Source organism: Pan paniscus, chromosome 15 (genome assembly GCF_029289425.2).
Source record: "Pan paniscus chromosome 15, NHGRI_mPanPan1-v2.0_pri, whole genome shotgun sequence".
In the NCBI taxonomy this organism is placed as follows: Eukaryota; Metazoa; Chordata; class Mammalia; order Primates; family Hominidae; genus Pan; species Pan paniscus.
Window position 1 is genome coordinate 66,259,658 of NC_073264.2, and position 72,089 is coordinate 66,331,746.

The 72,089-nt window shown below is 45.0% G+C and overlaps 1 long non-coding RNA gene across 1 annotated transcript; it reads right to left on the reverse strand.

The window, feature by feature from the left end:
• Positions 1–2,031: 2,031 nt before the first annotated feature.
• LOC117975838 (uncharacterized) lies at positions 2,032–25,177 on the reverse strand. The gene is made up of 3 exons (XR_004666217.2): positions 21,155–25,177; positions 8,982–9,064; positions 2,032–3,979 (listed from the first exon to the last, which is right to left on the reverse strand). It is a non-coding gene; the product is annotated as an uncharacterized LOC117975838 (long non-coding RNA).
• Between the last annotated feature and the right edge of the window lie 46,912 nt (positions 25,178–72,089).

The following is a 72,089-nucleotide window of genomic DNA, read 5'->3' on the forward strand; positions in this document are numbered from 1 at the left end:
GGCCACCACACAACTCCAGGGGGTACCATTTACACTGAAGTGCATGCACATGGCAACTTCTGGATTTGTGCAGTACACAGTATATGCAGCCCTCATGGTGGTCAAAGTCCAAACTTGTTTGATATAGGTAGCTGTTTTGATATAATACTTTTATTTAGTTCATTCATTCATCCATTCGTGAGGCACTGGGCTTGGCTTATATTACCATAGTCATTTATTTCTATGTCTTATTCCTAAACCCCTCTGTGGATTCCTGCATGCAAGGACCTTGTATTCCTAAAACCTGGCTTACTGCCTGGCACATAGTAGAAACTCAATAAATATCTGTCAAAGCAGGGATTGGCAAACTGTGGCCCATGGGCAAAATCCCAGCCACCACCTGCTTTGTATGATCCATGAGCTAAGAAAGGTTTTTACATTTTTAAAGGGTTAGAGAAAAATCAAAAGAATAATATATTGTGATGTAAAAATTAAGTAAAATTCAAATCTCAGTGTTCATATGCAAAGTTTCACTGGAATACAGACATATCACTCAGTTAAGTGTTGTCTGTAGCTGCTTTTGCCCTATAGCTGCAGAGTTGAGATGCTGTAACAGAGACTATGTGGCCCACATAGACAAAAATCTTTACTCTCTGGCCCTTTCAAAAAAAAGTTTGCAGACCGCTGTGTTAAAGGAAGACATAAACAGACTCCCTCCCCTCAGAACACAGCTGCTCCTCTTCCCATCTTTCCCTCCTAGCTGCCTGCTTCAGCGGAAGACTTGGCCCTGGTCCTTGCCATACCCCACATTCTAGATCCTCACTTCCTGCCTCCTCTGGTACTTTGACCCATCAATTACACTGCTGTCTCATTTACCTCAATTATTCTTGCCTTGCATTCTTTTTTTTTCTTTTTTTGAGTTGTAATCTCTTTCTGTCACCCAGGCTGGAGTGCAGTGGCGCAATCTCAGCTCACTGCAACCTTTGCCTCCAGGGTTCAAGTGATTCTCCTGCCTCAGCCTCCCAAGTAGCTGGGATTACTGGTGCGTCCCACCACGCCTGGCTAATTTTTTGTATTTTTAGTAGAGACGGGGGTTTCACCGTGCTAGCCAGGGTGGTCTCGATCTCCTGACTTCATCATCCACTTGCCTCGGCCTCCCAAACTGCTGGGATTACAGGTGTGAGCCACCGCGCCCGGCTACTTGCCTTGCATTCTATGTTCCAGAAATAACAATTGGATTGAGATTCCCCCCAAACCATATATTTTCTGCCTATCCTTGAAAATCCCAATACAGAAGACTCCTTTTTCCTCTTCTCAGTTTGCGATGCTCCTCCTACCCCCTGGCCCTCAACATTTATACCTCTGCCTGGGATTCTTTTAGGACCCAGAGCAGATAAACCAAATCCTGGAAGTCTTTCTCAGTCTCTTCCTCTCTCAGATTTAATCATTTGCTCTTCTCTGCAAGAGAGTTCAGATTCTAGTAAATACTACATTATATCCTAGTGAATGGAGTGTGTCTAGGTCATTCCCCGCATTTCATTAATTAACTAACTCGTGCATTTTACAAATATTTGCCGAGTGCTAATATGTGCCAGGCATCATGCTAGGTGCTGGAATGTGTTGATGACTGAGTCAGATGTGGTCCTTGCTTTGTCTAGTGGGGGAGACAGTTACTAAACATGGCAATGAATGCATCATTATAAATTGTGATAAGTGTTACGAAGAAAAGAGCAGGCTGCTACGAGAAGACTTAGCATATAAGAGACTGTCAGAACTTTTTGCTTGATTGGTGCTGAATAGAAAAAGATGCGCTTGAAGAGATGGCCTGGTCAGTTCTCTCTCCTTTCAAAAAAGAAAATGAGGCTTAGAGATCTTACATGATTCACCTAAAGTCACACAGCTTCTAGCAATCAACTGTAGCATAATTCAATTGAATTCAGTTAATGGAATTCAGTGGGGTGACTCCAAAGTCGGATTGCCCTTATGTTACAACATTCACCTTTATTTTCCAATAAATAATCTCATCAACAGTCATCAAGTGTCTGTGTGTGACAACTTTATATGCATGTTTTAATGACTCACTCACCTAAATGTGATATCCATAAATCAGGCATATTGAGTAATGAAAAGGTGGCTCAAACAACAGTGACAGAAATAATTTTCAAAGACTTCAAATTATTTACCAAGCTATTATGTATTCCTGCAGCCTTTCTTCCATCTATAGCCCCTTAGCCCTTCTGGAGGCTGATGGGCGATATGCTTTGCTATAGTCTTTTCCAGATCAGTGCTGGAGCATTTGTCCTCCTCCTGAACCCCATGTGGCCGGAAGACGCCTGCCTGTCCCTGTCAGAAGGCTCTCTGCAGGAAGGCAGAAGGCTGACTCCAGCATGTGCCAAGAGTTTAATCGGAGTTTGGCGGAAATTGGCCACTCAATATCGACAGCTGATATTGAGAAGTGGATGGATCAACACAACTGAAAGTGGTTTAGGGGCAATACCAGGTGAGCAGTCGATGGAGTTTCAGGTCACAAAGAAGCAAGGACTTGCACTGCTTTAAAATATCTCTATCACTTTTTGTTCACTTATGTTTATAGTGAGCAAGGTGGTCATAAGTTCTGGGACCTAGGATTGAATTCTGGCTCTTCCACCTCCAAGGAGGGTGACTTAGGTGAGTCACTTAGCCTCTGCGGGTCTAAGGTTCCTCAAATGCCCAGGAGGAATACTGAGGGGACCTGTCTGGGGGTGGGGGGACCTGTGGTGAAGGTTAAATGAGTTCGTTTGTGTAAATAGATTACCACCCCGCCCAGGGTGAGGGCCAATGACAAGAGCAAATCCGAATAAAGTGCTTCCTTTGCCCCGGGCTCAGCTCTAAATTCCTGTTGTAATATACTTAAGCCTCAAGGGCCGGGCGCGGTGGCTCACGCCTGTAATCCCAGCACTTTGGGAGGCCGAGGTGGGCGGATCACGAGGTCAGGAGATTGAGACCATCCTGGATAACACGGTGTAACCCCATCTCTACTAAAAATACAAAAAATTAGCTGGGCGTGGTGGCGGGCGCCTGTAGTCCCAGCTACTCGGGAGGCCGAGGCAGGAGAATGGCGTGAACCCGGGAGGCGGAGCTTGCAGTGAGCCGAGATCGTGCCACTGCACTCCAGCCTGGGCAACAGAGCGAGACTGTCTCAAAAAAAAAAAAAAAAAAAAAAGCCTCAGGAAACCCTCAGAACCCTGTACCATTCTCCACATTTTAGTGGATGAGGAAACTGAGGCACAGAGAGGTTAACTGGCTTGTCCAGGTCACACAGCTAGTAAGTATCAAAGCTGGGATATGAACCCAGAGAGACTGGCTTCAGTATCCACAACCATAAGCACGGCACTAAATCTCTCAATAAGAACGAGCTATTATTTCATTTTTATTTGTTTATAGTTTTACATTTACTGCTCTTCCCTCTAACTTTAAATTGCCTTCCTTGAAATTCCTTCTGCTCAGTGTTCTATGATGACTGTATTATCCCAGCCAAAAATCTGAGATGTGTGTTCAGAGAAAGGATTTTGTGCTGCAGAAGGTAAGAGGTTTACAGGCAATTCTGAAAATTCCATTTAGACACTACGAAGTTGGGATTTCTAAAACATTTGTGATAGCTTAAGGCGACAGGAGGATAAAATATTTGAAATCAGTATTGTCCTGGAAAAGCCCGAATAGTAGATGAAGATATTATTTTCTTTGCCCTTTAAATCCTTTTCCAAATAGACCTAGTACAAGATTGAGGGCCCTGAGAGCAGATGGCCCTCAATAAACACGAGCAACTGGCAGGCTCTGGTTAAGTCCAGGCTGCCCGCCTCTCCTCCCCACCCGGAGGCAGGGCCCTTCCTGAGCGCCTTTCGGGAAATAGCAGCGCACTCGTCCTGTCCCGCTGGGAGATCTTGACTTTTTATTGCTCTTCCCTCCACAAATTTCACAGCAAACTCTTTTTCTTCATGGTGTTTAAATCCTTCTCAAATTCCTGGAAACAAAACAAATAACCCAAAGATAACTTTTAAAAGATTTTGATTCTTCAGTAACTTCTTCTTAGTGACTTTTTCTTACATTTAAAATTGTTGGCCAGGCACAGTGGCTCAGGCCTGTAATCCCAGCACTTTGGGAGGCCAAGGCGGGCGGAGCACAAGGTCAGGAGTTTGAGACCATCCTGGCTAACACGGTGAAACCCTGTCTCTACTAAAAATACAAAAAATTAGCCGGGCATGGTGGCGGGCACCTGTAGGTAGGGAGGCTGAGGCAGGAGAATGGCGTGAACCCGGGAGGAGGAGCTTGCAGTGAGCTGAGATGGCGCCACTGCACTCCAGCCTGGGCGACAGAGAGAGACTCCATCTATAAATAAATAAATAAATTTGCTATAACCCAGGATTCTGGGCATAACTTTTTCTTTTTCTTTTTCTTTCTATTTTTTTTTTTTTTTTTAAGACAGTCTCACTCTGTTGCCCAGGCTGGAGTACAGTGGCGTGATCTCAGCTCACTGCAACCTCTGCCTCTCTGGTTCAAGTGATTCTCCTGCCTCAGCCTCCTGAGTAGCTGGGATTACAGGCGCCCACCACCATGCCTGGCTAATTTTTGTATTTTTAGTAGAGACCGGGTTTCTACATGTTGGCCAGGCTGGTCTCAAACTCCTGATCTCAAGTGATCCTCCCACCTTGGGCTCCCAAAGTGCTGGGATTACAGGCGTGAGCCACCGCACCCCTGATCAAACTTTTAATAGATATCTGAGAGGGGTGGGTGACATGGGGTGTTCCAGAGAGGAGGGAGAAGAAACTGGTATCATTGGGTGCCTCTGGGGAGGAAAATGAGGCTGGAAGTTGGGATATCCTGAGACAGAGATGGTGTAGTCTTTGTTCTTTTTGAATTTTGGCCCATGTATTACATATGCAAAAATGAACAGATAAAGGCCAGGCATGGTGGCTCATGCAGTGAGCTGGGTGATCCCAGAACTTTGGGAGGCTGAGGTGGGAGGATCACTTGAGCCCAGGAGTTTGAGGTCAGTCTGGGCAACATAGTGAGACTCTGCCTCTATTCTTACAAAAAAAAAAAAAAATTAAATAAATTAAATAAAATTGGGAAACATAGGTGGTGTTTGAGGCTGCATCTTTCTTTTTCTGTGAGCTGGGGAAGTGCTAAAAGCCACTTTATGTTAAAATGATGATCCTCCCAGGTAGGCTGGGGTAGAGGCAGCTGTGATAGATAGCACCCACACACTACCACTTATGAGCCACATGATCCTGATACAGCATCCTCATCTCTATAACGGAAGTATGGCATGGTAATTAAAAACACAGGCCACTTGCCAGCCACATGCCTTTGGGCATGTTATCTCTTTGTGACTAAGTCTCCTCCTCTGTAAAATGGGGATCAGTAATGCTACCTTCCTCAAAGGGTAGGAAGGATTATATGAGTAAAACACCTACAGCAAGGCCTGGCATATGGCAAGCCATCCAACACCCATCATCATTACACACAGAGCTGGCCTTATACAGTTCCAGTATGCACAAATTTTAGTTACTACGGTTTAGTTGAGAACACCAGTCCTTCAATAACATGGTACAATTACAGTTACCACAGTATATGAACTATGAGTAATTGAATAAAGTACAAACTTTGCTGCTAGCTCTTCAGTCCACAAATTACTAGGTAAATAACATGCCCACATCACAATCAGTGACCAATCATGTCACTTACTTAAAAAGTCTGTTGGTGACTGGTTATTGCACCTCTGTTGTTCAGTTCAGGCACCGACAGTAAAGTACTTGGTTGTGTTTCCTCCTTGTCCTCCAGTGATAAACTCACAAGACATTTTACAAAAATGGTACAGAGATGGTACCATTTTACAGAGATGAAAGTACAGCAGGGCCAGGCGCGGTGGCTCATGCCTGTAATCCCAGCATTTTGGGAGGCCAATGTGGGCAGATCACGAGTTCAAGAGATGGAGACCATCGTGGCCAACATGGTGAAACCCCGTCTCTACTAAAAATACAAAAAAAATTAGCTGGGCATGGTGGTGCGTGCCTGTAGTCCCAGCTACTCGGGAGGCTGAGGCAGGAGAATTTCTCGAACCCAGGAGGCGAAGGTTGCAGTGAGCCAAGATCGTGCCACTGCACTCCAGCCTGGGTAATGGAGAGAGACTCCATCTCAAAAAAAAAAAAAGAAGTACAGCAAAGGAATGAAATGTGGTGACACTGGAAGTGAGATGGGAATGGGATGTGATTAGAAGATTTGAAAATGGTGACAGCAAAGCAAAGAGAGGCTGAGATCTCAAACTGCATGAAGCTACTGTATAAATCATACTGAAAAATTCTGGTGAATATAAAAACAAGCTAAAGTCACTTCAACATCTTTCCATTTGAGTTGTGCTAGGAACGGAAAGCTGCTTATAGTTGAAATGGAGCATTTACTTTTGCTTTGGATTACATGCAGTATGGCAGTAACTTTTACTTCGCTGTGCAAATAACTTTGCATGATTCAAATCTAACATAAATGGAGTTACAGAAGAAGTAGCTGACCATGGGAATGTTGACAATGCTGCCATTTGAGAGAGTACATATGCAATCAGAGGAACTTAGCATTTACTGTGTGCCAGGCACCGTGCTAAGAGCTTTAGAAACATTACCTTACTTAATCCTTACAACTACCCTAAGAGGTAGGAACTACTGTCATCTTTTTATAGATGATGAAAGGGAGGTTTAGGGAAGTGAAGACATTTATCCAATGTGACTCCGAGGGGAAGAGGCAGAGCACAAAATTGAGTCCAGGTGTGACTAACTGTATAATAGATCCCTGACTCTTAACCACTAGGCCACTTGAAAAGAAGATTTTCTAGCTTCTCAGAGTTCAGAGTATGGTTGGTTAAAAAAGAAAAAAGAAAAAATGATTTTTTTCCCTTAAAGCATTTAATAACTCTGTTAGCATGGTGGTAACTGTCTGGTGGCCTATGCTAGGCACTGCCTGTTTCCCTTTCCTTCCCTCTGCTTATCTCCTGCTTAAATCCCATTCTTCATCCCCTCTCCCCCAAACCCGTGCAGGCCCACGTGAATCGGAATCCTTGCTCTGTTCAGCTGGCTAAGGCGAGTCCCGCAAAGCGCTGGCCTCCAGGTGCTTCTGCCAGGCCTTGTGGTGCAAGGGCCCTGCCTCCTCCCACTCCAGCAGCAGCCCTGGCAATGCCCACTGCGTTTCTCAGCTCTGTTGGCAGTGGGGGCAGAAGAGGCTGCCTGAGGCCCCCTCCCAGCAAAAGAATGTGGCCAGCAAAAGCCGTGGCCACACCTGCAATGACTGGGTTGCAGCTCTGAGCTGCAAGCATTGGCTATGGCCTGGAGACCAGCCACTGTAAGTAGGCAGAACTTTTTGGCTTTAGATTCGTTTCAGTTTTGTAATCAGAAAGTTGCTTCTCTCAGTTCCGCAACTTTCCCTTTCGGCAGGCCTGCAGCAAGTGCCCTCTGTAACCCAGGAAGGAGACGGTTCAGGGTGGGAAACCAGTAGGGGCTGTGCCATGGCCCAAGGGGGCTCCTCACCTGACAGATCTTTGAAAAAGTGTTTTGCAATAACTGCTGTGCTGGCCCTGGAAAGACGTGAACCCGTGAGGAATGTGACGGCTGCTTCCCACAGGGGCCCTACTGACCCCAGAGGGCTCTGGCACTCCCAGGGTTTGGGAGAGGAGCTGGAAGTCTGGTGCATTAAGAGTGAGGAAGGACTCTAAAAAGCTGGCAGGGAAACATTGTCTGAGTCACATCTCAAGGGAACTTAAGAGGAGAAGCGCTTTTCTAAAACTTTTTTTTTTTTTTTTTTAGCTGGAGTTTCTGGTCACCCAGGCTAGAATGCAATTGCATGATCTCAGCTAACTGCAACCTCTGGTGCCCGGGTTCAAGCAATTCTCCTGTCTCAGCCTCCCGAATAGCTGGGATTACAGAAGCCCACCACCATGCCCAGCTAATTTTTGTATTTTTAGTAGAGACGGGGTTTCACCCTGTTGGCCAGGCTGGTCTCGAACTCCTGACCTCAAGTGATCCGCCCACCTCGGCCTCCCAAAGTGCTGGGATTACAGGCGTGAGCCACCGCGCCCGGCCTCTAAAACTTTTCTTCATGAAAAGTTAAGCCTCTTTCTCCCTCTCTCTGTCACACTGTGTTCCAGGGTCTGGGAACACAGCAAGGAACAAAACAAAGATGTCTGTTTTTGTGGAACTTATATTTTAGTGGGAGAGGCTGGAAAATAAGCAAAATAAATAAGAAAGCTATAAGCGAGAAACCTGCTATAGAGAAAAATAAAGCAGGGAACTGGATAGGGAATAGAGATGGGTGTGCTTTTCTGGGGATGCCTCATTAATAGGTGACATCTGAGCCTTATGGAGAATGGAACCAGTGGCGAGGGATGAGCTGGGCATCCTAGGTTTCTGTTGGTGACAGCTGAAGGACTTTTTTTTTTTTTGGACACAGGATCTCACTCTGTCACCCAGCTGGAGTGCAGTGGCATGATCTCGGCTCACTGTAACCTCTTCCTCCTGGGTTCAAGTGATTCTCGTGCCTCAGCCTCCCGAGTACGTGGGACTACAGGCGTGTACCACCACACCTGGGTAATTTTTGTATTTTTAGTAGAGACAGGGTTTCACTGTGTTGGCCAGGCTGGCCTCAAACTCCTGACCTCAGGTGACCTGCTTGCCTCAGCCTCCCAAAGTGCTGGGATTACAGGTGTGAGCCATCGCGCCCGGCTGAAGGACATAATGAAATTATCCTGATGGTCTCAGGGCTTGGAGCTCCTGCCTCTACACTGACTTCTGCCCATGGAAGGAGAGGCTGTGTGTGTGTGTGTGTGTGATGGTAGGGCTGGGAGAGTGGAAGGGGTCTTGTGTTGCTTTGAAGTAGGTTCTGGAGTCCTGGTGTCGACTCCTTGGGTGCTGGGAGGTGAGCCCACAGAGAAAGAGGCCATGCTTTCGAAAGGGGTTGAGCTGGAAATGGTCCAACACCCTTACCTGGATGGAAGCCCTGATGAGGGGGTCCTGGTCAAGAGGTGGACGAAGGCCTCAGGGTCAGCTGTTCAGAAGCACGCATCAGCCTGAGAGAAAGAACACATCTGGGCTGTTAAGTGTGAAAGAACACATCTGGGCTGTGGCAAGAGTGAAAGTTAAGTGAAAAGAAGCACATGAGGCTGGGCATGGTGGCTAACACCTGTAATCCCAGTACTTTGGGAGTCTGAGGCAGGAGGACTGACTGAGCCCAGGGGGTTGAGGCCAGCCTGGGTATCAGAGTGAGACCCCATTTCTACAAAAATTTAAAAAATGAGCTAGTTATAGTGGCACATGCCTGTGATTCCAGCTACTCCAGAGGCTGCTGATGTGGGAGAATTGCTTGGACCTGGGAAGTTGAGGCTGCACTGAGCCAAGATCATGCCACTGCACTCCAGCCTGGGTGACAGAGTAAGACACTGTCAAAACAAACAAACTAGCAAACAAAAAACACAAGGGTTAATTTTATGTGTCAATTTGACTGGGCCTATAGATGCCCAGGCAGCTGGTCAAACATTCTTTCTGGGTGTGTCTGCAAGGGTGTTTCCGGAAGAGATGAGCATTAGCACCAGTAGACTGAGTAAAGATCTGCCCTCACCAATGTTCCCTGGTACCATCTAATCTGTTGAGGGGCAAAACTGAACAAAAAGGCTGAAGAAGGGCAAATACTCTCTGTCCTTGAGCTGGGACGTCCATCTTCTCCTGCCCTCAGACATCTGAGCTCCTGGTTCTCAGGGCTTTGGCCTGGGGCTGAATGATACCACCAGCTTTCCTGATTCTCCAGCTTGCAGATGGCAGATTATGGGACTTCTCTGCCTCCATAATTGAATGAGTCAATTCCCATCATAAATCTCCTCTTATATATGTCTGTATATCTTCTATTGGTGTTCTTTCTCTGGAGAGCCCTGACTGATCCAAGGCAGTTGCCACAGGGATGGGAGAGCAGGTAGAACCGCCCTTGCTGAGCCTAGCTGGGCCATCCTGCCACTGCAGCTTTGCTTGAGAACTAAGTGTTGAGTGCCACTCAAGTGACATCACTGTTAGGACACATTCTCCTAACAATGCACTTTAAGTCATGTGAGCATTGGGTGCCCCCTCCCAAGGTTCCAGAGCCCTGGAGTTTTACCCCTAATCTGGGTTAAACTGGGTTATTGGAGAAATCAAGGTTGAGGCAGAATCTGGCAGGAGGGGCCAGATGTTATAGAGGAGAAGAGACCCAGACAATTTCTGACAGCCAGAAAACACCTGTTTCAGGGCAGAAGCAAAGGATAACTTGGTAACATTGATGAAAAGATGACATTTTGTCAGATACTGAAAGAACCCAGAGGAACATATTTGCATTTACGTTCTACATGGGTACCTTTGGTGATTCATGGACCTGCCACAGAAAAATGTGAGGTTTTCAAAAGTATTTCCTACAGCAAATTCAGTTTCACATTTAAAAGGGCCTACAAATATGCATTTTAACAATAATGGTTGTAGCAATATATGTTTTACTAAGTGGAAATCTTCTCAATTTTAATTTTAAAAAATCATTTTACAAATTAAGATAGGTAGACAAGGTGATCCGTAAGGGGAAATTGTCTTTCCAAAATGGCTTGCAGAGCAGAAAGTTTGAAGGCCTCTATCAGGTAGAACAGGTTCTATTTCCAAGGTCTCCTTATTTGGAAACCCAGGAGGCTACTCTTAGGCTTATTTTCAACTGTTTTTGAATGTGAGACTCTCTTTCCATTGCAGGGATGAGAGAAACGCTGTAGGATCTGCAGGTTGTCTGGAGGGACTCGGGGTCCCTTGGTGAAAAGAGAAACCACTGCCCTTGAGTCATAAGTATGATCGTCCTTTCTTTTAACAAAGGTATGTTTATATACACAGAGAGAAAAATACCCCAGGCAAACACACCAAATGTGGATTGTTAACTCTGGGTGATGTTTATTTATTTATTTACTTAATTTTATTTTTTATTTTCATGTTTTCTTTCCAATTTTTATTTTAAGTCCAGTGGATACCTGTGCAGGTTTGTTACATGGGTAAATTGTTTGTTGTGGGGTTAGGTATACAGATTATTTTGTTACCCAGGTAATAAGCATAGTACCCATTAAGTAGCTTTTGGATCCTCACCCCTTCCCTCCTTCCACCTTTAAGCAGGCTCTGGTGTCAATTGTTCCCTTCTTTGTGTCCATGTGTGCTCAGTGATTAGCTCCCACTAATAAGTGAGAACATACTATATTTGCTTTTCTGTTCCTGCATTAATTTGCTTATGATAATGGCCTCCAGTTCTATCCATGTTGCTGCAGAGGACATGATTTTTTTTTTTTTTTTTTTTTTTACTTCAGGGGTACCTGTGCAAGTTTTTTATACAGGTAAACTTGTGTTATGGGGGTTTGTTGTACAGATTATGTCATCACCCAGGTATTAAGCCTAGTACCCATTAGTTATCTTTCTTTATCCTCCTCCATTGTTGACCCTCCTCCCTCTACTCTCCAATAGGCCCCAGTGTCTGTTGTTCCCCTCTATGTGTCCATGTGTTCTCATCATTTAGCTCCCACTTATAAGTGAGAACATGCAGCATTTGGTTTTCTGTTCCTGCGTTAGTTTTCTAAGGATAATAACTTTCAGCTCCATCCATGTCCCTGCAAAGATTATGATCTCATTCTTTTTTATGGCTGCATACTTATTTATTTATTTTTTGTAGAGACAGGGTCTTGCTATGTTGTCCAGGCTGGTCTCAAACTCCTGGGCTAGAGATCCTCTTGCCTCAACCTCCCAAAATGCTGGAATTACAGGTGTGAGCCACTGTGCCTGGACTGATTTTAATTTTTTTTTTTTTTTTTTTGAGACGGACTCTTGCTCTGTCGCCCAGGCTGGAGTGCAGTGGCACGATCTCGGCTCACTGCAAGCTCCACCTCCCGGGTTCACGCCATTCTCCTGCCTCAGCCTCCCGAGTAGCTGAGACTACAGGTGCCAGCCACCATGCCCAGCTAATTTTTTGTATTTTTAGTAGAGACAGGGTTTCACCGTGTTAGCCAGGATGGTCTCGATCTCCTGACCTTGTGATCTGCCCGCCTCAGCCTCCCAAAGTGCTGGGATTACAGGGGATTTTAATTTTTTTTAATACTCAAATTTACTTTCCAAAATTTCTGTAAAGAACACATATTCCTTTTATAAGGAGGGGGAAACATTGTAAAGACGTCTCTTAGGTAGAAAAACAACAAACATTTATGTAACACTATGATTTATAAAGCTCTTTTCTCAGCATTCTAATTTAGTCCTCTCAACTGTGCTCTCTGATGATTATTTCCATTTAGACTTCAGAAGACAAACCCCAGAGGTTTAGAAATGTTCTCAAAGACATATAACTCCAACTAGCTGAACCAAAAGCAGAAGGAACTTAGTCTTCTTGCTATAGTTTTTTTGTTTTTGTTTGTTTGTTTGTTTTTTAGACACAGTTTCACTCTGTTGCCCAGGCTGGAGTGCAGTGGCATGAACACAGCTCCTCCCTCCTGGGCTCAGGCGATCCTCCCACCTCAGCCTCCCAAGTAGCTGGACTACAGGTGCATGCCACCATGTCCAGCTAATTAAAAAAAAAAATTTTTTTTTTTTTTTTTGAGAGACAGGGGCTCACTATGTTGCCCAGGCTGTTCTTAAACTCCTGGGCTCAAGCAATCCACCTGCCTCAGCCTCCCAAAGTACCGGGATCACAAGGATGCACCCCCAAGCCTGCCCATCACTGTAGATTTCATCTTCTGTTAAAGTCACTGAAATCTTAGGATAAGTGGGAGCTGCAGAAGGAAGTCAGAGGTTAGTTTGTGGGAGAATAAGCAAGTAGAACTGCTGACCTCATGGGGGCAGAGGTTTGGCAGCTGCTGTTTAGATAGTGGGGTCATTGGGCCTCTAGTTTTTTTGTCTTGTTTTTTTGAGACAGAGTCTTGCTCTGTTGCCCAGGCTGAAGTGCAGTGGTGCGATCTCACTTCACTGTAACCTCTGTCTCCCAGGTTCAAGCAAATTTTGTGCCTCAGCCTCCTGAGTAGCTGGGACTACAGGCATGCGCCACCATGCCCAGCTTATTTTTGTGTTTTTAGTGGAGGTAGGGTTTCACCATGTTGGCCAGGTTGGTGTTGAACTCCTGGCCTCAAGAGATCCTCTCACCTCAGCCTCCGAAAGTGCTGGGATCACAGGCATGAGCCACCATGCCCAGCTGTGCCTCTAGTTTTATCTGGAGGGCCTTGGAATGATTTCTGGGCTGAGTAGGAAGCACACCGTCAGGAGGTTGGACCTCTTGGGCCCCTGGCAGCTGGGTTTTGCTCAGCCTGAGTCTTGTCTCTAGTTGGAGACAATTGGGAACTGCTCCCTTAGGCCCTGCATGGCCCTACACATTCCTCCTCCTTTTCTGGGGCTAAAGCAGGGCCTTCTTCCTTGTGAGTTGCACAAAGTGAGAGACACATGGTCCAAGTTGGCCAGTGTCTTCATATCAGAAGATCTTGGAGTTCCTCCAGGAGCCCGGAGGTGTCTCCTTCTCGCATGTGAGGGGGGGCTTCTAGATGAGGCAGGCTTGTGAACCAAATCCATTAAGGAAGGGAACTGGGACATGAAGACGAGGAGGTGGTGTCAGAACGAGATTCTCTTTCAGGGATGCATCATGATGTCCTACACAGTCCCTCTTTCTTCAGTTGGTTCGATAGGAGAAGGACTGGAAGAAGGGAGAGAGGGGAAGGTGAAGTAGACCTTTGACCAGAGCCACCTGACGATGTGTAGGGGAAGACCCAGCCAGCATTCCCCATTTCCTGTTTGGGGTTGATCTTTCTGGGGTGAAGCTGATCTGTCCCTGCCCGTAGATGTGCACCAACTTGGAGAATTCCAGAATCCAGTTGATTGGGAGGAAGATGAGAAGGTATATTTTTTCTAGAGTTAAAAGAAGTGGTGTGAGGCTGGGTGTGGTGGCTCATGCCTGTAATCCCACCACTTTGGGAGGCCAAGGCAGGTGGATCACCTGAGGTCAGGAGTTCGAGACCAGCCTGGCAACATAGTGAAACCCCATCTCTATTAAAAATACAAAAATTAGCTGGGTGTGGTGGGCACCTGTAATCTCAGCTACTTGGGAGGCTGAGGCAGGAGAATTGCTTGAACCCGGGAGGTGGAGGTTTCAGCAAGCCAAGACCGTGCCACTGCACTCCAGCCTGAGCAGCAAGAGCAAAACTCCATCTAAAAAAAAAAAAAAAAAAAAAGGAAATGGTGTGTTAGAGCCAGCTCCTACAGCTTGTGAGAGGCCGATTGTTAAATTTTCAAAAATGTTGTGAATCATTATGTTGATAGCTTGAAATTGGTCATAATGGGAGTATTTACACCATGACAATTGGGAAACACTACCAATCAGGGCTTCTCCTGGCCAGAAAGCTGGTTGCTAGTCACTTACCTGCATATGCCTGGGCAAAGAGTACCATTTACCTCACTGTTTGGGGGTTCCTTGTGGCCTTTTGAGGGGGATAATGACAACTCTGTCTGGCTTTGGCCTACTGTCCGTGATGTCCTGATGGTAATCATCTAGGAAGTACTGAATAAATATTTTTACTTTGGAATATATTATGAGATGAAATACAGGTCACCCTTGTCTGTAGGTTTCTCTACTTTCCTTCTCCCATATCTAAATCACACAGGACAGGCTTATCTAGAATAATATCTCCTGTATACTCCATTCCTAGTCTCTCTAGACCGTATAGCAGCTAGTACAATGCCCAGGACAAAGTAGGTGCTCCAGAAATTGTTCAAGGAGGCTTAGAGAATCAGTATCACCTGTTGCAATTTTATAGTTTTCCTGACTGTTGTCAGCAGAGGGCGATACAGGACTACTGATGTGCCAGTTCCAGCTCTTTACTCTCTCTTTAAGAGAGAAAAATATGAATTAATTAAGGTGAATGAAGTAGGAAGGGGCCAAACTGAATTGATGACTTTTAGATAAAGCATTAGTTTTGAAAAAGAAAATTGCAGCATTCAAATGATAATAGTAAACATCATCCTGTAGCACTTTACATATTACAAAAAGCACTTGGCCTACACAGTCTTCTTCAGTGCCTCGGACCACCCTATGCAGGTGTAAGCATCACAGTCTTCTAGGTGCATGTGTGGGGTCTGCAGTCACAGAGGAGTCGCCACTGGACAGGACTGGCCTGGCTGTAGTACATCTGTTGTACCCAGGGACGGGGAAGCCTCAGTGTGAAGGTTGCAGGGAGCCCAAAGCGTCTGAGCTCCAACTGACTCTCTGACTTTGGACAGGTCACAAAACCTTCCTGTGCTTTAGGGATAATACTGGTACATGACCTCAGGACATGGTGTGGAATGAAAAGAGAGGATGCATACAAAACACTTAATAGACTGCTTTTCAGGTAGTAAAACACTTAGGCACTGTTAGCTCTTACAACACCAGGCACCTGACCTGAGGGTGAAGGCAATGCTCAAGGTTGTGTAACTAGTAAGGACAAAGCCAGGACAGAAGTCCCACCTCCTCCAACCCAGGGTCTCTGCCTCTGACGAGGGACACCTGTCCCCAGCTGTCAGTGCTGACAAACCTTCCAGCCGTGCTAATCATGGCTGTCATTCTTACCTAAGTGCTTGAAGACTAGTTTTTAAGAAATTCTGGCCGGGTGCGGTGGCTCATGCCTGTAATCCCAGCACTTTGGGAGGCCGAGGCGGGCGGATCACGAGGTCAGGAGATCGAGACCAGCCTGGCTAACATGGTGAAACCGGGTCTCTACTAAAAATACAGAAAAATTAGCTGGGCGTGGTGGCAGATGCCTGTAGTCCCAGCTACTCGGGAGGCTGAGGCAGGAGCCTCAGGCGTGAACCCAGGAGGCAGAGCTTGCAGTGAGCTGAGATTGCACCACTGTACTCCAGCCTGGGCGACAGAGCGAGACTCTGTCTCAAAAAAAAAAAAAAAAGAAATTCCTTCTTGAAATCCTGTTTATGCTATTAATTTATTTAGTGGCCAGGTGTAGTGGCGGTGGCTCATGCCTGTAATCCCAGCACTTTGGGAGGCCAAGGTGGGTGGATCACCTGAGGTCAGGAGTTCAAGGCCAGCCTGGCCAACATGGTGAAACCCCATCTCTACAAAAATACAAAAATTAGCTGGGCATGATGGCAGGTGCCTGTAATCTCAGCTACTTGGGAGGCTGAGGCAGGAGAATCACTTGAAGCCGGGAGGTGGAGTTTGCAGTGAGCTGAGATCGTACCATTGCATTCCAGCCTAGGTGGCAGAGCAAGACTCCATCTCAAAAAAAAAAAAAAACATTGTTACTAACTCATTTTTCTTAAAGAGCTGACAGTTAACTTCAGCCAAGTGCTACCCAGGGCTCATGATCTGAATCTGAGTGCTCAAAATCAAGTAGGTTTATGGTCCTGAGCATGTTAAAGCCAGCATGTTTAATAGGAGTTTAATAGGAGAGGAGTAGTAGAGATTCTGGTTCTGTTTGAGGCAGGAAGTTCACATGTAGGGCTGATATTTTCAGATTTTCTGATTTTCCAAAAGAAGCATGAAGTCCAGATTTTTTATGTGAAATATCTCACTTGATAAATCTTAACTAATTTATATTGTGTAAAAAAAGACCACAGGGACCAGATAAAACATGTTTGTAGGACACATTGCTCTGTGGCTACTAGTTAGTAATCCCTGAAAAAGCCTTAAGGTAGGATGAGGCAGGGCAGGGCAGTGTAGTTGTGGCACATGGTTTGTGTTCCCAGGGGCAACAAGAGTAATTCCATTTCAGTTTGGAGATCCTTGTCTAAAGCCAGTACATTTTGCTCAATTGATCATTATTTTTCTTTGGCTGAGTTAAGTAGCATTCTTCGCTCTTTCGGTAAAGGATCAATTCCTTGTCTCAGGAGCATTTGAAGCTTCTGGATGAGGATTAGAATGATTGAAATCTATCTGTGACCCTGTGGAGTGACTCCAGGCAAGTCTCAGATGCCTCTAACCCTCTCCATCCAAAATGCCCAATGCAGCTAGGTTTCTTTTAAGATCAGCAATGATTATTGTTTTTCTCTCTATGCAGAAACTTGCTTCAAGAAGGAGTCTCTACCTTTTAAGTGCCAGGCTAGGAGCCTCCTTATTGGACCACATTAGATCTTCCCTACAGCCCAATTTTGAATTATTATTTTTATTGCTTTCTTATTCTTTAACACTCAAAAATCTTTGGAAACATAAAAGCCTGTGATGTAGTTCATGTTGTGAGTTAAGGGAGGTACAAGAAGTGTGTCATTTCAGGTCCTCTGAGAAACACATGCCAAGATGGAATTAGGCAGAGCATAAATGCATGGGGGAGAATGTATGTGAAGGATATAGGGTGTGGGAGCAGGAGTGGTGAGGACAGCCCTCAGGCAACAGTGCAGGCCTGGCACTTGCTGAAGGAGAGTGGAAAGGAAAGAGAGTTGGGTAGGAAGAATCTAGACTACAGCATAGCTCCAAGAAAGCCACAGCCAGGCTTATGGGAAGCCCAAGAACAGAGGAGTTGCCACTGGACAGGACTGGCCTGACTGTAGTACATCTGTTGTGCCCAGGGAGGGGGAGGCCTCAGTGTGAAGGCTGCAGGGAGCCCAAAGGATCCATAGTGTAAGGCTGTCATCCTGCTACTCCTGGTAGCAGGTTCTCTCAAACGGAGATCAAAGTGAGGTAGGAGGTGAGACTTTACTTTGGAGGCAGGGTTCAGATACTGGACAAATTGGGGACTAACTAAAACAAGTCCAGGGCAGAAGCACCACCCCATAAGACACGCCCATCACTGTGCCATGTCAGTTTACCATTACCATGGCAACACCCAGAAGTTCCCAACCCTTTCCGTGGCAATGACTTGACAACCTAGAAGTTACCACCTCTTTTCTAGAAATTTCTGCAAAAACCACCCCTTAATTTGCATACAATTCAGAGCAGGCATAAAAATGAGTGCAGAACTTCCTCTGAGCTGTTACTCTGGGCCCACTGCCTATAGGGTAGCCCTGTTCTGCAAGGAGCAGTACCTCTGCTGCTCCTGTGCACTGGGCGCTTTCATCAAAGGCTGTTCAACACCATTGGCTTGCCCTTGAATTCTCTCCTGGGCAAAGCCAAGAACCTTCCTGGGCTAAGCCCCAATTTGGAGATTCGTCTGTCCTGCATCAAAAGGTGCTTTCTTGTGACCACCACAATCAGCAGGAAGGTTTTCGTGATTTCATAAATATGTGGTTATTTTTACTTATTTTTATACAATAAGAGGGAGGAGATTGTGGGGGTTCAAAGTTAGTCCTGGCTTTGTGGCTCCATCACTGTGCTGGCTGTGACCTTAGGCAAGGAGCTAAATTTCCTTATCCGTTTTGTTTATTTATTCGTTTATTTTTGTTTGTTTATTCGTTTGTTTTTTTAAGAGTCTTGCTTTGTCACCCAGGCTGGAGTGCGGTAGTGTGATCTCGACTCACTGGAACCTCTGCCTCCCAGGTTCAAGTGATTCTTGTGCCTCAGCCTCCCGAGTAGCTGGGATTACAGGCACCCATCACCACTCTTATCTGTTAATTGAAAACAGTGAAAGTATCTCTCCCATGGAATTACTTTGAGAGTTTTGATAGAAGGTATGCAAAGTGCTTAGCACAGTGCCAGGTACCTAGCAAGTATTTTTACTTTGGAATATATTATAAGATGAGATCTAGGCTAACTATCCAATGATGATTACTTTGATTTTACAGGGTCTTGTTTTTTGAAATGATATTGTTAAGGTGAGTCTGGTCAGTAGGCAAACTGAAATGCATGTATGGACAATGACCCCCAGCTCAGCCTGAGTCCCCCAGCAGCACTCTCCCACCAACCCTGTGAGGTAGGTTTTATTATGTTTAGTTTACAGATGAGCAAACTGAGGCCCAGAAAGATCTTGGTGATTTGGTGGAGCAAGTGATTCAGGAATGACCAGAGTATTGCATTGCATCCCCTTAGTTAATGATGGGCAGGTGACCCAGTAAGAACCAAGGAGATGTGGTGAGACTGCCCAGGGTAGCTGCGAAGATGTTGGGCTCTTTTACTAATGGTCTTGGACCAGGGAGAATGTGAGGCTGGTGATGCTGAAGCTGTCTTACCTGCACAAAGGTAAGCCTCTCTGAGAATGTGGCAGAGGCAGAAATATTTGGCCTTGAATGAGTGAATCTAATAGCCATCCAAACCCTTTCTCCTATAACTGCTCTTTTTTATTTTTTAATTTATTTTTGTTTTATTTTATTTTTAAAAAATGTTTGTGGGTATATAGTAGGTGTATATATTTATGGGGTAGATAAGATGTTTTGATACAGGCATGCAATGTGAAGTGAGCACATCATGGAGCTCTAACTACACCTGAGGAGATTGCTAGTTGTTTCAAAATACCCCTCCTCTTCATCATGTGACTAACAGAACTCCTCAAGTTTTAGCTGGGCACATGGCTACCCAAGTACTACATTTCCCAGCCACCCTTACAGCTGGTTGTGATCATGTGGTTATGTTCTGACCAATAGCATATGGGCAGAAGAGAAGTGATGAATGCAACTTATGCATTGCATCCTTAAAAGAAAGCTTCTTGCCCTTCTCTTATACCTTCTCCCTTCTTGGCTAGGATATGACAACGGAGTGACTGGTCAGACTGCAAGGAAGAGGCAGAACCCTTTCACAATCTTGGGTATGGTTTGTTCTTTGACTGTTATATGAGGCAAAACCAAACCAAACAAAAAACACTGCTTCTACTGCAGGGACCAAAAAAGCTTAAAAATGTACTTTCCCAGCCTCCTCTGTGGCTAAAGTGGCCTCATGGCATTGATGTATTCAATCAACTGGAAGCAGAGGTCAGCTGGGAACTTTGGGGATTGATTTACTTTTCTGGATTAAAAAAAAAAATCGGAAGTTAGCTAGCCTCTTCTTTCTGCCTTGAATGTCTAGAGCTGGACCTGTCCTCCTGTGACCCTGAAGACAGTAGAGCTGAAATGAAGAAAGAGGCTGGGTTCTTGATGACATTACTGAGCTGCTGCATAGTAACGTCATCTATGCCTATTCTGGGCTGCTTGTTGTATGAGAAAAATAAACCTCTCTCTGGACTTCTTATGTGAGAAAAACAAACCACACTTTGTTGAAGCCTCTGTTAGCTGAGTTTCATGTTATTGCAGCCCAAATGCCCAAATATCAGTGAAACTTAGTGGTGTGTCAGACAGCCCAGATGTTGATGATGTCATCTGGCCTTCTGAATACAACTGTGCCTGAGACTAAACCCAAGCCCCTGGACTTTTCAGCTATTAGAGAAAGAGTAAGTTCTCTTTCTGCTTAAGCAGTTTCGGCTGGATTTTCTGTGGCCTGGATGGAAAGACCCCTGATACAACTATGAACCAATAGCAACTAGATACATTCTATTTTCACCTCCTCTTAGTCTCTCCCCTGATTTTACGGTTAAAAAAAAAAAAAGTAAAATTAGAGCAAGGAAAGAAAGAAGAAAGGAATAAAGAAGGAAGGATAAGATAAGAAACAATAGAAGACTTTAACTAAATTAAAAGAGGTTAGAGGCCAGGCACGGTGGCTCATGCCTGTAATCCCAGCACTTTGGGAGGTCGAGGCAGGTGAATCACGAGGTCAGGAGATCGAGACCATCCTGGCTAACACGGTGAAACCCCGTCTCTACTAAAAAAAAAAACACACACAAAGAAATTAGCCAGGCATGGTAGTGGGCGCCTGTAGTCCCAGCTGCTCAGGAGGCTGAGGCAGGAGAATGGCATGAACCTGGGAGGTGGAGCTTGCAATGGGCCGAGATCGCACCACTGCCCTCCAGCCTGGGCAACAGAGCGAGACTCCGTCTCAAAAAAAAAAAAAAAAAAGGTTAGAAGCTTTTACAGTTCCTTGTTTGGAAACCTGGGTCCTAGTGTCCCTTGCACAGGATGCTTGTTTCTGACTTTTGTGGCCTGCCCTTGACACCATTCGAGCATATGGATTTCAGTGGGTAGTATGACTCAGCTTCCCATTCCCAAAACTCCAGAGCCACATTGCTGGGTCCCTTCACACTGCTTTACTCTCCTCCCAAGACAGACGTAGCATGGGCCACGTGAATTCATCCATGTCCTGAACTAATCTGGTTGTTCTACCAGGTTACTCTTAAGTTCATGGGCCATCACCCCCTTGTACTTACTGAGCTCCAGGGTTTTCATCTCTTCTGAGAATCGACCGTTTAGTCCAATCTTAGTACAGACCAGCATTAATAGGCAATTACCACAGGGAGATAATACAGAGGGAAAAATGGCTAAAAATATACAGTGAATCACAGAAAATTACATCTCTTAAAACCTACAGTGTATTCCTATTGCCATAGCAACCCTTGGCTAGTAAAGACAGAGATGATTTATCACAGGCTTTCCCCGGCGCTCGGTTCTGCCGGAAGCACCTCCAGCCTGTGGTGAGTTCCAGCGAGGAGGGCAATGCAGACATCATACAACCGGGTTTTCTCTCCTCCATCCCTTCCAGTGGCATTTCTGCGGCAAGAAGACTTGAGTTCCTTCTATATAACCCAGGTCATCTCCCGGCCCCTTTTCTGAGATGAAAGTGGCTGTCTCTAACCTCTGACAACGTCTCCGGCGTCCTGCCGACACGATGTGAATGCCAGCGGCAGCAGTGCGCTGACTTCCAGGAGGGGGCAGTGGGGCTGGGGGACATGAGGAGGCTGTAGGTGCCAGACCGTCTGAACAAATGAGGAGAGGAGAGGAGTTCTTTCTCCTCCTGTTCCTTTTCCTCCCTACTTCTCTCTCACCTTCCCACTTCCCTGACTCTCCTCTCTACCCTGTTACTTCCTCAGTAGGTCTACTGTGAAATGGACTGGACATACATCAGGACCGGGAGAAGAGAGAGGAAGTCATGTCCTCACTTAGGAAATGAGTCTGGTCTCTAGGAAGATTATAAAATGTATGTAAATAAACATCTTGTTATTTCGTTGGAACTCTAAAATTCACTGGCATAGATGCTGTGCTTTCTCATAATGTTAAAAATTAGATTCTTGAATGCTGTTTAAACATTCATAATTTGGAGAAATAGCCTGGACCAGAGTTTTGGAGAATCCACCTTCAAAAATAACCCTAGCTGGGAGGCAGTAACATGCACCTGTAATCCCAGCTAGTCAGGAGGCTGAGGTGGGAGGATTGCTTGAACCCAAGAGTTTGAGGCTGCAGTGAGCCATGATCACCTCTGTAAATAGCCACTCTGCACTCCAGCCTGGGCTATGTAGTAAAAGATACCCTGTTTCATTAAAAAAAAAAGAAGAAGAAGAAGAAGAGGAGGAGAAGAAGAAAAGAAGAAGAAGAAGAAGAAGAAGAAGAAGAAGAAGAAGAAGAAGCAGCAGCAGCAGCAGCAGCAGGAGGAAGGAGTTCCCGTTCAAATCTTGGACAATCTGAACTTTTAAAAAATAATAATAATAATCGACTGGGCATGGTGGCTCATGCCTGTAATCCCAGCATTTTGGGAGGCCAAGGCAGGTGGATCACCTGAGGTCAGGAGTTCAAGACCAGCCTGGCCAACACGGTGAAACCTCATCTCTACTAAAAATACAAAAATTAGCTGGGCATGGTGGTGAGCACCTGTTTTCCCAGCTACTCGGGAGGCTGAGGCGGGAGAATTGCTTGAACCCAGGAAGCGGAGGCTGCAGTGAGCCAAGATCACACCACTGCACTCCAGTCTGGATGACAAAAGGGAGACTTCATCTAAAATAATAATAATAATAATAATAATAATAAATTGGATAAAATGTGAACATCTAAGTCCATATTAATATAAGCAAATAAATAAATGGAGAAAAAGAAAAAGGCTTTCCTTAGAGTAAAATTACAACTAATATAGGTATAAGAAATGATAAAATTAGAAAATGACCATTTGGTAAACCTTAGAGTCATTGATTCAGGCAAGAATTATCAAGGGATGTTAAAACTAGTGGGTAAAAATTTGATGAGAAACAGTGTATTTACACAATCTCAAAGTAGATCCTCATAAAACACCTATTGATTTCAAAGAGAAAAATAATAACTTTACAGTAGAGAGGACTGATAATCCCCACCTGAATCAAATGATCAAAGTTAACATCGCAAGGGACAAATGGGACAGATTGATAGCATATATCTCCTGATGTATGTGCGCCGAAGGACATGATATCACCTCTGTGGTTTTCCTGCCAAAAAGGTACAACCGGAATCTAATTGTGAGGAAACATCAGACTAATTTAAAAGGAGGGACAGTCGATTAAATAAATGGCTTACATTCTTCAAAAATGTCAGTGTCATGAAAGACAAAGCTGAAGAACTATTCTAATTGAAGAAACCTAAAAAGACATGATATTGCTGGCCAGGTGCGGTGGCTCACGCCTGTAATCCCAGCACTTTGGGAGGCCGAGGTGGGCAGATTAAGAGGTCAGGAGATCGAGACATCCTGGCTAACACAGTGAAACCCCGTCTCTACTAAAAATACAAAAAAAAAAAAAAAAAAAAAAATTAGCCGGGCGTGGTGGCTGGCGCCTGTAGTCCCAGATACTCGGGAGACTGAGGCAGGAGAATGGCATGAACCCGGGAGGCAGAGCTTGAAGTGAGCCGAGATCGCGCCACTGCACTCCAGCCTGAGCGACAGAGTGAGACTCCGTCTCAAAAAAATTAAAAAAGGCCGGGCGCGGTGGCTCACACCTGTAATCCCAGCACGTTGGGAGGCCGAGGCGGGTGGCTCACGAGGTCAGGAGATCGAGACCATCCTGGCTAACACGGTGAAACCCCGTCTCTACTAAAAATACAAAAAATTAGCCGGGCTTAGTGGCGGGCGCCTGTAGTCCTAGCTACTTGGGAGGCTGAGGAAGGAGAATGGCGTGAACCCGGGAGGCGGAGCTTGCAGCGAGCCAAGATCGCACCACTGCACTCCAGCCTGGGCGACAGAGCGAGACTCCGTCTCAAAAAAAAAAAAGTCATGACATTGTTAAGAGGTTGGATTTGATGTTGGATCAAAACATTTTTTTCTCTTTATAAAGAACATTATTTTACTCTTATAAAGAACATTATTAGAATAACTGGTGAAATTTTACATCAGAAAGATGTATAGTTTAGATAATAGTGTTGTGTCAATATTAATTTCCCGAGTTAGATAATGTATTTGAGTTATGAAAAAGAATATTCATGTTTTTTAGGAAACATACACTCAAGTATTTAGGGATAAAGGGGGATCTTATCTGCACCTTACTCTCAAATGGTTCAGAAAACAGTCTACATAGGGAATGAAAATCAGAAGCAGACAGGGTGAAAAGGACACAGGAATTGTCTGTACTTTTGTATTTTTCTGTGAAAAGTACTTTGTGCTTTTCTGTAAGTCTGAAATGGTTTCAAAAGAAAAAGTTCCCCATCTGCAGACTCAGAAATCCTTTTCAGTGAATTTTCTTCCCAGTCTTTTCTTTCCCTCCCTCTGATGGTGTGCCTTAGTATTTCCGTCCTCACAGCTCCCTTTACAAAGCAGAATTCTGTCGAATGGGGGAGTGTGAGGAAGGGGTGTGTGTGAGTGTGTGTGTGGGGGGTGAGTGTGTGTGAATGTGTGAGTGTGTGGGGGTGTGTGTGGATGTGAGAGTGTGTGTGTTATGTAAGAGTGTGAATTGTGAGTGTGATATGTGAGTGTAGGTTGTGTGTGTGTAAATGTGTGAGTGTGTGTGCTGAGTGTGTGGGGGTGTGATGGTATGTGTGAATGTGGGGTGTGTGTGTGTGTGAATTTGTGTGTGATGTGAGTTGTGAGAGTGTGTGTGAATTTATGTGTGATGTCAGTGAGTTGTGTGTGATGTGTGTGAGTTGTATGTGATGTGTGTGTGTTGTGTGTGTGAATTGTGTGAGTATGTGATATGTGTGTGTGAGAGTCGTGAGTGTGTGTGTATGTATAGTGCAACTACTCCCTCAGGATGTCACAGAGGCAAACCATAAAGCCGGGATAAAGTCAGTTGTTACGATGCCGAATAAGGCCAGTGAATGAAGTCAGAAGCCCCTTGGTGGTTCTTTTCAGATTTCTGTGGGCAGGAGGGTGTGGTCTCGGCGGGATGCACTGACCCAGCTCAGAGAGCTGAGAGCATGTGAGAAACAAGACCGAGTTCCTAGTCTGCATGCTCGCCCGCTCTCACTGTCTCCCCCTCCCCTGCTCTCTTTCTCACACACTCCTCTCTCTTTCCTCTTCTGTCCGAGAGTGCCTTTGAATACTCTGGAACCAGGTGAAGGGGCCATTTTCTCTCTGGGACAGACATCTCTCCACAGCAGGGGGACATTCTTCCCTGGGGCCAGAGAGCAAGGTTCAGTATGCGGAGCCCGCTAACTTTGGGTTCAGACCTTGGCAGGGTGGGGTGAGGGCAGCCTTGTGAGGTCTAATGCCTCCTCCCGCTACATTTGGTCTGGCTTGTTTAGAACCTCGTATCCAGGTCCAATAACCTGGTATACGAGTCCCAAAGCACTTACCCTAATGCCTGCACAATGGTCATGGCATGAAAAGACTCCAAAGGCAGGTTTGCCAGATGCTGCATTAAAATTCATTCCCCTACTTTCTCTAACAGCCATTCACTTTAATTCACTCATCTCACTATCACAAGCTGCAGTGAAGCAGAAAGTGGTTCTGCTATTTTTAAATGATCCCAATGGAATGAAATAATGTCTTGATTCCTTCCCAGTGGTCTAGGGACAATCAAAGTGAAGACTAGGGGATGGGCAAGGTAGAACTCACCCTCTCTTGGAAGTGGGCATCTATCTGTCTAACTCTTAGCTCTTTAGAGTACTGACTTTTGCTTGGAGGGAAACAGAGAAGAAAAAAGATAGAGTCATTTTCAGTTCTGAAAAGATATTTGTGTCAATCCACCAACATCTACCAGATATGAGTTATATAAATCAAATAGGCACAGAGCTTCAGGCTAGCCTGTGACAAAGAAAATTTAAATATTTAAGAGCTAGTCATGAAGGTACCAGGAAAGGGAGATAAAAAATAAATAACTAAAATTAAAATTAAAGAGCTGGTGAACCCTTATCTGATCAGCTTGGAGTTCATTTTCACTCCAAGACACTAAGTCTAAGCCCTTTTATTTTTTAAATTTTATTTATTTATTTAGCCACCAAGTCTTGCTCTGTTGTCCAGGCTGGAGTGCAGTGGGATGATCACGGCTTATTGCAGCTTTGACCTCCTGGGCTCAAGTGATCCTCCCCCCTCAGCCTCCCAAGTAGTTAAGACTATAGGTGCACACCACCACACCTGGCTAATATTTATTTATGTATTTATTTTGTAGAGATGGAGTCTCACTATGTTGCCCAGGCTAGTCTCGAACTCCTGGCCTCAAGTGATCCTCCCATCTTGGCCTCCCAAAGTGCTGGGATTACAGATGAGCCACGGAGCTTGGCTAAGCCCTTCTAAAAGCCATACGCTGTTCATTCCTGTGGAGAAGGTGGACCCCATGGCTGGGGCCAAGGTTGTGTATTGATTACAGAGGATCCAACTTTCTGCTTCTCATGTGGCCCATTTGCCCACATATTAACCTCCAAATGGCTTTCCTCCAGGGATGCTATGTACAAAATAGCAGCATCTTTTGGCAATCAAGTGGGAATCAGTCAACTAATAACTAGATATTAAATGTAGACCATACTCGGTGCTTGGATAACCCTGTAAAAAATAAAAGTAGCTCTGGCCAGGTGCGGTGGCTCATGCCTGTAATCCCAGCGCTTTGGGAGGCTGAGGCAGGCGGATCATGAGGTCAGGAGATCGACAGCATCCTGGCTAACATGGTGAAACACTGTCTCTACTAAAAATACAAAAAATTAGCTGGGCATGGTGACGGGCGCCTGTAGTCTCAGCTACTCGGGAGGCTGAGGCGGGAGAATGGCGTGAACCTGGGGGCGGAGCTTGCAGTGAGCCGAGAGCATGCCACTGCACTCCAGCCTGGGCGAGAGAGCCAGACTCCGTCTCGAAAAAAAAAAAAAAAACTAGCGCTAAGATGGAAGTGTGTATGATGAAGAAACTCCCTGCATCATCACAGTAACTGAAACGGGGATAGCCAAGAAGGGCTCCTTCATCTGGGCTGATTCACTCAGACTTCTAGGGCCTAATGCTGTGGGAGGGATTTTAGTGTTTTTTTTCAAGGTTTCCGTATGGCAAGATAGCATTAACTCTTAGATGGAAAATGCACCGTTTTCATAGGGCAACATATACCTTCTTTTCTTTTGCCAGTCTGAGGAAGCACATTAACAGTTTCAGAGCCAATATTTATAATTTTAGCAGAAATGTTCTCACAAAGATCTCAAAACTCCTATAACAGACTTGTGAAAGAATTACTATATTTAAGGAGTGGGAAGTCTGTAAGAAGCTCCATGGCAGAGGGAGGAGTTGAGCTGAGATGTCCAAGACCCAGAGCCTTTCTCCAGTATTGTGGGTGGTGGCTGTGGGTTGGGATGGGTGTCACTGTTGTCTTGTCGGGGTGAGTTTTGCCAGGGATTCTATTTTCCACATACCATCTCGGCAGTGGTTTATTTTGGTGTATGCTCAGAACTTGGGCAAAATTATTGACTATAAATGGGCTTAAATCTCTCTTCTAGTCGATTGAGTGCATACTTAGGACATAGTATTTTATGACACCATTATATTCTATGTATCTTGATTATAGGAGAACACTATAATCCTATTGTATTCATCATATTCACTGTAGTGAGTTAAAGAAGGTTTAAAATTCTTTGCCTCTCTTACTATCAAGAAGTGTGGTCTATTTTCTATTTCTTTGAAACAGACCAACTCTGACACTGGTTTTGACAAATAGAATACACTGGAGGCCAAACACAGTGGCTCACATCTGTAATCCCAGCACTTTGGGAGGCCAAGGCAGGTGGATCACTTGAGCCTAGGAGTTTGAGACCAGCCTGGCCAATGTGGCAAAACCTTGTCTCTACAAAGAAATTTAAAAAATTAACTGGGCATGGTGGCACATGCCTATAATCCCAGCTACTTGGGAAGCTGAGGCAGGAGGATTGCTTGAGCTCAGGAGGTTGAGGCTGCAGTAAGACTGTGTAACTTCTAAGGCTGGGCCCTGAGATATCCGTAGCTTCCAATTTTGTCCCACTTGGGAGCAGTTGCCATATAAGAAATCTGGTTACCTTGAAAATTCTATATCATGAGGAAGCTCAACCTTACCACGTGGAGAGAGGGACCAAGTGGAGAAGTGCTGAGGTGCCAGACACGTAAGTGAAATTTTCTTAGACCTTTCTGTCTAGCCACTAGGTAAATGAAGCCTAGTAAATGACCTCAGCCAGTGGCATGAGGAACAGAATAACCACCCAACAAAGCCCTGTCCAAATTGCTGACTCAGAGAAACATAAGCAAATATGATGATTGGTTTAAGCCAGTACGTTTTGGGGCAATTTGTTGACTAGTATAACAGAAACATATCCAATCAAAGTTGATGGAATTAGTGACCCACCCACCCACCCCCATTACACAGCAACAACAGGATCCAGATGGATAAAGCTTCTTTATAGTCATTCAAATAGCAAAAACCTTACTGAGCTGAGAGCAGAGCCCGGAAAAATCCCCAAATTCCAGGTGTGGTCTACATGATATTAGATGGAGATATTTTTCTGAAAGCAACTATTTTCCCTCATACCGCTTTTCTGTAGTATGTTTCATTTTTCTTTTTTATTTATTTAATTTTTGGTTTTGTTTTGTTTTGAGATAGGGTCCCACTCTGTGCCACAGGCAGGAATGCAGTGGGGTGATCTGGGCTCACTGCAGCCTCAACTTCCTGGGCTCGAGCCATCCTCTGTGTCAGCCTCCCTAGTAGCTGGAACCACAGATGTGTGCCACCATGCCTGGTGAATTTTTGTATTTTTTGTAGAGACAGGGTTTTGCCATGTTGCCCAGGATGGTCTCAAACTCCTGGGCTTGAGTGATCTACCCACCTCAGCCTCCCAAAGTACTAGGATTACAGGCGTTAGCCACCGCACCTGGCAGCTGCGTCTTTCCCACACTGGCCATTATACCTCCCTACTGTAACCCCATTCATTTATTTTATTTTTAAAACAGTCCACAGAATATCATAATAGTAACATGTGTAAACAATGTAGCTACCCGATAGTAGGAAAAAGGATAAATAATTTATAGTACATCCACTAAAAAAATCACCAACTTGAATCTCTTAAATTTAACGCTACAGAAGGGTATCTATGGGCATTGAGAGATATTCTTCTCAGGGAACCTGCCCCGATAGTCACGTAGGTTCTTTTCTATTTTCCCTAAGCGTCGGCCGGCTTGAGAAATAAAGGGACAGAGTACTAAAGAGAGAAATTTTAAAGCTGGGCATCCGGGGGAGACATCACTTGTCGGTAGGTTCCGTGATGCCCTACAAGCCACAAAAACCAGCAAGTTTTTATTAGGGATTTTCAAAAGGGGAGGGAGTGTGCGAATAGGTGTGGGTCACAGACATCAAGTACTTCACAAGGTAATAGAATATCACAAGGCAAATGGAGGCAGGGCAAGATCACAGGACCACAGGACGGGGCAAAATTAAAATTGCTAATGAAGCTTCGGGCACCACTGTCATTGATAACATCTTATCAGGGGACAGGGTTTTGAGAGCAACCGGTCTGACTAAAATTTATTAGGTGGGAATTTCTTCTTCCTAATAAGCCTGGGAGCGCTATGAGAGACTGGGGTCTATTTCACCCCTACAGCCTTGACCATAGAAGACGGGCACACCTAGGGGGGCTGTCTATAGGCCTATACCCCCAGGTGCGTATTCTCTTTCCCAGGGATGTTCCTTGCTGAGAAAAAGAATTCAGTGATATTTCTTCCATTTGTTTTTGAAAGAAGAGAAATATGGCTCTGTTCCACCTGGCTCACCAGCGGTCAGAGTTTAAGTTTATCTCTCTTATTCCCTGAACAGTTGCTGTTATCCTGCTCTTTTTTCAAGGTGCCCAGATTTCATATTGTTTAAACACACATGCTCTACAATTTGTGCAGTTAATGCGATTATCACATGGTCCTGAGGCAACATACATCTTCCTCAGCTGACAGGATTCAGAGATTAAAGTAAAAACAGGCATAGGAAATCACAAGGGTATTGATTGGGGAAGTGATAAGTGTCCATGAAATCTTCACAATTTATGTTTAGAGACTGCAGTAAAGACAGGCATAAGAAATTATAAAAGTATTAATTTGGGGAACTAATAAATGTCCATGAAATCTTCACAATCCATATTCTTCTGCCATGGCATCAGCCGGTCCCTCCATTTGGGGTCCCTGACTTCCCACAACATATTTCCAATATATGTTATGGAACAGTGTTATCCCACTTTTAAAAGTCTTATATACAGTATTCGTATATGCCTAGAAGAGGATATGATGATTTGTAATAAGGTAGAGAAGGATATGGGGACTCTGCATGCTCTTATTTGAGTTTCCTGAAATAAGCATGTCATAACATGCTTTTGTAATATGAAATGGTGAGAAAAGTGCTATTTAGGAGGTAGAAGTAGTGATGGAATGGAGGAAGTCTTCCCCAGGGAAGGGGAATGAGGCTGAAGCGCTGTGACTCAGAGAGAAACACCTGTGGTGTCTGGAGTTCCCCATTTGCTATTTGCCCTCCTGTGCACAGAATCTGTGACAGGCAGCCTGCCAATGACATGACCTCTGTTAATGACAGCTGAAGTCTGGGCTCGTGTAGATTCTTAAGCAGAATAGGAATCAGAGTCAGAACTGTGGTTGTTAGATGAGTGGCCTTGTCAGAACTTTATCACCGAGTAGTATTTATTAAGCACTCTCTTGCTTTAATGAGTCAGGAAATAGGGCTCTCGTTCCCTTTATCATTCACAGTTGTGTTTCTCAGCAAGTGCAGGCCTCCCTTCCTAAAATGGCCCAGGACCCTTTCTCCTGAAGCCATATTACTAGGCAGAATGTTCCAGGGATGCAAAGTGTTGAGTCAACTACAGAGTATCAACTGAATGTCTCATTGCTCTCTGGGACTTTTTATTCTGGCTCTCACTTCTTCTCCCTACCTCCTACCAGAAAATACAATAGTCAAATCTGTGTACAGTGAAAATCTGTTGTCCAGTATCTCCTTTTCCCTTCCGTTGGAAACATCACTTTGCTTTCCTTTTGGGGAACCACCTCTCCTCGTTCTGTTCATGTGGTTACAGCTGGAATGAGCTGGAATGATTCATCACCTGGCTCCAGACAGTGGGCATGTGACTCAGGCTTGGCCAACTGGCATATTCCAATCTCCTGGCCTTGGGAGAAAGGGCCACAGACAGGCACATGACCCAAGTCAGGCCATGGAGACTCATTTCTGGGACTCTTGCTGGAGCTGTCGAGAGAATGGTGGACTGTTTCTATCCGGATTGCTAAACTGGTAGTTTGCAAGCCCAGAGCTGCTTGTGGCCATCTTTGCCACTTCATAGGTTAAGCCTGCTTCATAGGTTAAAGTCTGAGCAGGCTTAACCTACGACATGGCAAAGATGGGGGCAGGGAAGCACAAAGGGATGCCTTCTAAGGATTTGGTATCTTCAGAAGGACACAAAGGAAATACAAAGGAAAGCAGAGCTGAGAGAAAGAGAGAATCAGGTTTTTAAATGTCTTTTTTTTTTTTTTTTTTTTTTTTTTGAGCCGGAGTCTCCCTCTGTCACCCAGGCTGGAGTGCAGTGGTGTGATCTTGGGTCACTGCAAGCTCTGCCTCCTGGGTTCACACCATTCTCCTGCCTCAGCCTCCCGAGTAGCTGGGACTACAGGCGCGTGCCACCATGCCTGGCTAATTTTATTATTTTTAGTAGAGATGGGGTTTCACCATGTTAGCCAGGATGGTCTCAACCTCCTGACCTCGTGATCCGCCTGCCGCAGCCTCCCAGAGTGCTGGGATTACAGGTGTGAGCCACCGTGCCCGGCCTAAATGTCATCTTTTGAGAACCTGGCTCCAGCCACTCCAGAATTTACTCCTGGATCGTTTAGTTGCATGAGCTAAGAAAATCCATTTTCCCCCCTCTTAAGACAGTTTGAGTTGGATTTCTCTCACAGAAAGGTTGGAGAAGGTGGGACTTGAGTGAAGCCTGTAAGGTTGGGTTTTACTTTTGCTTTATAATGACTTTACAGCTTTTGGAGAAAATTCAGCCATAGTCACATTTGAGCCTCACCACAACCTTACAAAGTCAGCAGAGTCTCTATTATCATCTCCATCTTGCAGAAGAGGAAACTGAAGCTCAGAGAGGTTAGATGATGTGTGCAGAGCTGGGGATCAATGGAGCTGGGGCACAAATCCAAGCTCTTTCTACTACACAGAGAAGCTGCTGGAGCTAAATCAGATTTGAGTCAGCACAGAGAAGGCAGAGTGGGATTTTGGGAACATATGCCTCAGTGACAGAGACTATTTCTGCTCTTTTCGCAAGATCACCTAATACAGCACACTAAATGCACAATAACACAACAATAACTAATATCTACTGTTTGTCTGTGCCCAGCATTGGGTTAAGTAAACACTTTAATGGATTACCCATCTCCTTTCGCTTTTCCCAATATTCATACAAGGAAGGCATTATTATTGTCGCTACCGTTTAACGAAGTAAGATGAAATAACTAAAATGCAGAAAAATGAAGCCACTTGCCCTAAGTGACACAATGAGTAAGTGGCTCAGGGGGGATTGGAATCCAGATCTGACCCCAAAGAATTCCCCTCGGCTGTCTTTATCACCAGGCTGTAGCCATGGTAAATGGGATTGTTCTCTTCTTTTTCAGTTTATTGTTAGTGCAGGTCTAACAATAAAATGAATAATAAACAGAAACACTATTAACTTTTGTGTGTCGATTTTGTATCATGTGACTTTACTGTATTCGTGTATTGTATTGTAACAGTTTTGGGGTAGAATCGTTAGGGTTTTCTATACATAAGATCATGTCATCAGCAAACAGTAACAATTTAGCTTCTTCCTTTTGAAATGATTTAGTGTCTTTTATTTATTTTTTTCTTGCCTAATTGCTTTGGCAAGGACTTCTAATACTAAGCAGTGAAGGTGTTCAGGAAATGCCACCCCAAAATATGCCTCTGTGGTGCACTGGTGGCTTTGCACTGAGGGCACTTAGGAAACAGCAGATGCTTTCTCTGAGCCCCCTTATCTGCCTAAAGATGGATCCTCTAAGAGGAACTCAATTTGTTATGAATCCCCTCCCTAGAAATCTTATCAATCAGGGAAGATTAACTTGGTTCACAGGAGGTGAGACTGGAGGTTAACACCAACCCAGAGATTGTTACCTCTTCTTCTGAGGGCTGCTCCAGACAATTTTTATTAGCTGAGACTGTTTATCTGGATAAGGCAGCCTTTCTTCACCACAAATTTCCTCCCTTTGCTCTATCGTAATTTGTGTCCCCCACCTCCCCTGAGAAGCTGGAGCTCCTATTCCTTTCTGTAGCTTAGGATGCTATATAGACTTCAATCGTCTGACCCTTCTTCAAGTCTCTTATTCTGTGGGACACCTTTGCATATGCCCATCATTAAATATGGTTTTTCTCCTGTCAATCTGTCTTATGTCCCTTTAATTTGTAGCCTAGCCAAGGAACTTAGAAGGGTGGAGGTTTTTCACTCCCCTACAGTTGAATAGAAGTGGCAAGAGTGCACATCTTTGTCTTGTTCCAGATCTTACAGGAAAGGCTTTCAATTTTTCACTGTTGAGTATAATGATAGCTATGGGTTTAATGTATATTGTGTTGAGGTTCATTCCTTCTATACCTAATTTGTTGAGAGTTTTCATCATGAAAGGATGTTGAATTTTGTCAAATATGTTTTCCACACCTATTGAGATGATCAAATGGTTTTTATCCTTCATTCTGTTAATGCGATATATCACATTTATTGATTTGCGTATGTTGAACTATCTTGCATCCCAGGGATAAATCCCACTGATCATGGTGAGTGATTCTTGTAATGTGTTGTTGAATTTGGTTTGCTAGTGTTTGTGCGTGTTTTGTTTTTGTTTTGTTTTTTGAGACAGAGTCTCGCTTTTTGGCCTAGGCTGGAGTGCAGTGGCACGATCTCAGCTCACTGCAACCTCTGCCTCCCGGGTTTGTGCGATTCTCCTGCCTCAGCGTCTCGAGTAGCTGGGATTACAGGTGCCCGCCATCACACCCAGCTAATTTTTTTATTTTTGGTAGAGACGGGATTTTGCCATGTTGGCCTGGCTGGTCTCAAACTCCTGACCTCAAGTGATCCACCTGCCTCAACCTCCCAAAGTGCTGAGATTACAGGTATGAGGCACCATGCCTAGCTGCTAGTGTTCTGTTAAGGGTTTTTGCATCTATATTCATTAAGGATATTGGCCTGTAATTTTCTTGTTATGTCCTTGTCTGGCTTTGATATCAGGGTAATGCTGGCCTCATAAAAAGAGCTTGGAAGTATTTCCTCCTCTTCTAGTTTTTTTGGAAGAGTTTGTGAACTGCACCTTAGCAATAAATATATTGACACTGTCAACAACTCTTGGTTGGCCTTTTGGTCTTTCAGTTGGGGCTGGGAAGATGTGGTTCTAGATTTTTCTTTTTTAATGATACTTCTCCCCTCCTGATTAAGGGTCATGTGTCTCTAAAACTCCACAACGGACACAGTCCCTTCAGGTGCTCCGCCTTCTCAAGCTGGCTCTGCCTAACTGACCTAGACAGCAGCAAAGTCCCCAGATGTTTCCACGTGACTCGTGCAAACCCCCTTGCTTCCAATGTTTTGCCTCCTGCTGGTGCTCAGAAGCTCAGTGGTATTAAAGGGGCAACAGGAAAGTAAAGTCCCAGCAAGAGTGGGAGCCTTCACCCCCAAATCCTCAGGAGGTGTCCCTTTGTGGTTCCCTGCCCCCACCCCACTTGCTCCATCTACCCACTGTAGGGAAGCAACTCCAGCTCCTAATGTATTTATTTTATGAAGTGCTGCCCTTGGTGTTAAAATCACCTCAGGGCACAGAGCACACAATTTTAAAACAATTAAAAGATACAAGGCAGAGGCTTGGCAATGACGGGCACTTTTTAAAAATCAGCAATAAAATGCCAGTTTGAGGCTCACCCCAGGGCTCCGAAGATTCTCCAAGAGGGCTCTGTCAACGGGAGGGGCAGGGAGTGATTTTCCTACAGCCTCTGCTTGAGCTGTTTGCTCACGAAGCTGCCTCTCTACTCACTTTCCTTCACACTCCCCTGTCTGAGTTTTTATGACTCAGCTTGAGGCCAGAATCAACTCATTTATTTTCTTCCTATACCTGGCTCTTGGGGCTGGTGGGGGTCCGTGGTGTCTGGCAAGGGCAGAGTGGCAGGCCTGCTTTAAGAGCCTGGCGTGGGGGACCAGCATGGCAGCTAGTGCGTCACTGCCTGGGCCTTGCCAGTAGTTAGAAACCAAATAATAATATTGATAATCACAATAATAATAATAATATGGTGAGAGCTAATCTTGACTGAGGCTTCTGTTCTGTGAGGGGGGTATCTTGGCTCATCATTAAGGGTTCTTCAGCTTTTAAAGATGTGTGGTTAGAATCAGAGGGGAAGATACAAGTCCAAAGCAACCATGGTAACCAGATTGGAAGAGAATTTGGGAAAAGAAAAGTACCATGTTGAAGTCATTTTAGCTTGAAGGAAGGTCAAGGCACAGCTGGGGCTCCAGCCACTGGTAACAGAGATACTGCTCTTGGCAGATAGGTTTACCTAAAGCATGAGCAATGAACTAAACCTGGAACAATCCCAGCTATAATTCCCAGCTTCAGTGCCTGCATGACACTTTACTTCCCTGGACTTTATTTATTTATTTTTGAGACACGATCTTACTCTGTCACCCAGGTTACAGGGCAGTGGCATGATAATAGCTCACTGCAGCCTCGACCTATCAGGTTCAGGTGGTCCTCTCACCTCAGCCTCCTGAGTAGCTGGCACTATAGGCAGGTGCCACCATGCCAGGCTAAGTTTTAAGTTATTTGTAGAGATGGGAGTCTCACTATGTTGCCCAGGCTGTTCTCAAACTCCTGAGCTCTAGCAATCCTCCTGCCTCAACCTCCCAAAGCACTGGGATTGCAGGTGTGAACCACCATGCCAGCTAGTTCCCTGGAGTTTAGTTTTCCCTACTGGTAAACAAAGGGACTGGTCTAGATAATCCCTTTATAAATGAATTTCTAATTCTCAGAACTCAAACAGTCATTGCCAAATATTTATTGACCATCTTCTTTCTGCCAGGCACCTGGAGGGATCTCTCAGGAGAAGAAACATTTTCTAATTACTCAGTATCACACAGGTTTCTCTCCAGAGACCTCAGCACAGCACCTCTGCAAGGGGAGAGAGGAGAGGCGTCCTTCAGCTCATTTATGCCTGTATTGATCGCTGCTGCCTCACCCTCGATGTCGGTGGTTGCCATCTAGTACCTGTTCGATCTGATTCCCATGCAACCATGTTCTGGAATTCCCTGAGCACTACTCCACCTGAAGAGCAGCCCCTGTCTCTCTCTGGACAGTAATGAGGTTTCCTTTGCAGTCTCACACTGGCTTACTATCCTTCATCCTGCCAAGCATCCCCCTGGCTACATTCATTTCTCTCTATGCCTGGGTTTATTCAGCTGTGTTCTCCTCTGCTCTGTGGGCGACAGGAGACTGTCACAGCCCAGTTGGAATTCACTTTATCTTTCCCTCTGCCCTATACGCTGAGCAAACATGTGCAGTTGGCATTTCAGCAGTGGAAATTCTCTGACAACCTTTGCTCTTGCCTAAAACAGAAACCTCAGTGGCTTTGCAGAAAATATTCCACAGTCTCCTGCAACCTAAATTTGATAGCTATTTGTTGAATATACATGATATGCCTCTTGCTGTTGTGCCCTCAAGAGGCTTATGAAGCTGTTGGTGAAATAAAACAGACACATGTGAAACAATTTGAAAACAGCAAAGCACGGTATACCATCAGTATTATCATTAGGTGCCAAAATGCGTGATACTAAAATACCATCATTAACACTAGTCATAGAGCTGACACACACTGAGTACCCAGGCACATCTCATTTCAACCTCATGACAACCCCATGAGATGGGCATTATTGTCCCCATTTTATGCATCAACAAACTGAGTCACAGAGAATTTAATTAGCCTAAGTTCTCTTGGCTGGTAAGACAACCCAGCTCTGTTCAACTCCAAAGTGTGTGCGTTCTCAGTTCTACTCTATGCTCAACCACTGCTCTGCTTAGCTCCATAAAGGTGGAGTCTAGGTGTTTTGCTTGTGGCTGTGTTCCAGAGCCATTTTCCCAGTGCTTAGCAAAGGAAGGGCTCAATTTATATATATGTGTGTATGTACATATATACATATTTGCATGCTGCACCTCTTATAGACAGAAAGATCTATAGGAAAAGCCAGACCAGCTAGATCAAGTGGTCTGCTTTCTCGAGTCAGATGTGGGACAAATGTTGAGGGGTTTGGAGGATTATGAAGTCCAAGTTTGGCCATCCCAGTAGTTGGTGGTGATGGTGTGGGGTTTGCGTTTGATGATGAAGAGTGGAGAAAGAGAAAAGGAAACTAACACATACACAAACACACATACACATACGCATGAAACAACAACAACAAAGCAAACCCCACATACCCCAACACTGCTCCTCTTTTTGAGCTTCTAAATCCAGTTCTTCTCCCTGGCCTCTTCCTGCCCTGCACACAGCTCACCTGCCTTGGCGGGACCTGCCTGCTTTTATGCTGCTTAAGTCTGAATCACAAAACTGTGAGCCCCTGGAGAGCGGGGCAGGCTTAATCCTATTTTTTTTTAATCCCCTGAGATGGGTTAGTCCTTTGCAGGCTATATTTGTTAAAATGAATTGAAATCAGGAGTGTAAGACTTTTTTTTTGAAGGCTTTGTTTCTTTTTCTTGTCTGATGCTTTTTGGGAAGTAGCAGGCCGGGCGCGGTGGCTCACGCCTGTAATCCCAGCACTTTGGGAGGCCGAGGCGGGTGGATCACGAGGTCAGGAGATCGGGAAGTAGCAATGTTGTAGGAAGGAAGAACAGTAGAGACACTCCTCGATAGTTACAAGGGGAGATGAAGCCTTGGGTCTGATCTGTCCCACATTAGATTCCCATTTGTAGAAGAAAAAAAGAGAAAGGAATGAAGCTACATCTCCCTCATCAAGTTAGCCTGGAGGGTCTGCCTCAAAGAGGATTGAGGGGGAAATGTTCAATTTTACCGCTTTGTTCTGCTGGGTTCTTCTCCCCAGGACACTGTTTAGTGCACTGAGTAAAGTAGAAAATGAAGAGCAGGTGAGCAATCAGCTGTGAAAAGCTTTAATGGGCCCGGCACCCCTTTGGGAATGAGGCTCGGCTCTTGCTAGTGCTGGGGACCAACATCTCTTTCAGTTCAGTAGGCTTTGTTTTTGTAATGGGAATTTAACTCCCTCAGGTGGCCCCGGGATGGAGGAATATTACTGTGCTCAGCAGCAGTGGCGCTGCAGCATCTTCTAAAGGGAACCAAGGCCACTGTCCCCAAAGGGGCCTCCTGGCTCACTGGGAGTCTTTTGGAAATCTCAAACTTCCTGGGTGGGGAGGAGAGGAGGAGATCATGTGACCCCGTGAACAGCATGATGCTGGATTACCTGGGGCTTCCTAGCAAGGGCACTGGGACAGGTCCTGGAGCGAAGGGGACTGAGAGTTGCAATGGATTCAGACCCAAAGGGGTTGGAACCACCACAGTTCTTGTGGGAGTGAGGAAGTGGCCCAGCCTCTTTTAAGCTCCCTGGGGTGTCCTATAAAGAATAAGGCCTCGGCCAGGCGTGGTGGCTCATGCCTGTAATCCCAGCACTTTGGGAGGCCGAGGCGGGCGGATCACAAAGTCAGGAGATCGAGACCATCCTGGCTAACAAGGTGAAACCCCGTCTTTACTAAAAATACAGAAAGTTAGCTGGGCGTGGTAGCGGGCGCCTGTAGTCCCAGCTACTCGGGAGGCTGAGGCAGGAGAATGGCGTGAACCCGGGAGGCGGAGCTTACAGTGAGCCGAGATCATGCCACTGTACTCCAGCCTGGGCGACAGACCGAGATTCTGTCTTAAAAAAAAAAAAAAAAAAAAAAAAAAAAAAAAAAAAGAATAAGGCCTCAGATTTGGCTGAGAGGGTGGGAAGGAATGTCTATCTGATAACACCGATGAGAAGAAGTAAGAAGCAGGTATCTGTGCTTATGCTATACCAGACCCTGTGCCGAATACTTTATTATGGTATGAGAGCTAACTTTCACTCCCTAACACAAAAATTTAGTCTCTGTCCAATTAGTTTCTTCCTCTCTCTTGCCCTCTAAGGGTTTTCCTGGCTACTGTGCTTTTTAAAAAGGCATAGCATCAGGGGAATGGATAGCAGAAGGCGGGGGAAGCAGAAGCCGCCTTACTGGCACAGCTCCGAAGGTCTCCTCTATTATGGAGAACGCTGATAGTGAGCAAAGTGTAGCTAAAAATTTAAAAATGAAGTGAGAAACTTAGTGAGCTAAGTTGATGTACATAACAAATATGGGATGGGGAGGAGTGAAAAGCAGAACAAAAATTTGTGGATCCGGTATTGGGTAGGGTTGCCAGATAAAATGTGGGACACCAGTGAAATTTGAAGTTCAGATAAACAACAAAGGATGGTTTAGTATAATCATGTAGTTTTTAGTGTAAGTATGTCCCAAATATTGCATGGGACATATTTATACTAAAAAATAATATTCATTGTGTAACTGAAATTTAAATGTATTTATTTTTATTATTATTTTTTCTGAGCTGGAGTCTTGCTCTGTCACCCAGACTGGAGTGCAATGGCACCATCTTGGCTCACTGCAACCTCCGCCTCCCGGGTTCAAACAATTCTCCCGCCTCAGCCTCCCAAGTAGCTGGGATTTCAGGTGCCTGCCACAGCGCCCAGCTAATTTTTGTATTTTTAGTAGAGATGGGGTTTCACCATGTTGGCCAGGCTGGCCTCGAACTCCTGACCTCGTAATCTGCCCGCCTCGGCTTCCCAAAGTGCTGGGATTACAGGCGTGAGCCACTGTGCCCGGCTGAAATTTAAATTTAATGGGGGCATACTTTTTTGTTGTTTGGTTTATTTTATTTTGGTTTTGCTAAATCTGTCAAGTCTAGTGGTGAGGAGAGTTTTCTAGAGTTGAGATTCTGGAGCAGATGGTAGGTGGAAGCAGGGGAATTGGGCAGAAGAAGAGAGATTTTAAGAAATGTTGCTGTGGATTGTACATTGGATCCCCTTTTTATGTTATTTGAGTGACACTAGTACTCTTAGAAAACTTTATAAATTATGTTTGGTTTTAGAACTGTCTTCTAATGTAACTCTGTGCAGAGAGTGGGTGATGTGAGATCCTGGCTTATGTCTGGTTTACGTTATCTCACATAATCTTTACAATTATACACAGTAGGTGGCATTATTCTTGCCTTACAAATGAGGAAATTGAGGTTCAGAGAGGTTACATAACTTGCTCAGGGTCACACAGTGGAGCTGGATTCCAAGTGTAAGTTCATTTGACCTCGTGTTCTGCAGCCAAAAGAGCCCACTTCAAACCGAATTTCTACTTCCCAACTAAATGCCACTGGGATATACATTTTTAAAAGTACTTGAGGCCGGGCTTGGTGGCTCACGCCTGTAATCCCAGCACTTTGGGAGGCCAAGGCAAGCAGATCACCTAAGGTCAGGAGTTGGAGAACAGCCTGGCCAACATGGTGAAACCCCATCTTGGCTACAAATACAAAAATTAGCCGGGTATGGTGGTGGACGCCTGTAATTCCAGCTACTAGGGAGGCTGAGGTGGGAGAATGACTCGAATCTGAGAGGCAGAGGTTGCAGTAAGCCGAGATCACACCATTGCACACCAGCCTGGGCAACAGAGTGAGACTCTGTCTCAAAAAAAAAAAAAAAGTACTTGAATATAACATGATTAATGCACCTAGAATAGACTCCTTGATTTTTAGTACTCCCTTTTCAGTTGAAGAAACAGATTTCTCGAGAAGATAAGGGTCACAGAGGTAGGAAGGTAGTGGAGAGCCAAGACTAGAACCCAGACCCATGCGAGGAAAAATAGGGATGGAAAGCTCCAGGGGAAAGCTGCAAAAACTGGTCAAGTTGACTGCCCCTTTATTGTCAGTCTCTTCCTTCCTCAAATTCACCTCCCTACCCTCTTCCACGTCCCTCTCTTTCCAAGCATTGGGCCATGTTCCATTTCCACGTGTTCCTCCCCTGAGCCAGCTATCATAATCCCTGCAAGGTGTTAGCTGATAACAGCCTGTGGAAGGATTGTAAAATGTTAGCCCAGTGGAGGATAGGATATGAAAGGCTGTAGAAGTCTAAAAGCAAATGTGTGCTAAGACACATATTGCAGGTGACAGAGGGCCTGGCCACCAGGCAGCCTTGCAAGATGGCATGCACCTTGGAGTATTCACTGTGGCCCAGCGTCTGGTCTGTCCCCAGCCTTGCTAGTGCAGACACTCCATCTTCTCTTGCCTCAAATTTGACTGGATGCAGGGATGGTGATTTGTAGTAATGGAGCTCAAAGAGAGAAATGCAAACAAAAAAACCCCAATTTACTAAAGTATAATAAGACATGGGCCGGGTGTGGTGGCTCACGCCTGTAATCCGAGGTGGGTGGATCCTCTGAGGTCAGGAGTTCAAGACCAGCCTGGCCAACAAGGTGAAACCCTGTCTCCATTAAAAATACAAAAATTACCTGGGCATAGTGCTGGGCGCCTGTAATCCCAGCTACTTGGGAGGCTGAGGCAGGAGAATCGCTTGAACCTGGGAGCCCAGGAGACGGACGTTGCAGTGAGCCAAGATGGCGCCACTGCACTCCAGCCTGGGTGACAGAGCCAGACTCCGTCTCAAAAAAAAAAAAAAAAAAAAAAAAAAAAGTCATAAACCAGCTAAGCTGACTTTAGCTTGACCAGATCTTTCCTCTCACATGACAAGAAGATACCTGGGGAATCAAGGTATTGGCTGGTCTTTCAGGGCTCCTGGAATCAGTGCAGGTGGAGTTAGATAGGAAGACCAGAGTTTATTCTCATTGAGCTCTAAGATCTGGGGCTGTCACCTCCATGATGAAGGACTACCTGCCACAATCACTAGACACATGCCCCCATTAATCTAAGCATGCTGTCTTCTGGGTAGTGCTAGAATATGGCAGATATCAGACTAGGAAATAAAATGTCACACTCAAAAGGGGGTAGTCATTGCAGAAATTAAAGAAAGGATTCTTTTCCAACATATCTCAAAACCAATAAGGGATGGTGAAGCACCCCTAATCTAGCAACCATGGGAGTCATCCCTACCTCAAGGGCAAAAGGAGGAAGGAGTTGCCAGGACCTGGAGGGAACTGTAGTTGCAGCTCCAAGGGAGGGCATTTCTCCAGGATCACGGCCCTTGGTAGAGGAATACAGCCACTGCAAAACATAGGCTAGCAGGGAGGGAACCTGGGGAAGATATCCCCTGGTTTCTCTCGCCTCCTGTCCCCTGATCCTTCTTGTGCCTCCCATTGGCTGGACGCAGCTGGAACCCTGGGAGCCAGCTGACAGTCTGTAGAGGCCAGCCTCTTAGATCACAGAGCAGGGTAGAGAAGGTGAGAGCGGAAGCGGAGGGGCAGGCAGAGATATGTGGTACATGGGACTGCAGGCATCATGCCTCCTCATTCCTAGGCCTCCTTGCCAGACGGCTTTGCTTCTGTTTAAGACATTCCAGAATAATTCCTTCAATCTGGCTAAATGGGGATCTTCCTGGCCTGGGGGCTATTCTCTTTCTTTAAGGTGACTCTAAGTATCTCTCTTCTGATCAGTTAAATGATGTATTCATTAATGTAATCTTATGATCTTATTTTCTTTTTTTTCGTTTTGTTGTTGTTGTTGAGACGGAGTCTCACTCTGTCACCAGGCTGGAGTGCAGTGGTGCGATCTCGGCTCACTGCAACCTCTGCCTCCCGGGTTCAAGTGATTCTCTCGCCTCAGCCTCCCGAGTAGCTGGGATTACAGGCACGTGCCAACACACTCAGCTAATTTTTGTATTTTTAGTAGAGACAGGGTTTCACCATATTGGCCAGGATGGTCTCCATCTCCTGACCTTGTGATCCACCCACCTCGGCCTCCCAAAGTGCTGGCATTACAGGTGTGAGCCACCATGCCTGGCCATTTTCCTCTTTTCTCGTGGTTTGTAGGGCCAGGATGGGAACACCTCACAGAGGCCTCCTCAGGCCAGCCTAATTCAGCCTCATTGAATGGAAGAATTAAGGGAAGAGGGGAACTCCAGGGCATGCCAGGGCTCTCTGTCTAATACTGCCTTAGCACCAGCTTTACCAAGCACGTTTGTGTTTTTAAAAGGACTCTTAAAAATACAAAATTTAATACCAAAAGAAATGTCTCTCAAATGGCAAAATTTCAGTTTAGTAGTTGGGACGTATGAGGGGCTAATGACCCCCCAAACCCAAGATGTCCACATCTTAATCCCCAGAACCTGTGAATGTGTTACCTTATAGGAAAAAGGGACTTTGCAGATGTGCTTACGTTAAGGCTCTTGAGCAGTGGAGATTAAGGATCTTGAGCCTATCCGGGTAGGCTCAATGTAATCATAAGGATCCTTATCAGAGAGAGGCAGGAGGTCAGAAGGACAGAGACAATGTGTGATGACAGAAGCAGATGCTGGGCTGGTGCAATTTGAAGATGTGAAGAGGCCATGAGTCAAGTAATTCAGGAGGCCTCTAAAAGCTGGAAAAGGCAAGGAAATGATTATCTCCTGGAGCCTCCAAGAGGAAGGCGGCTTTTGATTTTGGTTCAGTAAGACCCATCTTGGATGATATGGTTTGGCTCTGGGTCCCCACCCAAATCTCACCTTGAATTGTGATAATCCCCATGTGACAAGGGCGGGGCCAGGTGGACATAATTGAATCATGGGGGCAGTTTCCTCCATACTGTTCTCCTGATAGTGAGTTCTCGTGAGATCTGATGGTTTTATAAGGGGCTTTCCCCCTTCACTTGGCTCTCATTCTTCTTCTGGCCGCCATGTGAAGAAGTGTTGTAGAACTTTCTCCTTAGGGTTCTTGTCACATGACTGGAAAAGATTAGGCTCGCACTAATCTTCACACTTTGAAAGGTGAGAAAAATGGAATTTATTGGGCAAAAAGAAAAAAAAAAGGAAAAACATCGTAGCAAAGAGACAGAGAGAGGGGTTCCTCTTAACAGGCCCTCATCTCACAGACTGAATTCCAGGTTACCACCCTGGAACAGGAGAGGCCAGGCTTCTCTCCCCTGCAAAGGGTGCAGACTTCCCACAGCTCCACCCCGTTCTCCCAGTGCACAGGCTGGTTGGAGGTTCTCCGGGGACCCCTCTATACTTGGCTGTCTCAGAAGGATGTGTTTGCTTCTAGTTGTGCCATGATTGTAAGTTTCCTGAGGCCTCCCCAGCCATGCTTAACCGTGAGTCAATTCAACCTCTTTCCTTTATAAATTACCCAGTCTTGGGTATGTCTTTATTAGCAGCATAACGACTAATACTTTGGATTTCCAACCTCTAGAACTGTAAAGAGAATAAATTTGTGTTGTTGAAGACACTAAATTTCAGGCAATTTGTAATGGCAGCTAAACAGAGGATATTCTTGGAGTAGAGCCTTCTTTCCAGCATCCTTTGGTCACAGAAGATAGAGGCTACATTAAGACCTCCTTAGGATGGCTTTTTTTGCCAGCCATTTTTGGGTATCTACACAGATATCAGTGGACTGGAATTCTAAGCACAAAAGCTACCCTGGTAATCTGCCTAATGACATACAGAATGTATGCCAAAGTGGGTTTCTGCATGGCTAAGCATGTTCCCAGACTTTGTCCTTCACTGCTTATCAGGCCAGGGATGGCTGACGCCCTCCCATCCCCAAGAATTCTGCATTCTCAGGCAAGTGAGAAAGTCAGGCAGAGCACTGAGGAGGCCTCTCTAGGCAGGGACAGGTGGTGAAAAAATTGAGGAGGCAAAGGACCCATTTCCTCCTGGTACTCCATTGCAAAAATAACCCAAGGAAAGGGCTTTGAAACTTCTTGAACTGGAACACTGGGGAAAAAAATCTACCACATGAACTTCATGTCATTTAGCAAGTCTCTTTAGTGCTGTTCTCCACCCCTGCAGTGACCTCAACACACTCGCAGGGAGAGGTCCTTCTCTGTAAATCTGTCTTCTCCAATTAAGTCACACGCACTAAATGGAAATGAAGAGGACATTGCTTAAAATGTGCCTTTAGAATGAAATGGATATGAAAAGCCTCAAATCCATTTTAGAGACAAGTTCCTCTGTCAGAAATCAATATAGCCCTCGCATTCTACAATGTGCCGGTTCATAAAGTGAAAACTGCTCGAACTCTCAATTTAACATTTTCAAAGCTGATATTAAATTCTAAGATTTTATATCTGCTGTTGCCTATTTAGGACCAAGTTATAAATCTGAAGTCTCTTCCCAGCTCATAAGTCTGACAGTGCTTGATAAAAACTTTTATAATCAAGTTCGATAAAGAATCACAAATCTCCATCTTGTGATTTTTAGCTCACAACACTCTTCGTAAATAACATCTTCCTGTCTTGGTGCTTGTCAATATTTGTCATTTTTTAAAAGGGATAAAATAGAAATACTATGTAAGCTCTTCCCTTTTGGACAGAAATTATTGTTAGTAAGGGATTCAATGAGTAAGATGTCTTCATAATGGCATTGATAAAGGATGACCACAAAGAACCTGAAGATGGAATCTCCGGTGACACCCATGGTCTGCCGCTGATGGCATTCACAGGGATACAAGACAGGCCGTCATCTGGAAGTCTTAAAAAAAGACTTCTCTGTGCTGGAAATGGGCACACAGACACTATCACTAAACTCTCCATAGGCTAGAAATAAAAGGGCCAGTTTTACCTCCAAGCCTGTTTTGAGTAACCTTTCAGAATCAGAACCTTTGAAAAAACATCAAAAAGAGATATGCAAACAAGCTGGACTCTGAGTTTTCTGCGGTTTCCTATCTGTAAAAAGAAACTGGGAACAGTACTATATATACATATACAGTGAATCCTCACTTAACATTGTCCATAGGCTTTTGGAAACTTTGATTTTTGACTATAAGCATAATGTTGTAGGACAAAACCAACTTTTTGGCCGAACGTGGTAGCTGACGCCTGTAATCCCAGCACTTTTAGAGGCCAAGATGGGAGGACTGCTTGAGCTCCAGAGTTTGAGACCAACCTAAGCCACATAGCAAGACCTCGTCTCTACTAAAAATCAAAAAAATTAGCCAGGCATAGTTGCACATGCCTGTAGTCCCAGCTACTCAAGAGGCTGAGGTGGGAGGATGGCTTGATCCCAGGAGACTGAGGCTGCAGTGAGCTTGATCACACCACTGCACTCCAGCCTGGGTGACAGAGCAAGACCCTGTCTCAAAACAACGAAAAAGCCATTTTTTTCCTCATCAATGTTATAACAAAATGACATTGAGTGAAAGGACGTTATTCAAGGACATTAAGTCATTTTGCTTAAAGTTGAAGTTTCTGAGAACCTATTGTGACCTTAAGTGAAGATTTACTGTATATACATGAATATACACATACATATATACATATGTACTAGGCAGTGTGTAATATATGTAATATGTACTAAAATTATACAGATATGCGTGGGAATGGTAAATATCAAAATCAGGACAGTGGTAACCTCTGAGGAAGAGGGAGAAGGATGTGAGTAGGAGGATACACAGGAAGCTTCAAGTGAATTTGCAATGTTTTATCTTGTCAAACTGGGTAGTTTTCAAATGCTCATTATATCATTGTCTATACCTTTTAAGATGGGCACAGCTATCACATTTCATAATGAAAACAATTTTAAAGATGGGTCCAGGGTTGGCTCATGAGAGAAATGGAGAAATGAGGGAACAGTCTGAACATGATTGCTTTTACTTTCCTTAAGATGCTCTGCTGACTCTACAGTGAAGTGGGGACCGAGGCACGTCAGTGACGGGGAGGGCGAAAGGCAGAGTGGAGTGCTCACTAGTACTGGCTCATGGAAGCTGAATGGCAAATTTTCAGGAATTTTGCAAGCTGGGAGTTATACACCCATTATTAAGAATGAACATATATAAACTTACAGTTAAATAAATTACAGTAAAAACAAAGGTAGTTTGCTATATGTAAAACTCCTCCCGGCTGGATGTGCTGGCTCACGTCTGTAATCCCAGCACTTTGGGAGGCCGAGGTGGGCGGATCACCTGAGGTCAGGAGTTTGAGACCAGCCTGGCCAACATGGCAAAACCCCGTCTTTACTAAAAATACAAAAATTAGCCAGGCACGGTGGCTCGTACCTGTAGTCCCAGCTACTCAGGAGGCTGAGGCAGGAGAATCACTTAAACCCTGGAGGCGGAGGTTGCAGTAAGTGGAGACAGCGCCACTGCACTCCAGCCTGGGCAAGAGAGTGAGACTCCATCACAAACACCCCAAAAACAAACAAACAAACTCATCCTGATTATTTTACTATACTTTACCATTATCTGTGCTCTTGAAGTTATGTGTATCTATCATGTCTGCATGGTGGAAATACTAGATAACGGCCCACTACTGCACATCGCTTTACAACTTTGCATTCAGTGACATGATGTTAAGTTCCTTAAGAGCTCCTTGGCTGTAACTTCATTCTGAACATCCTGAATCCTCAATCACCAAGAAAAGCTCATCCCTCCATGAGGCTTGGATCACTTTCACAAAACCAACTAGAGAGGTACCTTTTTTAAAAATTGTATTTTTAATGTTAGTGAGTTACATAATAGGTATATATATTTATGGGGTACATGAGATGTTTGATACAGGCATGCAATGTGAAGTTATCACATCATGGAGAATGGGGTATCCATCCCTCAAGCATTTATCCTTTGTGTTACAAACAATCCAATTACATTCTTTTAGTTATTTTAAAATGTGCAATTAAGTTGTTATTGACTATAGTCACCCTGTGGTGCTATCAGATAGTAGGCCTTGTTCATTCTTTCTATTTAATACCCATTAACCTTCCCCATCTTCCCCTCAATGCCCATTACTCTTCCTAGCCTCTGGTAATCATCCTTCTACTCTCTATTTCCATGAGCAATCGTTTTTAATTTTACATCCCACAAATAAGTGAGAAAATGTGATGTTTGTCTTTCTGTACCTTGCTTATTTCATTTAACATTAATGACCTCCAGTTCCATCCATGTTGTTGCAAATGACAGGATCTCATTCTTTTTTACGACTGAATAGTACTCTGTTGTGTATATTTACCACATTTTCTTTATTCATCTGTTGATGGACACTTAGGTTGCTTCCAAATCTTGGCTATTGTGAACAGTGCTGCAACAAACATGGGAGTGCAGACATCTCTTTGATACACTGATTTCCTTTCTTTTGGGTACATACCCAGCAGTGGGATTGCTGGACCATATGGTAGCTCTATTTTCAGTTGTTTGAGGAACCTCCAAACTGTTCTCCAGAGTGCTTGTACTAATTTACATTCCCACCAACCGTGCATGAGGGTTCCACATCCTCGTCAGCATTTATTGTTGCCTGTCTTTTTGATATAAGCCATTTTGACTGGGGTAAGATGGTATCTCATTGTAGTTTTCATTTGCATTTCTCTGATGATCAATCATGTGCCTGTCTGCCATTTGCATGTCTTCTTTTGAGAAATGGCTATTCAAATCTTTTGCCCATTATTTGATCAGATTATTAGATTTTTTTCCTATAGAGTTGTTTGAGCTCCTGATATATTTTGGTTATTAATCCCTTGTCAGATGGGTAGTTTGCAAATATTTTCTCCCACTCTGCGGGTTGTCTCTTCACTTTGTTGATGGTTTCTTTTGCTGTGCTGAAGCCTTTTAACTTGATGGGATCCCATTTGTCCATTTTTGCTTTGATTGCCTGTCTGGATAGATATTTGAGGTATTAAGCAATTGGGCAGAATTTTCACGAGAGAGATGGTCTGTTTCGTTCTGTATTCCCCTCAGGCCTCAAAGTCTTCCTTGCCAGTGTCCCTCAGTCCCTGGGCAAGACTGCATTTGTCTGTTGGGCTTTTCTAATCCTGGATGTCACAGCATTATGCTTGGCTATCCCTATTCTAGTTCCCTTTCTTTTTTCAATTTTGACTTATCTTCAGTGGTGACTTCCTGGAGGCCTTAAACCTACCTTGACTTATATAATAACAGGACCAGGCAAAGGAGGGGGATGCTGGTCTGTCTGTGCATATAGCTGGTTGCCAAATTCCCTGCCCTTTGAAACTGTGTCCTTTGGGTTGTGTTTCTGCTGCTGGCAGCTCCCAGGGCATCTGGAGCTTAGTGAGGGGCAAGCAAGGGCTGGTTTAAGAATAGCCTCCCATCCCCACAGCAGTTCCCCCAGGGCCTGGGCCCCCTGAGCAGCAGCATCAGTTCTGGGGCTAGAGGAAACTTGGTAACCATTCTAGGAGGTCAGAGAGATACTGCTAAGAACTGCCAAACATAGCATTTATCTTTGAAGTGGATCTCAATTTTCTTTTTCTCTGTTAGTCCTTCTTCAAGTTATTTAAAAAATAAACCCCACAAAAAATGGAAGACAACCTAAATATCCAATAGCAGAGGGCAGATTATACTATCTTGAAAAGGAAAATTTTGGATCAATAAAAAATCATCTTCCCATTTGAATATTATGCCATATCTATGTAATACTTATTTAAAATACCATCTTTTTAAAAAACAAAACTGTAAATGGGTATGTTTTAGAGATCACATGGCACACACACAAAAATCTACCTGCTGTCGTTTACCACTGTATTTCAAAGAAGAACCAAATGGTTTTAGGTAGTTAGGTTTTAGGTAGACCTAACTGTTCTACTTGTGTTTTAAGATAAAATTTCCAGTAGCAGCAAATATATTTTGTAAAAGTGCCGTAACTCTGGCTGGGCACAGTGGCTCATGCTTATAATCCCAGCACTTTGGGAGGCTGAGGAGGGCGGATCACAAGGTCAGGAGTTCAAGACCAGCCTGGCCAATATGGTGAAACCTGGTCTCAACTAAAAAAATACAAAAATTAGCCAGGTGTGGTGGCGCACACCTGTAATCCCAGCTACTCGGAGGGCTGAGGCAGGAGAATCGCTTGAACCCAGGACGCGGAGGTTGCAGTGAGCTGAGATCGCACCACTGCACTCCAGCCTGGGTGACAGAGTGAAACTCTGACAAAAAAAAAAAAAAAAAAGTGCTGTAACTCCAAAAATTTAAGCAGAAGAGAAGGTAGTGTACTCTAGAAAACTGTGTGAGACGACCCAAAAAGTAGCTGTGGGGTAGACAAAGACACTAATGTGATAAAGACGTGGGAAGAGTTTGAATAAATAATGTCATGAAATACGAGAGTGGCAAAAGTAGTGTTTCTACCTTAGTATGTTATTTTATATCGTACTTGATTTTAGAGAGGTATGTGCAACTAAAATAATGTATAATTTAGGCTAAAAATCATGCCGTAGGAGACCAATGCCATGGAGAAAAGGTCATGACAGTGATACATCAGCATAAAAATTCTTGATATATAAAAGCTATTCAACTGTAAACACAAAAATATATGAAAGAAATTAAATGTGTATTGATCTGGAAGGAAAGTCATCAAAAATCATCAAAGTGGTTATATTTGGATGTAAGATTACGGGTGACTTTTGTATTGTTCTTTATACATTTCTATAGTTTCCAAGCCTCTCACAATAAATAGTCATTCATTTTATAGCAAAAAAGAATCTTATTGAAAACAATATTATAAAACATCTGGGCCAGGCACAGTGGCTCATGCCTGTAATCCCAGCACTTTGGGAGGCCGAGGCGGGTGGATCACAAGGTCAGGAGATTGAGACCATCCTGGCTAACACGGTGAAACCCTGTCTCTACTAAAAATACAAAAAATTAGCCAGGCGTGGTGGCGGGCACCTGTAGTCCCAGCTACTTGGGAGGCTAAGGCAGGAGAATGGCGTGAATCCGGGAGGTAGAGCTTGCAGTGAGCCAAGATCGCACCACTGCTCTCCAGCCTGGGTGACAGAGCGAGACTCCATCTCAAAAAAAAAAAAAAAAAAAAAAATCTGCCTGTAGATACTGCCTGTCTGGTGCCCCTGTGGATCCTCCCAAGTATACCAGAGTGGAGTAGAAATAAAATAACAGCTGACTTCGACTGAGAGCAAATCATGTACCTGGCACTGTACCAAGCATTTTGCATGGATTATTTTATATAATTACTGCCCCAGCCATATGAAGTTGGCATGAATACCCCAATTTTATAGTGAGAAAACTGAAAAACAGAGAAGTTTAGTATTTTGCCCAAGTCAAGCTAGTGAGTCAGGGAACTGGCATTTAAACCCAAGCAGACTGACTTCAGTGACAATGCTCTTGGGCAGGGTGCTACCCTGTGCTGTGTTTCAGCACTCTGATACCTACCTGGGAGGATTTTAGAAGCTGTAACAGGCCACCTCATGGGGAGATTCCTAGCCAAATATCTTGAGCATTTTTCTCCACCTCACACTTTAAGAAACTGGAAATCTTAATTGAATTAAGCAAGTGCTATGGTCTGAATGTCTGTGTCCCCCCAAAATTCATATGTTGAAGGCTGATTACCAATGTGATGGTATTAGGAGGTAGTCCTGTTGGGAGGTGATTAGGTCATGAGGGTAGAACACTCATGAATGGGATTAGTGCCCTCATAAAAGAGGCCAACGAGCTACCTTGTCCTTTTCTACTATGTGAGAGTAGGGTGAGAAGGTGCCATCTATGAACCAGAGAGTGGGCTTTCATCAGACACTAATCTGTCAGTGCCTTAATTTTGGACTTCAAGTTTCCAGAACTGTGAGAAATAAATTTCTGTTGCTTATAAGCCACCCAGTCTATGGCATTTTGTTATGGTGGCCTGAGCTGAGCAAGACAGCAAGTTTCTTACCGGGGAATGTAATGTTGGCCAGCAAGCCCCAGACCTTGTGGGTTGAGTAGGTTTCTTGGACTGCGACTTAGCAGTCAGATAGGGCCCCATGCTTGGTTTCATGCTCTGCTGTTGCTATCTTGAAATTCTTAATACTTTTCAAACAAAGGGCCTCGCATTTTTATTTTGCATTGGGACCTGCAAACTGTGTAGCTGGTCCCACCTGTAGGACATCAGAATGGAGAAATTCCCCTGGAAATCTTTGGGTCAAAGGGCCAGGTGGGAAGGACGGGGGTCATCCAAGTTGCAGATTCAGTGTCCTGGAGCCCAGAGAGAAGGGCGGCCCAGAGATGTGGGATCCCAGCCTCTCCATTAACCCATTTTATGAAAAAGCTCTGAAAGAAACCCCCCAAACTTGGGGTGGGAGAAGTAAGTGGGGTCACGAGTGTGGCTTCAGTGTCTACCTCTGAAATAATGAGTAAAAGAGAAAACAAAGGAGAAATTCTACTTTTCTTTGTTCTATAGTAGATCTCCTTTTAGTCCCAGCCTAGAACTATGCCCTTCATTCACTATTAGAGCTTGCATGCGTGTGTTTTCGGGTTTTTTTTGTTTGTTTTTTTTTTTGAGTAGCTGGGACTACAGGCGCCCGCCACCACGCCTGGCTAATTTCTTGTATTTTTAGTAGAGATGGGGTTTCACCGTGTTAGCCAGGATGGTCTTGATCTCCTGACCTCGTGATCCACCCACCTTGGCCTCCCAAAGTTCTGGGATTACAGGCGTGAGCCACCACGCCCGGCCGTGTGTGTGTTTTTAATTTGCAAGACAAGATATACTTTATTGTGACAGCAAATACACATAATGCTGTAGGTAAGGCATGCTACTATAATATGTATCTGCATCGAATCAAAGGCTGGTGTGGAAATGAGTGGGAATGAATGCTGTTTCTTAATGCTTGAAGATTTAGTCCATGGTACCTGGAGGATAGAAAAGAGTTTGTGTTCACTTATTTGAAGTACAGTATTATACCTAATTAGAGACCTTTGTCCTTGACCAAAAGCCCAAAGGCGAATAAGAGTAACCTAATCTTTTTTAAAACCTCTTTATTGAGTTATTATTGACGTACAAAAAGACATAGATATTTAATGCATGCAATTTGATGTGTTTGGGGAGTAGCATATGCCATGAAACCATCAAACCATCATCACTATCAATGTCATCAGCTTATCCATTAACCCCAAAAGTTTCCTGCTGCCCCTTTTGGTTTTTGTTTCTTTGAGACAGGGTCTGGTTCTGTCGCCCAGGCTAGAGGTAGTGGTGCAATCTTGGCTCACTGCAGCCTCAACCACCCAAGCTCAAGTCATCTTCCCACCTCAGCCTTCCAGGTAGCTGGAACTATAGGCGCTCACCACCAGTCCTGGCTAATTTTTGTATTTTTTGTAGAGACAGGGTTTTGCCATGTTGCCCAAGCTGGTCTCAAACTCCTGGGCCCAAGCAATCCTGCCGCCTCAGCCTCCCAAATTGCTGGGATTATAGACTTGAGCTACACACTGACTGTTTTTACTTTTCTTGTGCCTAATATTGAGAGGTGAAGCTAGCTGGACTTCCTGGGTCAAGTGGGAACTTGGAGAACTTTTCTGTATGGCTAAAGGATTGTAAATGCACCAATGAGCACTCCGTGTCTAGCTAAAGGATTGTAAATGCACCAATCAGCGCTCTGTAAAAATGGACCAATCAGCACTCTGTAAAATGGACCAATCAGCACTCGGTAAAACAATCAGCAGGATGTGGGCGGGGCCAAATAAGGGAATAAAAGCTGGCCACCCCAGCCAGCAGCGGCAACCAGCTCAGGTGTCCTTCCATGCTGTGGAAGCTTTGTTCTTTCGCTCTTCACAATAAATCTTTTTGCTTCTCACTCTTTGGGTCCGCACTACTTTTATGAGCTGTAACACTCACTGCGGAGGCCTGCGGCTTCACTCCTGAAGTCAACAAGACCATGAACCCACTGGGAGGGAGGAACAAACAACTCCTGACACGCTGCCTTTAAGAGCTGTAACACTCACTGCGAAGGTCTGCAGCTTCACTCCTGAAGTCAGCGAGACCATGAACCCACCGGAAGGAAGAAATTCTGGACACATCTGAACATCTGAAGGAACAAACTCCGGACACACCATCTTTAAGAACTATAATAATCACCGCGAGGGTCTGTGGCTTCATTCTTGAGGTCAGTGAGACCAAGAACCCACCGGAAGTAATAAATTCCGGACACAATATTTCTACTTACTCTGTTTTGTCTTAGCGCCTTAATTATACGTATGGGGCTTGTCTTACATTCTTGGTCTGTCTGTTCAATCCTTCTGCTTTGGATACACTTATGGCTCATGGGGTTTGCTATTTCTGAGGGAGTCTTCTGAGGGAGTGACAATGCCCCACTTAGAGCATCTCATCCCTAGGCCACTGGCTGCTCACTCTGGTATCATGTGCATATATGAAAGTGTACAAGGCCAGATCCTGGTCTGAGACATCTCCCCAGGGGTTTCACACGTTTTGTTGCTACTGCTGTGGTTGTTGGTTCCTGGAATCCCTGTTTCCCTCTATGGTCTCTCCAGCATGGATTTGGGTGAGGGAGCCGGCCACCCTGCTTACTGCCAACTTGGCAAGGACTGGGAGTGTTTTTCTGGCTCATTTCTGTTTCTTGTGTAACCTATCCGTGCTGCATTTTCTTTTTCTTTTCTTTTTTTTCAAGACGGAGTCTTGTTCTGTTGCCCAGGCTGGAGTGCAGTAACACGACCTCGGCTAACTGCAACCTCTGTCTCCCCGGTTCAGGTGATTCTCCTGCCTCAGCCTCCCAAGTAACTGGGACTACAGGCATGCGCCACCATGCCTGGCTAATTTTTTGTATTTTTAAGAGATAGGGTTTCACCATGTTAGCCGGGCTGGTCTCGAACTCCTGACCTCATGTGATCCACCTGCGTCGACCTCCCAAAGTGCTGGGATTACAGGTGTGAGCCACTGTGCCCAGCCATTTTCTCTCACTTGTAGATGGATGAAGCCTATGTTACTATAATTTGCTGAGTATGTGTATTTCTCCATTTTTATTGGTCCATTTCAATTCATTTGCAAAGGGCCAATCAACTGCTACTGCGTTTAATTCCAGAATCCTGCTAGTGGAGGTTTATAAACAAGGTATCTGTGAGGAGATGGAGATCTGAAGGGTGCCCTGCAGGGAAGCTTACTCGAGCCCTGGTTGGTAGCTTGGTGACCCCAAGCCCCATGCAAATCATAATGTTGGCTTTTCTGGTGTGGCTACTCCCCACCCTAAGTCACCCTGTTACCATCTGGCCAGCCTAAGACCCCCAGGCAAACAAAGATGACCTCCCAGGGGCCAAGGGTAAAGACTAGACCTCTTTGAGGGGCAAGGTTCAATTCTTTACTGCACAGGTAGGAAGACTTAGGCTGCAGCCCGGCTCTGAGAAAGGTTCAGCTGGGTGGAGGAGGAGTCTCTGGGCCAAAGCTGCCCTTTGGAGGAGTCCTGGATCTTGCAGAAATGGCCTGCTTAGTGCCCACCCCCTGCACCCCTGCTCAGCACTGGCTGGGAGTAAGCCTGGGGACTGTGGCTTCAGTGTGAATGTGGGGGTGGGGTGGATGCAGAGCAGTAGCATGTGGGGTCTCCAGCCAGGCCTGCTCCACAGAGCAGGAGAGCAAAGCTGGGAAGGGACAGTGGGGATGTGATCCGTTAGCCTTCTGGCTGCAGCACAGTGCAAACCTCCCTTGCCTGATATGACTGGGTCTCCACCTCTTCCACCCCAGTCTCCTGACTCCTGCAAAAAAAGAAAAGGGGGTGTGCAGGGCTGCCAAACACAGCCATGTCAGGGTGGGCCGGTCCCTGCATTGTGCGCCCACCTGCTGCTGCTGTGTTGTAGGGGAAACCGACCAAAGCACGTAGAGTTAGAACAAAACAAGAACATGGGCTGTGGAGACAGGCTGGCTTCCATGTGCCAGTCTCTCCTGCGGCTTCTGCTCTGGCTGCTGCTCTCGGGATCCCACGCAGCTTTGCCTCGGCCTCACACAGGAGAGTTCTCACACGTAAGGTGGGCCTAGGGGCTGCGGCTCAGAGTCTCCTGTATTGGGATCATTACACATGTCCAGAGTGACAGCTGAGAGGAAAGGGTCCTTGCTTGTGTGCTCAGGAGATGGCTAGGGAGGAGCCACCCCAGGGGAGTTGCCACAGCCAGAATTGCTCTGCTAGGCCCTTCCCTGAAGAGACTTCAATTCTTTTATAGATTTCTCCTTCTTAAACCCAACAAGCTGTTTGGGCAAGAAACCAGGTGAGAGAAACTGAGATTATAGGGGAAGTGTGAAGTGTAGACCAATCATGTGGAACAAGGAAGGGGCGTGACTCAAAAACATAACGTATGTGTGTGTGTGTGTTCTGACTGGCAGAGCTGGGCCTGCTCTTTATTTGGGAGCCTGCTTGCTACTTTCACCTGTGTTTTCAGCTTGTCTTAGTGCTTTTCTCTCTCATAGTCCAATCCCAGCCCAGCAGATGGTTCACTATACTTTTAATTGAAGAATGAGGAGGAATCTTTGCACACTTAAAAAACATCCATGGCTGGGTACAGGGGCTAATGCCTGTAGTCCCAGAACTGGGAGGCCATGGCAGGAGGGCACTTGAGCCCAGGAATTCGAGGCTGTAGTGGGCTGCGATCACTGCACTCCAGCCCGGGCGAGAGAGTGTAACTCTATCTCAAAAAAACAAAACAAGATACCATCCAAGCCTGGGCCAAGCCCCCACCAACACTGATCCTAAAGGAAAGAAAGCATGGCTGCAGCAGGCACAACAGGACACAGCCCCACCCTTGGAACATCGTGCTCCTGGGGACAAGACACTGGATGCAGAAGCTGGCATCCTAGAACTGACTTTTTCATTTAGTATTATTACTGTGTTTCCTGGATTCTAAAACACTATTGATTGCAAGATGCACCATTATTCTTTTCTTTCAAATCTAGATCTGCAAACGCCATCATTTTAATAACTGCTTTTAGGCGGAGGAAAAGAAACACAACCACATCAAACACATGCATCAATTGAAACACCCATCCTGATTTCGGGACCCTGAAAATAAGAAAAATACAGCGCATCTTAAAACTGAAATGGGAAAAAAAAAGGAGAACTTATAAAAACTAAATACAGAGGAGACTTTTTCTAATTCTGGAAATGAGATGCAAAACCAATACCCACATTTTGGAATCATAGTATGAGTAGGCTTTTTACCATGTATCACTGCTATTCCTTTTTTTTTTTTTTTTTTTTTGAGAGGAAGAAGGCGTGAGTTGACCTGGTATTACTCACCCAAAAGTGAGGCATTAGGGATATTTATATTCAGCAAGCAGTGCAGGGTTTAAACTGGTGAGTAGATATTTGCATCTTCTAACCACAAAAGTAAAATAAGAGAACTAACTGAAATTTCAGTTTTAGAATGATGATAGCTAATACTTGTGGAGCTCCTTTTTCTCCAGGCACTGCTCTAGGTCCTTTGAATGTATTAACTCATTTAACCCCATGAAAATCCTATGAGAAGGTGCAATGAACAGCTCTAGTCATAGGGATGGGAACAAGGAATCATAGAGATATTAAGCAGTGTACTCAGGGTCCCATTGCTAGTGTATAGACTTGCACAAGGATAGTATGGCCCTATAGCCCCTCCTCTTAACTGCACTATACGGCCTCTACTAAAGCGTAAGTGAGGGAAATAGACCAAACAAAACTGAGAGTTTGTGGGTGGAGGAAATGCTGAGTTGGGCTAAAGGCAGGAGTATGCTGGTAAAGTGGCTCTTTTCTCCCACCCCAAATGCCCTAGTTCATAACATTTGCCAATTTCCTTGGTGTAAATACTTCCAACAGTGGCCGATTTCAAGACACCAACCTGCTGTTAAAATTCTGAGTGTTTAACAGTTGCCTCTCTGGAGCCAGTATAAGCTGGCCCTAGCACGCCACTGGCTGAAAGTAACTGTCCAAATTAATATGCAGCAGTTTAGCCAGGAACGTTTTTTGTGTCATGTTAAATTAAGCCAACTGTGGGTGCGACTCTGCATGTGTGTTCAGGGCTTGGAAATTGTTTCTCCCCTTCTGCTTCTGTAACCACCCAAGGGGTTCACCTTGCCCGCTGCCTAGACAGAGCCGATTTATCAAGACAGGGGAATTGCAATGGAGAAAGAGTAATTCACTCAGAGCCGGCTGTGTGGGAGACCTGAGTTTTATTACTCAAATCAGTCTCCCCAAGCATTCGGGGAGCAGAGTTGATTTTTGTTTGTTTTGTTTTTTTTTTAGACGGAGTCTCGCTCTGTCACCAGGCTGGAATGCAGTGGAGCGTCCTCGGCTCACTGCAATCTCTGCCTCCCAGGTTCAAGCAATTCCCCTGCCTCGGCCTCCTGAGTAGCTAAGACTACAGGCGCGCACCACCACACCCAGCTATTTTTTTTTTTTTTTTTTTTTGTATTTTAGTAGAGACGGGGTTTCACCATGTTGGCCAGCATGGTCTCCATCTCCTGACCTCGTGATCCACCCACCTCGGCCTCCCAAAGTGCTGGGATTACAGGCGTGAGCCACCACACCCGAGAAGCAGAATTTTTAAGAACAACTTGGTGGGTTGGGGCTGGGCACAGTGGCTCATGGCTGTAATCCCAGCACTTTGGGAGGCTGAGGCAGGCAGATCATGAGCTCAGGAGTCGGAGACCAGCCTGACCAACATGGTGAAACCCCATCTCTACTAAAAATACAAAAATTAGCTGGGCATGGTGGCGTGCGCCTGTAATCCCAGCTACGCAGGAGGCTGAGGCAGGAGAATCACTTGAACCTGCGGGGGCAGAGTTTGCAGTTAGCCGAGATCGCCCCACTGCACTCCAGCCTGGGTGACAGAGGGAGACTCCGTCTCAAAAAAAAAAAAAAAAAAAAGAACAACTTGGTGGGTTGGGGGTGGGGAGCCAGTGAGCTGGGAGTGCAGGTTGGTCAGGGATGAAATCATAGGGAGTTGAAGCTGTCTGCACCGAGTTAGTTCCTGGGTAGGAGCCACAAGATCACATGATTCAGTTTATCAGTCTGGGTGTTGCCAACTGATCCATCAAGTGCAGAGTCTACAAAATAGCTCAAACACTAATCTTAGGAGCAGTTTAGTGAGGGTCAGAATCTTGTAGCCTCCAGCAGCATGACTCCTACAACCATAATTTCTAATCTTGTGGCTGTTAGTCCTACAAAGGCAATCTAGTCCCTAGGCAAAAAGGAGGTCTGCTTTGGGAAAGGGCTGTTACCGTCATCTTTGTTTTAAACTATAAACTACATTTCTCCCAGTTAGTTCAGCCTACGCCCAGGAATGAACAAGGACAGTTTGGAGGTTAGAAGCAAGATGGAGACAGATAAGTTAGATCTTTCTCACTGTCTCAGTCATAATTTTGGAAAGGCAGTTTCACTTCCCTACCACCAACCACGAGAGTGAGCCCCTTGCTGGACTCTGGGAAGGGTGGCTGCCTTGCTGGCCTCCCTGAGCGTCACAGAAGAAGCTGAGGACCAGAGTTCCCATTGGAAGGGGGGCAGTTGCCCAACTCAGGTTCAAGAAGGATCCGTTAGGCTGTGCGTGGTGGCTCATGCCTGTAATCCCAGCACTTTGGGGGGCCGAGGCAGGCAGATCACTTGAGGTCAGGGGTTTGAGACCAGCTTGGCCAACATGGTGAAACCGCGTCTCTACTAAAAATACAAAAATTATCTGGACGTGGTGATATGCACCTGTAATCCCAGCTACTCAGGAGGCTGAGGCACGAGAATCACTTGAACCCGGGAGGTGGAGGTTGCAGTGAGCCAAGATTGTGCCACTGCACTCCAGCCTGGGTGACAGAGGGAGACTCCATCTCAAAAACAAACAAACAAAACAAACAAACAAAAAAACAGAAGGATCGCTTAGTGGCTGCCTGAGTGCCTCCTTCCTGAAGCAGAGTGGCAGTAATGGAATTAGATATAAAGTAAGAGCAACTACCGGGTTAAACAAGGGGGAAAGGGTCTCTGAAGTGGTGAAGCTGAGGGGCCAGGAAGAGACTGGTGAGCTGCGGCCAATGAGGGGAAGAGGGCAAACCCTAAAAAGCTAAAGAACTGGAAAAAGGACAACTGTAGAAACAGTCACAAAGTAGGGTCACAAACCCGGATACCTACATAAGCCAGGCAGATAATTTAAGTGGGCAAATTGGACAAGGTATGATAAATAAGGAGTGACACACCCTGCCAGAAGACCTCAAAGGTTTGTTTTAAGTTTTTAATTAAAATTTTTTTTTAACATTGTAGACCAAACAAAACATCTGCAACCTGGATGCAGGCCTTGACTTTGTGAGTTGTCACAAAGGCCCTCTTCCAAAGGTTTTGGATGACAGTTGCCCCTGCTCCTCATTTGAGGCACTGGGGTACCAGGGATGGGGCAGCCAGTGGGATCCATCCATCCCAGGTGCAGGCTATAAGGGATGCATTGTCTGTAGCAAATTTTAAAACAAACTAAAATCCAGTCTGCTTTTTATTTTCACCACATGCTGGCAATTCTAAACAATTACAGTAATAAAAATATTCCTCCTTGAAAAAAATCTTGTTCCCTAAGTTCTAAATAATTGTTATGGCTGCTGTTGAGTTTTAACAATGGAGGCTTTAAATTAATGCATTTAAGTAACATCTATTAATGATCATTATATTCTATATAAGACATTAATTTGAAAAATTAATCCTTGACTCAAGTGGATTCACCCACAATTTGTTTCCAGAGTAAGTACCTAATAATTTGGAACCTCTGGGTTCTAAACCCTGTGGAACTGAAACTGCCCCAGTAGTCCCATTGATAGTTTTTTGGATACATGTAGAAATTGACCCTTCTGGATTGAAACTTACATTTGTTCTTCCTGGGTTCTTTCCTCAGGAAATGACCTTCAGGCCTCTCAAAAACAAAAAAAAAAAAAACAAAAAAAAAAACACCTCAAAAACCTCAAAGAACTGAAACTCCTCAGATCACCACATCCAGACAGTGAGATGCCAGGACCCCTCATTCATCATCACTGCTTCCCTTGCCCCTCCCTAGTTCCTGTTTTCTTACACATTGTTTCATTTCTTCCCTGCTATATAAACCCCTGGGTTTTGGTCAGTCAAGGAAATGGATCTGAGACTGAGCTCCCATCTCCCCAGCTGCAGCACCCAATTAAAGTCTTCCTTGGCAATGCTCACCTATCATCGTCTCAGTGATTGCCTATCTGTGCGTCAAGCAGCAGGACCTAGACCGAAACCCTGGTGTTTTGGTAACAGAACCATATATTCCTATGCTTAAACAACAGATTGAAAATAAACCATGCTAGGCATAATTGTACCATGAAGAAACAGGATCTTAGTTTCTATTCTGTTCTTCCACATGACCATGGCCAGAGGAACTCAAAAGGCAAGTTTAAATGCTTTGATTGTTTTCAAGAACTGGATGCTTGTTCTAAAGCAACAGATCAAATAATACCAATATTTACTGCCACATAGCCATTTTCTGATTCTTCCAGAAGAAAAATTTCAGAAGTTTATCAATGACAATAGAAATGTGTGGTGAATTTTCTGGTGAAGATATTCTAGTAGAAGTTTTTTGACTGTGGAGATATTTGAAAGTAGTCATAATTGACCCCAAAGAATCATTTACATGGACAGTCTTACAACTTCTGAAATTAATTGCAAAATGGAATTTTTGAGTCTCTGACAGACCTACTCTTGTTTAAAACTTCCTATTTGTATATCTGCTGACTCATGTAAAAGAGATTTTTTTTTCTGAATTAAAATTAACAATTAACTATGATGGAAGAGACATCAACAAACTGCCAATTGAACATGAGTATGTGAAGATCAATTTTGACAAAATCTTCAATAAATTTGTAGAGGTTAAGTCTCAGAAACTGCAATATTGTTCATGGCTATCACAGACAAATATGTATGTATATTCCAGTTTTTAAAAGTACTGGTGTAATGAAAATGTATCAATCCATTACTTTTTTCTTTTTTTTACATTTTAACATTTATTTACTTATTTTTGCTATCACGGTTATATCTAAAGCTCAATAAAAGGAAAGTTTTTTTTGCCTGTGTTCCTTTTCTGGCCATTACTCCAGCAGTCTTCCCTTCTCTGTGGTTTTGCTTTCCGCAGTTTAGGTTACCTGTAGTCAACTGTGGTCTGAAAATATTAAGTGGAAAATTCCAGAAGTAAACAATTTATAGGTTTTAAATTGTGCACTGTTCTGAGAAGCATGATGAAATCTTGCACTGTTTCACTCTGTCCCTCCCAGCTGGGATATGAATCATCCCCTTTTCCAGCATATCCAAACTATACAGTGTGTATGCAAAGGAAAAAACAGTGTATATAGGGTTCAGTACTATCTTCGGTTTCAGGCATCCACTGGGGGGGGTCTTAGAACATATCCCCTATGGATAAGGGGGGCCTATTGTATTATTTGTTTAATCGCATCATTACTGCTGAATGTTGTCACATAGAGGAGGGGATGTTAAAAATGATCTACCCACACTGTCCCTGGTATGTCACTGCTCTAGGGTCTGCCCCAGCCTTTTGCGGTGGACAGACAGCCTCTGGGCTGGAGTAAGCCAAGCAGCAGGAACTCCTGAGTCTCTCTAGTGCAGGGATCATATGTGGAAAGGGTTATCCCACAACATTCTTTTTTTTTTCCTTTCCTTTCCTTTTTTTTTTTTTTTTTTTAAATGGAGTCTTGCCTGTCACCTGGGCTGGAGAGCAGTGGCATGATCTCAGCTCACTACAATCTCTGCCTCCCAGGTTCAAGCGATTCTCCTGCCTCAGCCTCCCAAGTAGCTGGGATTACAGGCACCTGACACCACACCCAGCTAATTTTTTGTATTTTTAGTAGAGACGGAGTTTCACCATGTTAGCCAGGCTGGTCTCAAACTCCTGACCTTGTGATTTGCCTGCCTCAGCCTCCCAAAGTGCTGGGATTACAGGCGTGAGCCACCACACCCGGCCCACAACATTCTATTTAAAACTTTATCCAACATAGAAATAGTTTTGAGACAATCTAATCCTGACCACTCAGTCGCTTGATTTGAGAGTCCATCTTGGCAGCACAGAATGGGCTCTGGAGCAACCATGGAACTTCTGGTATTTAAAAGTTTGATTCCATGGCCAAAGAGTGGTGGGTCTTATTCCCATTCTAGAGAATAAAAATATTGTGGGGGCCTTTAGCCACCACCCCAGATGGGTGACTTGGGAGCTTATACTGGCATAGTGCTCTAACATTGGGCAGAGTGTTGGAGATGACTTTGTTCTCCTGATGGCTCCTGGCCCCTAGACAGACCATTTTACTGCTGGCTCCATCAAAGATAACCCTTGAAGAATGGGAGAGTGCAGGGCAGAGCTCAGGCAGTGAGGATGACCACTAAACTAGCCCTGGCAGACATGGTAAGGCTGGCCTCTCTTATGGCCAGCCCTAGGTGGGCAGGGATGGTGACTTTCTCTGAGAAATAACTTAAAAGTGGCCCAGGATAGACACACCCCACCCCAGCAAGGCCTGAAATTCTCATCATTGCAGTCACTCCATTGAGGTATTATCAATACTACTATTGCTGTGTAAACCAAAATGTGTCTGAGTCTCAATCAATTTAGAAGTGTATTTTGCCGAGAATAAGGACATGCCTCAGGAGGTCCTGACGACATGTGCCCAAGGTGGTCAGGCTACAGCTTGGTTTTATATATGTTAGGGAGAAATAAGACATCAATTAATATCTAAGATGTACATTGGTCAGGTCTGGAAAGGCAGGACAACTTGAAGAGGTGTGGGGAGGAGAACTTTCAGGTCACAGGTGCATTCAAAGATTTTCCCAGGGCAATTGATTAAAAGAGTTTATCTAAAAGTATGGAATCCATAGAAGGGACTATCTGAGTTACGATAAGGGGTTATGGAGACCAAGGTTCTTATTATGCAGATGAAGTCTCCAGGTAGCAGGCTTCAGAAAGAGTAGATAGTAAATGTTTCTTATCAGACTTAAAAGGTGCCAGACTCTTAGTTAATTCTCTCCTGGATCAGGGAAAAGATGTGGAAAGGGAAAGGGATTCTCTACTGAATGTAGATTTCCCCCACAAGAGATAGTTTTGCAGGGCCATTTCAAAATATGTGAGTAAAAGAATAGAGTATTTTGATTTCTTCAGGGCCTGTTGTCATGTGATGCTATATTAGAGTCAGGCTGGAATTTGGTGTCTTATTGCTACAGTCTTAAGATCTCTTTTTTGATGTTAATGCTGGTCAGTTGTGCCTGAATTCCACAGGGAGGAGGGTATAATGGGGCATGTACAACTCCTGTTCCCATTGTGGCCTGAACTAATTTTCCAGGTTAACTTTGGAATGCCCTTGGCTGAGAGGAGGGGTCCATTCAGATGGTCGGGGGCCTTAGAATTTTATTTTTAAGGAGGCTGATGTGGGCAGATCACCTGAGGTCAGGAGTTCAAGACCAGCCTGGCCAACATGGTGAAACCCCATCTCTACTAAAAACACAAAAATTAGCCAAGCATGGTGGTGGGCGCCTGTAATCCCAGCTACTCAGGAGGCTGAGGCAGGAGAATCACTCGAACCCAGGAGGTGGAGGTTGCAGTGAGCCAAGGTCGCGCCATTGTACTCCAGCCTGGCAGACAAGAGCGAGATTCCATTTAAAAAAAAAGAATTTTATTTTTAGTTTACAGCTACTACCACAGGTTATTCTGCTTCCTAGATACTCATGTAAATGGACAAAAGTGCCAACTGGAGGAACTGCTACATTCACCCTCAAAATGACAAGGAAGACCAGCTCCTCATTAGCCAGCCTGGTCATTCAGGGGCCATGGAGGCCAGGGGTGCACAGCAGGGGTGGGCTAGTGGGGAGTCTCAGATAAGGGGAGATTTGGGACAGTTGGGCAGGATGAAGAGAATACTTGAAGGAGAGGAAAGGTCTGGACTGCCTAGGCTGGGGGCCATGCCTGGGGCCTAGGGACAGGATAGCACTGTCCTGACTGCCTTGACTGGTTCACTCCAGGCATCTAAAATTGTCATGTGCCAGGGAGATCGGGAAGTGGCATGAAGATATTCCAAAGCAACTGATTTCTTCTTGGAAGTGGTTAAAGTTATTGATTTAAGTCATGACAGGCTCAAGGGCACTAAGAGAGTCTCTCAAAAGGAAATCAAACTGTTTCTCCAGGCGACTATTGGTTTTTATTTAGGCAGGGGTCTAATCTATTGAGGTGAAAGCCACTGGGTCTCGCCTCTGAAGCAATCTGGGGAGACCTATAAAGTTTATTGATTTGACTTACTTAACTTACACTGGCTTATAATAAAACAACTAGACACATCAATCAGTCCCCCAGACCCCCCCAAGAGCATGATTACAGAGTGGATTGATTCTTCCTCTGAGATGGCAGCTTATGGGAAAGCACTGAGAGGGTTGGGGCAGTAGATTCTGCCCCATGCTGGGGCTCGGTCCATCCCTTTACATTGCACAGTGACATTCTAAGGCAGCACACCAGGGGAGGCCACTTCTCTACCCAGGCGAGGGACCTAGGACAGGGCCAGGAGTTCTCTGGGAATAGCCTCCAGTGACCTCTCTGGACAGCAAAGAGCTAGACAGCCCCATCAGGCAGGTGGTGGAGAGCTGCAAGATTTATCTTTGTCAGGTGAGAAAAAGCAGAATGAGGATATTGACAGAGAGCAAGGAAGAAGGGGTGTATGCAAAGGGCAGACAGCCAAGACAACTGAGCAGGGCCTTCCAGAGGACATACTGCAGGCCTGCCTCTGTGCCAAGCGGAAGGACCTGCAGGGGCAGGGGAGGAGGACTCATTCAAGCCAATTCACTGGTATTTCTCTTGCTTCCAGAAATAAGGCATGTCCTTCCCTGGGGTTATTTGCAGGCTTGTTGGAGAGGCAAGATGTTCCCATTTGAATGAGATTATGATGTGAGACCTGAACTAGGCTTCCCTAATTCAAGAAGAGTAGAGGGGAGTTGGATGAGTAAATCCATCTCCTAAAAATGTAGCATCCAGTGTCTGATTGGGCACAGAAACACTTAAGTACTAAGAGGTAATATGTGTGTGGTTAAATTTCAGAGCTCCAGACTCAATGTATGGGTTTAAGCCTGGGCTCCACCGATATTATCCATATGGGCAAGTAACTTAACATCCGTGAGTCTCTCTCTTGTTGTTGTTGTTGTTGTTGTTGTTGTTGTTTGTTTTTTTGTTTTTTTGAGATGGAGTCTTGTTCTGTTGCTTAGGCTGGAGTGCAGTGGTGTGATCTCAGCTCACTGCAGCCTCTGCCTCCTGGGTTCAAGACATTCTCCTGCCTCAGCCTCCCGCGTAGCTGGGACTACAGGCATGTGCCACCACACCTGGCTAATTTTTTTGTATTTTTAGTAGAGATGGGGTTTCACCATGTTGGCCAGGCTGGTCTCAAAATCCTGACCTCAGGTGATCCGCCCACCTCGGCCTCCCAAAATGCTGGGATTATAGGTGTGAGCCACTGCGCCTGGCCTCTCTCGTTTTTTTTTTTTTTTTTTTAAAGACAGGGTCTCACTCTGTCTCCCAGGCTGGAGTACAGTGGCAAGATCTCAGCTCACTGCTGCTGCCTCCAACTCCTCTGCTCAAGGGATCCTCCTGCCTCAGCCTCCTAAGTAGCTGGGACTACAGGTGCACACCACCATGCTCAGCTAATTTTTATTTTTTTTGTAGAGGTGGTGTCTCTCTATGTTGCCTAGGCTGGTTTCAAACTCCTGGGTTCAAGTGATCCTCCTGCCTGCCTCTGTGAGTCTTAATCTCCTCATGTATAAAGTAGGGATATCAGTAGTACCTAATAAGGGTACCTAATAATGATAGTAATCATAATGGTATTTAATAATATCAGTGCTATAATAGTATTAGTTAATAATATAGTATTACTAATAGTAGTAGTACTTAATAATAGAACCCATTTGGAAAAGTAATTGTAAAGATTAAATAAAGTTAATGTTTGTAAAGCACTTAAAAACAGTGTCTCATGCATAGAAAACATTCCATCAGTGACTGTTACTGCCATCATTATTATTATGAGTGCTGGTAGTAACAGCATTCAGATTACCACCAGGTTCTCGCGAGCTCTTATTCCTCAGACTATCTAGGGGGAAAAGGGGCAAAAAGAGATTCTCTCTCCATCCTAAGGGAGATCACATAGGGAACAATATTCAAGGTATGAGCTTGCTTTCCCCTAAAGGAAATAACTTCCATGAAGTTCTCTCTTTACCTTCTCAGCCCCAGCATGTTCTCCCTGTCCTCCTCCCTCTCGGAGCCCACGTGAGCCCCCTCCTCAGGAAGACTTCCCCTACAGCTCCGGTCACCACCCTCCTTCCTCCCCTGAACCTATCGGCTCTCCTCGGGTGGGAAGTCAGAGGACCGACTCCTGTCCTGTTGAGTCTCTTTCAGGGCAGGGCTGTGTCTTCCCAATGTGTTCGTCTCTCAAAAGCAAGAACTGGGCAGAGCACATGCTCCATAGACCTTAGATGAATCGAACCTTATTGAGACTGCAAACTGGTTCTCTGCCAAGACTGAAGCGTTTGTGCTCTCTCTCCCAATCCACCCTCCAGGTGTTTTCCCATCAAGATCATTGTCTGCACTGCAGTCAGAGTCATTTTATAATGAACCTATGGAACTGATCCCACAACCTCCTGGAACCCAGGCACCCTGTGGGGTCCTGCCCCGACTCTGTGAACCTCCCAGGACGGTGCCAGTGGGTAGGCTGGGCGTCAGTGGATGACAAAAGGGAAGCAGCTTCCACTGCTTCAGGCCCAGACTTTGATCAATTTCCAGCCTCTTCAGGCTGTTCCCAAAGAGGTGGCCACCCTAATGCCAATAAGTCTTAATAAGTTTCCACTTAAGTGATCAGAGTACCAGTGAAACATGACAGCTGAGACTAATTGGAGTCTGTGTGGGAGGAGGGAGGATGACACCCCTTCTTGATCTTCTTGTGGCTTTCCTTCAGGGGTGGGAGCCCCCCCAAATCCCTTTTTGTTTCCTTGGTTTTCAACAATTGCCTATCTGGGAAGCAGATTATTGGAATCATTTCTGTACCTCCCACTGCCCCTGTTTTGATCTGTAACCCACAGGGTTAGGCTTAGGAAGGGAAATTAGCAAGAGATATATCTCAGGATGATTAGAGAGAGGCTCGGCCCATCAGGAGAGATGACAACAGAATGAGGAATGCCTACATCCAGAATATACCATCTTAAACATCATGCACGGACAGGCATACACAGGCCAAGGACAGCCAGTCATATTAGGAATGATAAGAGTGAGGCACGGCCCTAAGTCCCCATTTAGGGGACTTCATGGAAAGGCATTTTGGCCCAGATGTCATGGAAATTGCTCTAAGCACAGGGTGATTATCTCCTCAAGCCCATGAGATCCTCTTTGAATTACATGTGTAGCCCTTACCTAGAACCTGAAGGGCAGAAGTTGGAGGCCCAGGAGCCCAGTGAGGAGGTGAACAAGGGTGTGCCACTGTGCAGCCAGTTAGTTTAGAACCTGCAGGGCAGAGGTAAATTATTTCTGACCTTTATGGGGCCTCCACTTATAATGGGGCCTCCCCTAAAGTCACCATTGGAGAACCAGCAGGGATTTAATGAGGAGAGAAAACAGCTTTGAGCCTTGGACTTGAAGTACCCTACAGAATAAATAGGTTGGCTGGGCGCAGTGCCTCACGCCTGTAATCCCAGCATTTTGGGAGGCTGAGGCGGGTAGATCACCTGAAGTCAGGAGTTCAAGACCAACCTGGCCAGCATGGTGAAACCCCGTCTCTACTAAAAATACAAAAATTAGTCAGATGTGATGGCGGGCACCTGTAATCCCAGCTTCTCAGGAGGCTGAGGCAGGAGAATCGCTTGAACCCAGGAGGCAGAGGTTGCAGTGAGCTGAGATTGCACCACTGCACTCCAGCCTAGGTAACAGAGCAAGACTCTATCTCAAAAAAAAAAAAAAAAAAAAAAAAAGAGAGAGAGAGAGAATAAATAGGTTGAAGAAACTCAGACCAAAGACAATTCTTTGGGGATTCAACAAAGGCATATCTAATAGTGCTGGCTCCACACAGCAACAGTTTCACAAAGGGACTCCTAACCTTTTGTGATACTGTGAGATGAAAAATAAGCCGCTCTCCAGTGCAATACCGGGGCACCTTGAGTGATATTTACAAGCACCTTCAGAGCTGGGAAAAGGAGCAGACGTTCCTCACTTACCATCCAGCTAGTTACCTTTTGCTTTTTCCTGAGCTGACAAAAGTTTCAGGGTTAATAAGCACTCAGAATGGAGGCAAATGGAACTTCCAGAAGCAGTATTTCTGCACGTTGGTTGGGATTAGCCATGGTATCTCAGAGGTCAAGAAATACACGGATCATGTCCATTTCTCAAGGCTCCTTGTATTTTTTTTTTTTAAAGGAGAACTATCAAAAGAGAATCGTAAAAATTGTGATTTTTGGAAACTTTACATTTCATAAATTGATACATTTGAACAGCAAAGGCACTGAGTTATTTTGCAAGATAATTATAGAACTTTTGAAAATATTTATTTATAAGGGACCACACGCAGTTTGATCTGAGGATGAGGACACAAGTTTGAGCTGTTTGAAGAACATCTTCTTTCAATGTTGTTGTTATTGTGACTCTGAGACTTCTACGTATAACTTCATTTGGAGATGAGTCAAAATCTTAAATTTGAGGCCTTTACCTTGCCTGGGATAAATGGGATGAATTGCTTCCCTAAACCTTCATTTCTCTCCCACCACGATAGCCCCCAGTTTAGCAGAAGTAAACAGTTTATACAAATGCAGCATTTGATAAAGATTCAGAAGTCTTAGATAATATTTAATAAATATTCCTTTGTTGAATTAGATAAATTGTATTTATTTATTTTTATTTTTGTCTCCCAACCCCAGCTCCCACTACCCCTTCCTCCTTCTGGCTCTATTTTTTTTTTTATTTTTCATTTTTGAGACAGGGTCTTGCTCTGTCGCCCAGGCTGGAGGGCAGTGGTGCGATCTCAGTTCACTGCAACCTCTGCCTCCCAGGCTCAAACAGTCCTCCCACCTCAGCCTCCCAAGTAGCTAGGACCACAGGCATGTGCCACCACACCTGGCTGGTTTTTGTATCTTTTGTAGAGACAGGGTTTCACCATGTTGCCCAGGCTGGTTTCAAATTCCTGAGCTCAAGTGATCCACCTCCCTTGGCCTCCCAAAGTGCTGGGATTACAGGCATGAATGACTATGCCTGGCCTTATTTTTATTTATTTATTTATTTAGAGACAGGGTCTAGCTCTGTTGCCCAGGCTGAAGTGCAATGGAATGATCTTGGCTCACTGAAACCTTTACCTTTTGGGCTCAAGCAATCCTCCCACCTCAGACTCCTGAGTAGCTGAAACTACCGGAGTGTGCCACCATGTTCAGCTAACTTCAATTTTTTGTAGAAATGAGGTCTCACTATCTTACCCAGGCTGCTCTCCAACTCCTGGGCTCAAGTGATCCTCCTGCCTCAGCCTCCCAAAGTGCTAGGATTATACTGTGAGCCACTGGGTGAGCCACTGGGTGAGCCACTGGGCCTGGCCTGAGAAATTTTAAAGAAGGAATTATTATGGCTTCTGGGATAGTATTTTGGGGGTCCTTTTTACCTCTAAGGCCCAAATATCAAGCATTGAGAATGAGATTCAGTTACACACCCGTGTTTCCGCAGAAAGCCTAAAAAGACTTCGAGATGAAATGCCAAGCAGAGGGAAATTGTCATTCCTAAGCTTATATGTAGGAGACACCACCGTGAATCACTTCAGAGCTTGGGTCTCCCTGTCTCTTATTCCAGCTGCGCCCAGTTCTGTGGGGCACCTACCAGTTCCAAGTGCATTGACCACGAACCATCTCAGGCCCACTCTTCCCTTGCTTTCTACCTTTGAGTCTCTGAGTGACAATGCAAGTGGGACCATCACAGTAGCCTGCTTCGTACTCACACTTGGGGGAGAGAGACACCCACGGAGACAGCCTTTGGTGTGCGGTGTGTGAAGCAAGGGAGAAATGCTATTCCCTGTCTTTGCTCTCTGGTTGGCACTGAGGCACCTTTTGAGCTCCTCCACGGGCCCCTGAGATTGGACCAGCAGGAGCCTGTGGACGAGGCCGCCTCAACACTACAGCTCTGTATTGGTTCTTTTTGCTTCTCTTTGCCTCTCCACTCTCTCACTTCTGCTCCTTCAGTCACATTGCTCAGGAAAGAGTTTGCAATTTAGGCCTGTTTTAGGCTTTGCTTTCTGGAAAACCCAGAACACTTTTCATACCAACTGGTGGTGTATTTGATCTTCCTTTTACTGTTTTCTTGCAACTGAGTTTTTTGAGCCCAAATGCAAGATTTGACATTGAGATTTGTTACATGCCATCAATGCAATTTTTTTTTTAATTCTGATTTTGCCATTTAACAGTGCGAGCTGTCCTTCCTAGCCTTGAGTTATCTACAAATTTGCTCATAAAATTTATTGACTGTTAAAATCTATTACTGGTCAACCTCTGTAACCCCATCTCATGCTTCACCCTCCTTGCTAACTACCCTCCAGCAGCCCCACCTCCAATCAGGTGCGCAAATGGGCCAAGCTCTTCCTGCTCAGGGTCTCGTACTTGTTATTCTTTCTGCTTGAAATCCTCTTTCCTCGGGCTCTGCACATGGACATCTCTTTGTTATACTTTAAAAGTCAGTCTAAGTGACACTTCTCGAAGAGGATTTCCATGTCTATTGTGTTTCTGTCATAGCACATACCCCAAGCCATGAGTACTATGCCTCATTTATTAGTTTGTTTTTTTGTTTGTTTGTTTGAGATGGAGTCTCGCTCTGTCACCCAGGCTGGAGGGCAGTGGCGCATTCTCAGCTCACTGCAACCTCCGCCTCCCAGGTTGAAGTGATTCTCAGGCCTCAGCCTCCCAAGTAGCTGGAATTACAGGCACGCACCACCATGCCCAGCTAATTTTTGTATTTTTAGTAGGGATGGGGTTTCGCCATGTTGGCCAGGCTGGTCTTGAACTCCTGGCCTCAAGCGATCTGCCCACTTTGGCCTCCCAAAGTGCTGAGATTATAGGCATGAGTCACTGCGCCCAGCCTAGTTTGCTTTTTATTGTCCA